The 67289-nt window shown below is 50.0% G+C and overlaps 2 protein-coding genes across 12 annotated transcripts; one reads left to right on the forward strand and one right to left on the reverse strand.

Moving 5' to 3' along the window:
* Positions 1-351: 351 nt before the first annotated feature.
* On the reverse strand, positions 352-15303 carry PPRC1 (PPARG related coactivator 1). Of its 6 annotated transcripts, none has more exons than XM_078077194.1 (15): positions 15106-15303; positions 10713-10901; positions 9997-10143; positions 9782-9874; positions 6769-9658; positions 6416-6469; positions 5516-5573; positions 4678-4748; positions 4303-4347; positions 2960-3683; positions 1856-2005; positions 1679-1745; positions 1439-1560; positions 1046-1197; positions 352-751 (listed from the first exon to the last, which is right to left on the reverse strand). In XM_078077194.1, the coding sequence occupies exons 1-15, from the start codon at positions 15256-15258 to the stop codon at positions 648-650; spliced, it is 5019 nt and encodes a 1672-aa protein (XP_077933320.1). In that variant the 5' UTR covers positions 15259-15303; the 3' UTR covers positions 352-647. The 6 variants fall into 6 exon arrangements, with proteins under 6 accessions (XP_077933320.1, XP_077933319.1, XP_077933318.1 ...); XM_078077193.1 differs by having other exon boundaries at positions 4678-4745; positions 9773-9874; XM_078077192.1 differs by having other exon boundaries at positions 9773-9874.
* Positions 15304-26111: 10808 nt separating this feature from the next.
* Positions 26112-39819, forward strand: LDB1 (LIM domain binding 1). Of its 6 annotated transcripts, none has more exons than XM_036086420.2 (11): positions 26112-26504; positions 34760-34862; positions 34987-35031; positions 35143-35218; positions 35337-35439; positions 35612-35784; positions 36270-36392; positions 36633-36716; positions 36811-36934; positions 37136-37278; positions 37961-39819. In XM_036086420.2, exons 1-11 carry the CDS (start codon positions 26480-26482, stop codon positions 38189-38191), a joined length of 1230 nt encoding a protein of 409 aa, XP_035942313.1. In that variant the 5' UTR covers positions 26112-26479; the 3' UTR covers positions 38192-39819. The 6 variants fall into 6 exon arrangements, with proteins under 6 accessions (XP_035942313.1, XP_035942303.1, XP_035942324.1 ...); XM_036086410.2 differs by having other exon boundaries at positions 26244-26504; positions 37136-37284; XM_036086431.2 differs by having other exon boundaries at positions 26474-26504; positions 34970-35031; positions 37136-37284.
* The last annotated feature ends 27470 nt before the right edge of the window (positions 39820-67289 follow it).

Here is a 67289-nt window from a genome sequence, read left to right on the forward strand (position 1 = left end):
TTTAGGTCCTTAATGGTAAAAATCCCTGCCTTGGAACTGTAGCAGCATCAGCATCACCTTGTTTGAAATGCAGAACCTCAGGCCCCACCCCTGAAGTCAGAATCTGCATTCTAAAAAGATCATCAGATAATTCAAATTCTCTTTTAAAGCTTGAGAAGCACTGCCCCAGAAGACTGATTTCACTGACAACATATCCTGAGGAGCAAAGTTTCAAGTCCAACAGGATTTTGCACCCGACCGAAGAGAGGTCCTAGGAACTAAATGGAGGTAAGCATGTCCCTGATTGTGTTCAGATTGGAAGAGTGTGTCTGGCACTGGCACCATTGAAAGAAGCACAACAGCACTTGGGAATTCTCTCTAGTTCGTGTTTATTAGTCTGCATAGTGACTTATATCTTCCAAACACTGGGGAACCCCTCAGCCCCATCGGAACATAGGAATGCAAGTTAACTTGTTTCAATGCCTGTTATAAAAAATGAATAACCCTTTAAAAAATCTGATTTAACACATTTTTTATTTCACTTTTTTCCATTTCTTTATAAAACAGTCATCTCCTCACTAGCAGCTCTCTCCCCTAAAGTGGGGGAGAGGGGGTGGAGGAGGTTAGACACCTCCAAAGAAAAAGGGAAGGGGGAGAAGGGCCCAGGGTTACCTCCTGAGGTTCTTCTGGGCCTGTTTCAACAATGTGTCAAAGTCAAGAGAATCAAATTTGCTCTTTACAGGAGCAGGGTCAAAGTCTTCCCGGTTGGAGTCTATAAAAATAGAGACAGACATCAAGGTCTCTGACAACACTTCCCTACCACAGGGTCCTCAAAAGGCCAGCCTCCTCCCACCCCAATAATGGATGGAAATAATATCACCCTGGTTTTAAGTCAAAAAGACAAGAGAACCCCCATTTCTCCTCTCATCCCACCCCCCAGGTTCTTTGTGTGTCACATTCAGCATTAAGTCAGCTCCATGAAGGAGAGCCCCACTCTCAAAATGGTTGGGAACCCTTCTGGGGACAATATGAAGTATACCAAAGCCTCAGGGTCTCTTCCACTCACCAAGATCAGAATAGCTTCTCTTGCAGAACTGCCTGCGGCCCCCGAAGCAGAGATCAAAGGGTTGTTCATCTGCCTGCCTCAGCTTGTGGCCACTCTCGATGGCTGCAAATGCCTCCTCAGCATAGCGGTAGGTGACGAAGCCGTAGTTGTCACTGGTGAGGAAGATGAGGCAAGGCTAGGATGGCTAATGCCATGGAGAACAGATACTTCCCAGGGTACAGAGAGGGACTGGGGTGGTTCCTCTCATTCCCCAAATGGCCAACCCTCTGACTGTGGGAGTGCAGGGGTCATCCTACATTGCCTAGCACACCAGAGGAAGGAGGAAAGGCAAAGAAGCATCACGGTAGATGAATGGGACGGAAAGGACACTCTGACCTTAGGGCCCAAGCTTACCCTTGGACACGGAAATGGATAGTGCACTCCTCAATCTCTCCGAAAACAGAGAACCTCTGTTTCAGTTCTGACCTAGTCATGCGGCCAGGTATCTTCCCAATGAAGACCACTCTTCTCTCCTCCTATGTTGGAACAAGGAAAATGGACACACCATGATCCAGGGCTACTGACGTAGAAGACCCTCCAAGCTCATGGCCCAGGGGCAAGCCCCATCCTCCCAAGACATGTTCCTCTACTCACTATTGCACGCTCCTTCTGCAGAACTCTCTGCCTTTGGTAATGGTCGTGTGAACGGTAAGAGCTGTACCTGACATGAGAAGAAGGTGCCATCAGCCCCCCAGACATTAAATACCTCAAGTCTCAGAACTCTCAGGCATTTGCATCCCAGATGCACGGACTCCATGACCACCTACTCACCGCCGCCTCCTGTCACTTCTCCGTCGGGGGGATGGGGAGCGGGACCGGCTTCGGGAACTGGATGAGGAAGATGAGGAAGATGAGGAGGAAGATGAGGAGGATGAAGAGGAAGAGCATCTTCGGGAACGTCCAGAGGAACTGCAACTGGATCTGGAGGATAAAGGGGCAGGTGGGAATGCTGGGAGTGGTGCAAATATATTCTACTTACCTCACCTTGGCCCCAGCCTTGCCTCTCTGTCAGGAAGCTCAGGCCCAAAGGCAAAGCAGAGCAAAAGAGGTCTAGAGGAACTCCACAGATGATAAAACTGAGGCCCTCATGAACTTTAGATGTATCCGGAATGTTTTAGAGTGTTTTGGCACAGGTCATAGTTATTTTCAATTATGCAATTAAAAACAAAAATATCTAACAAGTCAGTAAGAAGAAAAATAAATGGAGACTCAGAAATAAAGGACTGGGCCCTAGGTTTTACAACTAGCTGGGGGTGCCAGGCCTGCGTCTCTGGGTTCCTCCTCCCCTAACATGTCTCATAGCAGTGCGTAAAAGGGAAGTGACCTGCCAGATCTGTAGTAGAGTCATTTCTCAAGAGGTCATTCTGGTTCCAAAACCAAGAATTCTTCATGGATTAAGCGGGAAAATTTGGGTCTGTTACTGAGAAAAAGGTACTGCCCAAAAATGTATGAGGCCACAGTAACAAAGGAACTGTTCAGACTCTTTCCTCAACAGACAATTAGAACTGCTATCAACAACCCACTATCCCATCTTTCAGCAGCCCACCAAGAAAAGAGCAGAAGTGAGGACTGATACAGTATGTGACAGAGTAAACACGGGCGAGATCCAGCCCTAATGGTCTCCCCAAGGCAGGGGTCGAGGAAGCAGGTGACCTCAGGGATACCCCAAACTCAAACAGGGATGGAAGCTATCTTCTCACAACTTGCCTCCGTCAATAATCTAAGAAAGGGAGAGAAGACAAAAGCCAAGGACAGAAGTGGAAGCCTTAGAGCCTGAAAATATCAAACTCAATGTGTAAAAGCTCTCAAAGTAAACTGGAGGAGAGCACACAGACTTCCTAAATGAAGAGGACCTAACAGGCCATCAGAGCTCACCTTCGCCACCTCTTGTGTGGGGGGGAGAGGGACCTGGACCGGGACCGGGATGAGGATGACGACGATGAGGATGAAGAGGAAGATGCTTCGCTGGTCCGGTTGGACCCAGAGCTGACAGAACGGCTGCTGCGGCCACGGCAGCCCTGCCAGCCCCGGCTTGGGGGGCTGGCTGACCTGCAGGCTTTTCGGTAACAGCGCACTGACCGCTGCTTGGCTGAGGGCTCAGGGAGAGTCCTAGTGTTCGTGTCATTCCGGCAAGGCGAGGCCTCAGGGGACAGCAAGGCAGATGGGGCGAGGCAAGGAGCTGGGGGATCTGCCTGCTCACTGCTAGTCCTGTGATCAAGTGGCTCCTGGGAGGCAGCTGTGCGTGGGGACAGGGGGATGACTGGGCCCAGGGACAAGACGGGTTTGATGGTGATGTCCTGATGGCGTTTGACGTTCCATCGGGAGCCCACCTCTGGAATGACTAGGGCAGGCGTCTTTTTGGGGGGAGTCCTGCTCCGGACACAATAGTCATGGTCCCCAGAGCCCACATGGACTGGACTAGGGCCATGGACCCCTTCTTGGAGGCGGGTTGCAGCTGGATGTTTGGCCTCTGTAACTCCTTCAGGCTTCAGGGTTCCCTCCTGGGCGGTAGACTTAGGAGATTTGGCTTTGGCCAGCAGTGAGACAGCAGCCAGGGGCTTCCATAATTGGTGGGGAGGGGTAGCTGGTGGGGTGAGCCCTGTGAGGGGAGGGAGGATGGAGATAGCAGGATGAGATCTGATTCTATACTTCCAAACACTGTGTAGAGAGGGTCCAGAGACCCCCACCTCATGTCACAAAGTAACCGAGAGTCAATAGCCCAACTTCTCCCACTGTTGCAACTACTCCTTCCCCCAAGTTCCCCATCTTGAGGATGAAGCAAAAGAAACCCCCAGCCAGCTAGGGTCCTCCTGAACCCCTCAACCTCTCACTGCCCAAACCTAGCTAGTGACCAGCTCCTGTCTGGTCCACCCCTCCATTCTTAGACCCAGCCCCACACCTCCCCACCCAGCACTGCCTGACTTCACGGCTGCATCTTGCCTGGACTCATGTAATCATCTTCCAACGATCTCCTATCTCAGGTTTTACGCCCATCTACCCTGTCTTCTACATTCCTGCTAGAGGGAACACCCCAAAACCAATTGCTTCTTCAATACACAAAATAAAGTCCAAACAACTTAACATGGCACTCAAAGTTCCCATAATCTGACCTCCTACTTACCACTTCAGCTTTATCTCTTGCTTTAGTTCTACCCACCATCCCCATCAGCCGCTACACTCCAGCCAAACCAAACAACTTGCAATTTCCCCAAACATACCAGGCTCGTTTTGTTTCTTCAGTTCACTCCAGCTGCTCCATCGACCTAGAATGCCCCATCCCCTAAATCTATCTGATTGGTATCAGTGATTTTCTCAAACCTCTGCTTCAGGGATTACACCTTCTATATATAACCCTCCCCTGACTGTCCCATCTCAGACCCCACTATAAACCACAAAGGCTTCTTTAACATACAACCTCTCTGATAACTCAACATGGTCATTGGTTTATACATGTGCTCCCTGGACTATGAGAACCTCAAGGATGAGGATCAGATCTCTGTATTCCCAACATCTACACACACCCGGTGCAGGGCAGGTTCTATAAACATTTGCTGCATACTAATCAAAGGCAGAGTTCCCCACTCTGAACCCACCTGCCACGTTGGCCAGTTCTGGGGCTTGTAACCGGTCTAGGGGCCTCTTCTCCTGGGGAGTGTCAACGCTGCTGGCGGGGGGAAAAGGGAAAGCCTGGTTCATTGCCTCCTCAACATCTTGTACATCTGTTTTCCTCACAAAGCAATTGTGCAGAGAAGAACAAGATACACAAACTGCCCCTATTATTCTCCTCCAACACAACGGGCTCTTAGTGACCGAAATGTAGGTTGGGTCTCAACTCGGCTCTGTTCAGAAGGTAGGCTGGCTATGACCTTGAATACCCGCCCCCCCACTTCCTTTAAGCCAGGAGCCTTGCCTACCTAGCTCAAAACAACCCACTATCAATGTGGATGGGAACAGGCTAGTCAGAAGAGGATAGGGTAGCATGAACATGATAAATGAAAAAAGGCCTCTCAGTGCTGGAAGACTGGGGAACAAGGATGTCCAGGGTGCCTCCTCCAAGGAGTCAGGAGAGCCCTAGCCATGAGTATCTTCCCCATTTGATCTTATACCATCACCAGTGTTGAGCAAGCTTAAAGTTTGTTAAAGAAAGGAAAGAAATCCCCAAAGGCACAATTTGCCAGAAGATAAAAAACACCTCCAGGACATTTGGAATCCCAGACTGGCAACAGCAGAGGATGGTACACATCCTCCTATCTCACCACCCAAGACAGTGTCCAATAGTGACGGGCTGAGTGGGGCATGGGGAAACAGGGAAAGACTCTAAAGCTAACTAAAAGTCCCTGCGACAGAGGCATCCAGTTGACGTTCCTGAAGCGCCGGCCGGCTGCTGACCAACAGCTGTAGGGTAACTCGCTTATATGTCTCCATACTCACCCTGAGTTTCCTACAGCCAGGTTATCAGCAGGAGCCGGGGGAGGGCACTCCTTTTTGGCTGCAAAGAAACCAAATTAGTTAAAAGGCCACCAGATGTTCCAGATTGAGGAGGTGCAGAAGGGCTGGCTTTGAGACCCAAAGAAGGAAAATCCAGTTTACCTAGTATTTCACTGGACTCTCCCCAGAGAGATCCATTCTCTTCTAGTGGGTACACCAGTACTATTTTTAATCATGTCTCTGCTCAGAGACATCTGTTAATTACTCACTGAATCTGAGATAGAGCCCAAACTTCTAAGCCTAGCATGTAAGGTTCTACGTGATCTAAGCAACTTCCTGGACTTGTGGTCTATTTGTTCTACACTTATTTTATATTTTTCCTTGTACTATAGATACTTGTTACTAATTCAGGAGTCATTTCTGTAATTTTCCTCCCCATTGACCATAAGCTCCTTGAGAACAGGGCACAATACCCTCCACAGCACCTAGGTCCTTGCTTTGTACTGAGAGGCTGAGCTATCCCTTGCCTTCCAAACACACCACACACAATCCTTCCTACACTTCTGCCTTTATTCACCACACACACATCCTGTTCTTTCAAGGCCCAGCTTGAGAGCTACTACCCTCTAGAAAAATGTCCCCAACCAACCCAACCCTCTTGGATCTCCAACATCTATTTACTCTTTATAGTTCTTGCCATGCTGTACCACCTCCCTCTCCCTGGGTTAGGTTGTACTATAGGTGAACCTTGTCTCCCCATTCCTATCAGAATGAGATTAATTCTCTTGAGACTCTGAGACTGCCCCTCCACCACTCCGTTCCTTCCATCTAAGTAACTACAGGGCTGGGCCCAAAGAAAATAGCAACAGAAAGGGGTTCAGCATAGCTACCCAGGTTCCTCACCTTCGGATTTCTCAAACTGCTCCAGCAGACTGGACAGGTCCGATGCCTCAATTCCTGTAGAAGCACACAACACAGGATTGGAAACAGAAGTACTCAAGTCCTAGAATTCCCAAATCACCTCACTTCTCCCTTTATGCTCCCCCTGCCCACTGTACTAAGTAAATGAAGGCAGCAACACAAAGCAGGAAGGAATCAAACAAACCCAGAGCTCTGCCTCAAAAACACGCCAAACAAACAAATGACCCTCCACAAAGCCCAGCCCCATCAAGGTGGTTTGTCCTGTTCTATGGAGTATGCTCACCATCCAACCCCCATGCCCTTCACTCACATCAACTAAACTGTGTGGCACTTACCAATCTCACTGATGAAAGCCTGTACCACGTCCTCAGGGCCTTGAGTACGTGGGGTAGGCAAGAAGGAGAGTTTCCTTAGACGGGCTGGGTGGACAGCAGGCAGCTTAGTTACAGTGCTCTGCTTTGGTGTGGGTGTGGGAACAGCCTTGGCAACAGGAGAGGGGGGCTTCTCCCTGGGCCTGGTCTCCTGGGTCTCAGGCTTTAGCCTCTCTGATGCGGGCTCCTCCACAGCCACACTCTCAGCAGGCAGACATGGTGGAGCCTTGATCTGAGGGCTTTGCACTGGGGAGGACACCTTGTGTTTCAGATGGGGAGATGCAGGCACTGACCTGACCTCCACCTTGGTGGGCTCTACCTGCGGAGCTCCCTGGCCAGCTGACCCAAGACTGAGAGTCATTGGCCCAGGAAGTACACTTTCAGAAGGGCCAGCTGGAATGCCACTGGGCTCCACCTTGGGTGGGGGAGCAGCTCTCCCAACAGATGCTAGAGGCAAAGGAGGTGGTGGCACAGTAGGCCAGAATGGAGGGTGTTGCAGCCCTGAGCCCCATCCCAAGGGCCCATAGGCACAGCTGGAGCTATAAGGTGGGATTGGGACTGGAGGGGGTACCCAAGGCACACTGCAAGTGGGGGGCACAGCATAGGTGCCAGGAGTACCAGATACTAGGGGCACTGTTGGTGGGGGGGGCAGGCAAGGATAGCCAGAAGGGGACACAGGGGGATAACAAGGCCAGGGTGGCACAGGAGCATAGTGAGTATAGGGATCAGGTGGCACTGGCCCCATAGACATCGGAAGACTGGGAGGCTGCAAGGGTGGTGGGGGCAGACTGGGGATCCCTTGCCCACTTGTAGGAAGGGGCAGCATGGGGGTCATGCCTAGCCCACCTGGAGGGAAAGGCAAAGCAGTGGGCATTTTGGGAGGCATGGGCTGCACAGTAGGAGGTGGAGGTCTTGCTGGTAGTGGCAGCTCTTGGGATGGCACCTGCTCAGTGGGAGTTGAGGCCATAGGTTTGTTTGCAGGTGGCTCAGGACTAGAAGTAGGGCTAGAACCCACAGGCACAGAGCAAGCCTCAGGAGAAACCTCAGGGCTTCTCTGCAGAGTTGTCTTCTTGGCTGGGGCTGGTGGGATGACAAGACAAGGGATGTCTGCTAGCCCTGTGGGGGTCTCTGGGAGACTGGGCCACTTCCCAGCTGGGGGCTGGGGACTCCTCTCTGCTGTATCTGCTTGGCGCTGCTGCCTCCGTCGCCGGTACTCTGATAGGCTAAGAGGCCGAGGTCTGGCTTCCTGGGGTGTGGCACTGGTACCACTTTCTACCTTCAAAGGACCCATAACCTCCTGGACTTCAGGGATGATAGCCTTTAGGGAGTCCAAGGACTCTGACTCTGGAAGGATCTGGGGAGCTGGACTCCCCTGAACTGATGACATTGCACCACGTCTGGGATCAGACGGCCTAGACTTAACTAGCACAGGATCAACCAGAGCCAGGTCATTGGTAACAGAGTCAACTGGTGCTGAGTTAGCTGGCACAGGGTCACCTGGTGGCAAGTTATTTGAGATGCGAACAACCACTGTAGGGTCAATTTCTGCTGAGTCAGCCAGGACTGGGTCAATCAGCACTGGGTCAGCTGGGAGAGGGTCAACCAGCTCTGAGTTTGCTGAAGCAAGGTCAACCAATGCAGGATCAACAGGTACAGGGTCGGCTAGAACAGGATTAACTTCAGTGGGATCGGTTTCAACAGAGTCAAGTGGCATGGGGCCGGCTTGAGCAGAGACATGGGTTGGAACAGGGTTGGCTTGGATACCGTCAACCAGGTTGGAGTAAAGGTCTAGAGGATCTTCTTTGTCAGGACTAGCTTGCCCAGCACTACTCTCCAAGTTCCCAGAGCTAGGTTTCTCCAGGGCAGCTGCCCAGGCCCGAGCCCAAGCCCGGGGCTTCCCTCTACTACGAGGAGGCCCAACCTCTCTTTGAAGTTCCTCCTGAGGCAAGTTTCCTGCCTGAGAGGTCACCTCTGTAGCCATGGTAGACTGCCCACGAGAAGATGACCTCAGCCTCCTGGCATAGCCTTCTGCACAGGCTGCTGGCTGCTCTTTGCTCCTCTTCTTCCTGCCCTTTCGAGCTCTCTGGGAGCTCAGCATTGTGTTGGCTGATGGGGTCTGAGGCCCCTTGGGCATCACTGGCTCCATGACCTCCCTGGGCTCCAACAAGCAGACTGACTCCAGCTTTTCCTCTGAGTCTACTGACAACCCCTCTTTCTCAGGGCAGAGGTCTTCCTTGGGTACAGCAGCTTCTGTCTCCGACTCTAGTGTAGGCATGAGTAGCTTCAAAGCTGGACTGGCCTCTAGCGAGTCATCTAGGAGCACAGGCTGGGGCCGGGTAGGGATCTGCCTTACCACAACTGGAATCTCCAGGTCATTACCAGCTGTGGCTGCCTGGCCCACAATCTCTAGCACCACACAATCCTCAGGCAGTGTCAAATCATCCGGCTGCTCCTGAAGCTCATCCTCGAGTGATGTCAGGTGAGTGAGGTTGGGCAGGCAGTATGGATGCATGGCCCGCACCAGCTCACTCAAGGAGGAGATGCTCTCATCACCAGCTGCCTGCACTGCCGTCTCAGCTGCTGCGGTTTTATCTTCCTCCTCTGGGCAGGCCAGGTGCATAGGGAAGTCTGGGATACTGCTCACAGAGTTGTCGAGCTCTCCAGCAAGCATCTGGCCACTGAAGCTGGCCACCTCCTCCTCTTCTTCCCCATCACTGCGCTGCTGGGGAGGAGGGGATTGGCCCCGGCGGGCTCTTGATCTTGGGGGTCTCCAACTAGGAAGCTTAGGGGAGGAGGTCTCTAAGAAGGAAGGTGGGGAGAAGTCCCAAGGAGGATCTGAGAGAGACATCTCAACCTGTAGGGAAGAAGAGAAGCTGCAGAAGTTTTCTCCAGGGATACATTTTTCCAGGTCTGTCCCCACACACTCCTCCCTCCTGGGAGTCTCTGAGGCTCCCTTGGTAAGGCTTACCCCACTCACTCTACTACTGCCTGTGCTGGGCACCAATGGGTCAACCGGGGTGATGAGGTCACGTTCTGGGGGTGTCCGGGAGAGGGTGAGCAGCTTGTGCAGCTGAGAGGGAGGAAAAGACCTGAGATGAGTTCGTGCTTCACAACTATAGGAGTAGGCCCACAGTCTTGGCTCTAACCTTTGCGCCAACCACACCCCCCCCCGCCCCCGGGTCCCACACTCACAGAGGAGCCCTCCCGAGGTGACACAAGCAGTTCTGAGTCAGGAATGCTGTCAAACGGAGACAGGTTCTCGGAATCTGCATTGTCCAAGATCTCTGTCAGAGCTGTGAGCAGTGACACTTCATTCTGGTCCTCCAGAGATAACCTGCTCTGCTCCAGAAAGACAACAGGAAGGTCCCACCATCATCCTTAATGATCTACTGGCCACTGAGAAGGACTGAACGCCAAAAGACATAGTCTCCCAGGCTCAGTTCAACTCAATTTGCCAGAGAGAGATCTGAATGCCAGAAAGCATGGGCTCCAATCTCATTCATTGCCATCTCCCACCTCTCTAGTGCCAAGAGAGGCCTGTCAAAATTAAGGCTTAGGCTTATGTTTCATATACTCCCTCCACCCTCAGGTAAGATGTGGGATGCTTAGCAGACAACCCTTGGCTAGGCTGGAACTGGACTCAAAACAAATTGGAACCCTCTGGACATGTAAGATGGGGGCCCATGCAGGGGGAAAGGCCTTGGACTATTGTTCAAGCCTGCCAGGGCATTCTCACATGGGACATAGTCTAGCATCCTACAGCCCAGCTCTCACTGAGACAAAAACCACACTTCAAGGACTTGGTTTGGGTATCCAGGAACCAAGATCCTGGGAAAGCAGAGCCACTGAGCCATAGCCTCCAATGCAAACCTCCCACCTAAAGACATTTAGGCCCAGCCCCAGCTCACCTCCCCAAGGCTCCCAAAATCCTCGATAAGGGAGATGAGGGAGGCATCCATGTAGCTCTGCATGGTCCCCAGCAGTGTCTCATCCTGCAGTATCAGCTCCTCCATCTCCAGGTCCTTGTCCCTCAGGCAGGGGCCAAGCCGAGACAGACTAACAAAACCAGAATCATCCCCTTCCTCATGCAGCAGCACCTGGGGCAAACAGGATGGTCGTAAGGGCATGAAGGCTGCAGGGTATGGGACCTCCAGGGCAGCTGTGTGATAGGCTCTGTAAACCAGGCGCTCAGCCCTCCACCAATGCCCCAGACTCAGCAGGAGCCCCACCAAAGCCAAACCTCTGGACTTGCTGGGCAGAGAGAAGTATACCCATGAGCCAAAGCACCAGTCAGGATGGCAGTGTTCAAGGACCTTCTGGGCAAAAAAAAAGTCTGGACTCCATCCAGAAACAGTTGGAGCCACATAAGATTATTAAACTAGGGAGTAAAAACATCAAAAAGATCAAAATTGTTCAGAAGAGTTGTCTGCTGGCAGTGGTAAAGGCAGACAGTCTGAGGGGTACACCAAAGGAGAGGTGGTCAGCAAGGAGGCAATTTCAGCTCCAACCACCTTACTTCCCTCAAGTCCCACTCAGGCCTTTCTTCTCTACTTAGCTCAAACCCAACCTTGTTCAAAACAACGCGGGCTTCCCCAACCCATGCTGATCTCTCCTCATACCCCTGAATTCAATCAGATTTCTGTAGCACTCATTTTTCTGGCAATCATGATGTTCCTTGCATCATTACTAAAACCGATTCTAAGTTCCTTTGGGGCAAACAACCCTTTGTACCATACTAGCCTATATCCCTCTTGGATCTCGCAAGGGTTTAAACATGTGCTTATACTTCCTGATGATCCATGATGCCTGGCACAGTGTCTTATACAGAGTTGACGTTCACACTTAACTCACATTTTTGTATTTTGAAGGCCCTACAATGGGCCACTCAATCTCTCAACGATAGTCCCAAAGGAAAGTCTCCCACCTCGACCATGTGAGCACAAAAGAGAAAGCCTGATTCGTTGATTCAGTACATGGAAAAGCCCCACCCCACCACTTGCCTAAAAACTAGCAACATCTTCAGCCTTGTCAGGCAGGGAGCCACCCGCCCAGGCCTGTCAAGAGTGTGGGCGTGGGCAGGGCCAGAAGTAGCTAGAATGGGGCTGGCAAGGCCGGAGGCCAGAACCAGGGGTATGTCCACTATAGGAAACAGATGATGAAGGCCAAAGAATAGGAACAAATAAAGACAAGCTAATCCCCTCTCCCCTCCTGCAGCAAAGGGAAACTGCACCTCTTCCAAGAGAAAAAAAAAAAGCAACAGGTGTGACTATACCCCCATACCCACCCTCCTAACTAAGCTGAGGAGTTCCAATGCCCAGAGAAGAAGTGAAAGGTGGCAGGTTTTAGGCACTAACTCCTCCCAAGCCTTCACAATCCTATAATTACAACTAGCAGCAGAATAGCACCTGGCTCAGCAAACACTCCTGGGTGAGCAAGGAGACTGCATCTCAACTTGCCCTGCCACCTACCTGACCCAGTCACTAGGCCAGAATCTTAAAACAATGCCCAGCTCTGGGACCCACTCACCACCCCCATCAGGCAGGTACTGGAGCCCCAGTCAGAGATACTCCCTTCTTCACCTGACATCATCTATCCCTCAATCCCCAAAGAGCACAGCACTCAGACTACCAAAATCATCTAGGGGCTAAACCCAGGCTAAAAGTGAGCCAGCCACCAGCATCTCTAACTTCAGCAACCTCCCAACTGGCTTTCTCACACGCAGTCCTGTCCCTACAGGGGTCAAAACCAACTACAAACTATTAAGAATACACATCTGATCACTTTTTGAGACCCTCCCTAAACCCCTCCAATGGCATCTTACTGCTTTTTTTTTTTTTTTTTAAGATTTTATTTATTTATTTGACACAGAGAGAGAAAGCACAAGTAGGCAGAGAGGCAGGCAGAGAGAGAGGGAGAAGCAGGCTCTCCACTGAGCAGGGAGCCGGACGTGGGGCTCGATCCCAGGACTCAGGGATCATGACCTGAGCCGAAGGCAGCCGCTTAACCGACTGAGCCACCCAGGCGCCCCGCATCTTACTGCTCTTAGCACTAGATTTAAACTCTTTAATATGACTTACAGGGGTCCTGTCTTCCCCACCAGGCTCTTCTGCTCCAGTATGTGTCCTCTCTTACCACTATGCCTCTCTCTATTCATCAGACATATAGGTCTCTCCATTTCTTCAATAAGCCATGTTCTCTCCCACTTCAAATCCTTCCCATACTATTTCCTCTGATGAAAGCTTCCCTCCCTCACCACAGACAGCCTTCAAGTCTCAACTTAAAATGTCCTTTCCCAGACCCTGCAATGTAGACTATTACTACTACTCATTATATAATCCCAAATATGCTGCACTTTCCTTTTGTCCCACTCATCATTATTGTCTGTCTATCCCAATAAAACCATACGATCCTAGAGAAGAAGGACTGTGTGTGGTTTACCCCAGGATCCCTTATGTCTGAACACAGCATCTCAATAAATATTGGTTGACTGACTAGCTTCCACATACCTACCTTTCTTAGGGGAGAGGTGAGAGAGGAAACACAATCTCTCCATGAGACCCTCTCCAACCCCAGATGACCACCTAAATTGGATTACAGCTGGGTCATGGATCCTTCCTGCCTCTCCCCTAAAAGGTGAGCTGCTCCCAAGCTAGGGCCTCAGAAGCAAGGGCCTGGATTGGTCTGCTGGAACTGACATTACCTGGTAGCCTGCAGCCCAATTCCCACCTAGAACTAAACCAAACCAAAGCAAAACACCCAAAAGCTTTCAAGGACTCAGCTTAATTGCTTAAGAGAGAGAACAGTTCAGGGCGCCTGGGTGGCTCAGTTGGTTGAGCGACTGCCTTCAGCTCAGGTCATGATCCTGGAGTGTCTGGATCAAGTCCCACATCGGGTTCTCTGTTCGGCGGGGAGTCTGCTTCTCCCTCTGACCCTCCCCCCTCTCATGTGCTCTCTCTCATTCTCTCAAATAAATAAATAAAATCTTAGAAAAAGAAAATCTATTAAAAAAAAAGAGAGAGAGAGAGAGAACAGTTCAGACTAAGTCCTGCCCACCACTCTAGGTGGCAACTTTTAAGAAGCCTTCTGCTGAGGAGTGAGATGGTAACACTAAGTATAGAGAAATGAAGACCAAAGAAACAGAATCTGACAGAAGAAGCCATCCCTATCCAATAAATGTTCAACTAGTGTTGAATAGTTCTTAAATCGCCTCCAACTTTTTCCCATCCCCAGCAAAATTCCAAAGAGCTCTAAATACAGATCACCTCAATTTTTATGTGTCAGTTCACAGAAGGAGGCCTTAGCTGCTTCCTCAAAAGAGACGCTGAAGGAAAAAGGGAAGGAGAAAGGATTCTCTTTCCCTTACTTAGGCTTGTCCCACGTATATGTTGACACTCCCCATGCCCCTTGAATCACGAATGAGGCAGGTCCGCAGGCAACCAAAACGCCAGTGCCCATGACTCACAACCCACCACAAGCCGGTCAGACAGAAGCCACCACAAGCTTACTCCACAGCCCTTTAACCTCAGCTTTCTGCCCTCCCCAACACACTCCACCAACCGCAGGGAATTGACTCCCCGCACATCTGGAAGGTCCTTCACCGTCCGCTGTCGAGGCGCCGTGAACCAATGCAGGAGAAAAAAACTACTCCAAGACCCTGGGCAAAGTTGCCTCTAGCAGGCCCTACCTTCCTTCTCGGCCAGGGGCCCCCAACACGGTCGGAGATGGCGGGACGGGCTGAGACACACCCAGTTCCCAGCAGTGCGGCTCCAACGCCGATACGAGATGCCGGGCAGCCTGGAGCGGGAGCCACGTGGACATCCCCTCCCCGCCCCCACGTGGACCCGCGGGCCACCCCCCAACCAGAAGCCCAACCCACGTGGGTGCCAGAGCCGCCTAGAGGGGGAGGGGAAGCCGACAAGTTCTCCCGGGAAAATTGCTCCCCCCACCCCACGTGGCTCCAAAAAGGCACTGCAGCGCGGTGCTAGGGGCACCCCCACTCGGCATCCTCAGAGGGAGGTCTTAACCCTGGATTCCAAGTCCGAATCTCTGACTCCCCACGACGGGCCATGTTTCCAACACCCGGCTATGCCCCTCCGGCGTTCCAGAGGAATGGCCATGGGGACCCCCGCCTCTGCCTGCGTCCCTCCAGTAAACAGCCCAGGTCCGTTCGGCCCAACCCGTCTCCCGCAGCCAGCCGGCATCGCCTCCCGAGCGCTTCCTCCCTTTCCTGTAGCGTCCACGTGTCACCGCCCGGCACACGCCGCTTTGCTGCCAGCCGCGGGCCGCCCGCCAGCCTCTCACCTGCTCCCCGCCACTCACAGATCCCACAGTCCCATACGGTGTTTGGCTCCGACTCCCCCAACTGCTGCCGCGGACTCCACCGCCGGGGTCGGGTCCGGGGCCCCCACTCGGAGACGGCGCGACTCCGTCTCTCCGTCCCCGGCGCGCCGCCATCTTGGCCCCTGAACACCCAGCGCAGCTCTGGTCGCCGGCGCCGCCTCGCCCAGCAGATTGTGGGATGGGAACTACAATTCCCGGAAGACATTGCAAGACTACGGATCCCAAAAGGCCTTGCGGTGAGACCCACTTGCACCTGGGAAGAGGGCCCTGGCCTCGCAAGGGAGCCTGGGAATAGTAGTTGTTCTAAGCAGAGCCCCAGCGGCACGTGCTACAGTCATACTGTCATGCTTAGTTTTGTGTTCTATGGGTTCTATGGGTTGGGGAGCGCGAGGTAATAAGGGGAGGGTTAACATTTACGCATCTCTTTATTTTCCTAATTTGTCCAACTGTCCAAACGCCCTCTTTATCTGACATTCTATAATGCGGTACTTTCCTTTTACCACATAGTCCAAGTGGGCCTATGCTTTGAATCAGCACCCCCTAGTGGGCACCCGCACTCCAGGAGCTAACCTTCACCTAATCTACTGCGCCACTACCTGATAAATCTTTTTTTGTTGTTATAGTTTAATCTTCCTTTATTTCTAGTTTCATTAGGAAATATTTAATATACACCACTGTATAAGTTTAAGGCATATAGCATGATTGTTTGATTTACATGTGCTGTGAAATGATGAGCACCATAGACAGGTTCAGCTAACCCATTTTCTCACATAGGTAAAATAAAAAATTTTTTCTCCATGTGATGAGATTTACTCTTTAACAACTTTCCTATATATCATACATCAGTATTAGCTATGTAATGTTGCACATTACATATTTACTACTAATTTGTCTTATAAATGGAAGTTTGTAGAGGTTTTTTTTTTTTTTAAGATTTTATTTATTTGACAGAGAGACAGTGAGAGAGGGAACACAAGCAAGCAGGGGAAGTGGGAGAGGGAGAAGCAGGCTTCCCGCTGAGCAGGGAGCCCAATGCGGGGCTCATGACCTGAGCCAAAGGCAGACACTTAACAACTGAGCCACCCTGGCGCCCCAAGAAGTTTGTAGGTTTAATCTTAAAACACGGCATTCTTGGGGTCTTTCTGGGCTACTCAGAAACCCACATTGGCACCTCATTGCCAAAGGTATTTCCTGCTGCTGCACATCATCTTGCTGTCCTACAAAGACAACTGGTATTCTCCTGCCTTTGTTTTCTGTTTGGAATATTTGAACTTGGAAACATCTTTCATGCCCTCTTTTATCCAGGAAAGCTTTTCTGATCATCCCAACAAACCATGATACCTCTCTGTATTTCCACAGTCCATCACTATCACTGCTAGTCATTCATTTGCCTTTTCGAAGCTCCTTCTTATCGTTTTCTTATTTTTAAAAAGCTTTTCTATTAACAAAAGTTTAAAAATCATTTCAGGGACGCTTGGGTGGTGCAGTCCCTTAAGCATCCGACTCTTGGTTTCAGCTCAGGTCATGATCTCAGAGTCCTGAGATCTAGCCCCAGTTGCACTGGCACTCAGGGCGGAGTCTGCTGAAGTTTCTCTCTCCCCCTCCCTCAGCCCCTCCCTCTCCCCCGTGTGCACGTGCTCTCTCTCTCTCTCTCTCAAATAAATGTAAAAAAAAAAAATTCAAATAGCACAAAACTATATATAAAACTATATTAAAAATGCTCTTGGCCTGCAAATTCCAGTTCTACTCCCCAGATTTAATCCTTGTCACCTTTGGTGTGTATTCATCCACACTTTTTGTATTCATGTAAAAATACATAGGGAAAGTTTGAGATCTACATTGGGTGTAGAGATTACTTTAAAATAAAAAATAAAAATAAGTATAAAAAATCAGGATGGCTGGGTGCTTCAGTCGGTTAAGCGTCTGCCTTTGGCTCAGGTCATGATCCCAGGTCCTGGGGTTGAGTCTTACATAGGGCTCCTTGCTCAGCAGGGAGCCTGCTTCTCCCTCTGCCTGCAGCTCCCCCTGCTTGTGCTCTCTCTCTCTCTGACAAATAAATAAATAAAAATCTTAAAAAAAAAAAGTCTAGGGGCGCCTGGGTGGCTAAGTCATTAAGCGTCTGCCTTTGGCTCAGGTCATGATCCCCGGGTCCTGGGATCGAGCCCCGCATCGGGCTCCCTGCTTGGCGGGGAGCCTGCTTCTCCCTCTCCCACTCCCCCTGCTTGTGTTCTCTCTCTCGCTGTGTCTCTCTCTGTCAAATAAATAAAATCTTAAAAAAAAAAAAAAGTCTTTACCCCCCCCAAAAAAGTGACCATTCCATATGTATGATTCTACAACTCGGTTTTTTTTCAGGTAACAATACATTAGTCTTTACTGAGATCTTATTTACTGATACCTTAGTGAGTACCAGTTCCATTATATGACTATACTATTATTTAAATTATATTTAAGTTATTTCAAATTTTTCACTGTTACAGATTAAGTTACAGTGAACATTCTTGTGCACATGTACATGTATCTTTGCCCTTTTGTACATTCTGTCCATGAAATAGTTTCCTTCCAATGAGATTGCTGAGTTAAAGGATGTATACATTTGAAATTTTGGTGGATAATGCCAAACTGCCCTTTAGGAAGGTTGTATCAATATACATTCTCACACAAAAAAAGAAATCATGAGGGGAGAGGACCTCTGTTAAATGGACTGAATTGTAACCCCCCTCCTGATCCAGGCAAAATTTATATGTTGAAGGGCTTCAGCCCCAATAGCTGTATTTGGAGATAGAGCTTTATGGAGGTAATTAAATTTAATGACATCATAAAGATGGGAGCCTAATCCAATAGGACTGGTGTCAGAAGAGGAAGAGATACCTGCAAGCCAGGGAAAGAGGTCTCACCAGAAACCAGCCCTGTGAGTACCTTGATCTTGAACTTCCAGCCTCTGAAGCTATGAAAAAATAAATTTGTTTTTAGGCCGCTTAGTCTGTGGTATTCTGTTATGGCAGCCCGGATAGATTAATACAACCTCCTTTTATTTTTTCTTTTTAAAATTTTTATTTATTTATTTGACAGAGAGAGAGAGTGCACCGAGGGAGAAAGAGGCAGAGGGAGAGGGAGAAGCAGGCTCCCCGTAGAGCAGGGAGCCCAATGTGGGGCTCGATCCCAGGACCCTGAGATCAGGACCCGAGCCAAAGGCAGATGCTTAACGGACTGAGCCACGCAGGTGCCCCTCCTTTTATTTTCTTAATATTTCAAGTGTATTAGTTTTGCCTTCCCAAATAAGCTTTAAAAGCCGTAAATTCAGAAACTGAATCTGTTCACCATTTTTTCATAGAATTGTCAAATGAGGGAAACACTAAGTTTTATTTCCAAGAATTTGGAAATAATTTGCCTATGAGAAATCATTAAGAACCAATACAGAATGGCACAATTGTTCCTCTATGGAGGAAACTTTTTTTTTTTTTTCCAAAAAGTGATTTTATTATAGCACCGGGACAGGACCCATGGGCAGAAAGAGCAGCCTGGAAGAAACAAATTCTAAGAGATGCCCTGTAAATACTGGTGATTTGGGTGGGCTCTAATTATGGTCATTACTCTGGTGATTGGGCTTTGGGAAGATTAATGTTAAAGCAGAAAACTGTGCCATTTCTGCTTTTTCATCATCCAGTGAAACAATCTAATCTCGTAAGTATGATGTCAGCATGGAATCTACTCAAAAAGATAAGAATATATAGGGGTGCCTGGGTGGCTCAAGCGGTTAGGCTTCCGACTCTTGATTTCATCTCAGGTCATGATCTCAGGGTGGTGAGATTGAGCTCCTTGTCGGGCTCCATGCTGAGCATGGAACCTGCTTGGGATTCTCTCTCTCCCTCTCCCTCCGCTCCTCCTGTGCTCCCTCTCTCTCCTTAAAAAAAAAAAAAAAATCTTTGGGGGCACCTGGGTGGCTCAGTCAGTTACTCGTCTGCCTTTGGCTCAGGTCATGATCTCAGGATCCTGGGATCAAGCCCTGCATCAGGTTCCCTGCTCAGCAGGGAGCCTGCTTTTCCCTCTCCCCCTGTGCTCCCTGTGCTTGTGCTCTTTTACTCTCTCTCTGTCAAATAAATAAATAAAATATATAAAAAAGATAAGAATGTATCTTTGGATCTCCAGTGCCACCCAGACAGGTGTGTCATGGTTCCTTGTCTCCTTGGCAAGTGCATTTCTTCCTTTCTTTATTTTTTTTTTTTAAAGATTTTATTTTTAAGTAATCTCTACACTCAACATGGGGCTTGAAATTGCAACCCTGAGATCAAGAGTCACATGCTTCACCGACTGAGCCAGCCAGGTGCCTGGCAGGTGCATTTCTTTTCTTTTCTTACTTTTTTAAAAAGATTTTATTTATTTGACAGAGAGGGAGAGCCAGCGAGAGAGCGAGCACAAGCAGGGGGAGCCAGAGAAGGAGAAGCAGGCTCCCCGCTGAGCAGGGAGCCCAATGCGGGGCTCGATCCCAGGACCCCAGGATCATGACCTGAGCTGAAGGCAAGTGCCTAAGGGCTGAGCCACCCAGGTGCCCCTGGCAGGTGCATTTCTAAGAGCCATAAAGGAAAACCTCAGGGGTGCCTGCCTGCCTGGCTCAGTTGGTAGAACATGCAACTCCTGATCTCAGCATTGTGCATTCGAGCCCCGCATTGGATTTTACTTTAAAAAAAATTTTTTTTTAATTAAAAAAATAAAAGGAAAGGGGCACCTGGGTGGCTCAGTCAGTTGAGTGTCCGACTCTTGATTTTTGGCTCAGGTCATGATCTCAGGGTTGTGAGATCAAACTCTGTGTCAAGTGGAGTGCCATGCTCAGCGGGAAGGCTACTTAAGATTCTCCCTCTTCCTCTCCCTCTGCCCTTCTCCCCTGCTCTCTCTCATTCTCTCTAAAATAAATAAATAAATATTAAAAAAAAAAAGTAAAACCTTATAAACCACCAAACTTTGGGAACCTCCAATCATGTGTCCTTGCTTGACTCCATGCTCACCAAAGACTCACCTGATTGTAGTAACCACCTTCCCATATCATTTTCTATGTTGAGAATGTGTGTTGATCAAGTGAGATAAAATGCCCAGTTCACACGACATATTTTTCAGTGTGAATTAGCAAATCAGCGCCTTGGTTTATTTATTGAGTGCCTACTATGTGCCAGGCACTGTTTTAGGCACTGGAGATACAGCAATGACAAAACAGCCCCAAAAAACCCAAAAAACAGACAAAAACAAAAACCCTCCCTAGTGGAGCTCAAATTCTACTGGGGAGAAATTCTGCAAGTAAATAAAAAGTCAAAATAATATCAGAGAGCCGTTAAGTGCTATCAGAAAATAATTGGGATGAAGAGTATAAAAAGTAAGTGGGAAAAATTTTATATGGTGTGAACAGGTAAGGCCTTTGAGGAGACATTTGAAGTAAGACCAGAAGCACAAGGAGGACTTAGCCATTCAAAAAGCATTCTAAGAAGAACAGTGAGCACATAGGCTCTGAAGTGGGAACCCATACCCATTTGTTGTGTTCCAAAGGAAGACCAGTTTAACTAAAGTATTCCAGAGAAGAGGGAGAGTCTACCAGGATAATATTTCATGTGTATTTAATTTGTGTGAATCAGTTTCCTGAATCTGATGTATTCTGCTTCACTGCCTAAATTGAATCTCTAGGCCTACAATGCTGAAGACCGGACATGGTGTGGTTGGAAACCCTTGGATGGCCCCCAATAATCTCTGCCTCTTGTTAGTCACAGTCTTCTTAGCCCCCCCACACCCCCATATTGTAGCAGGGTTGGTCTGTGTGACCAATAACATAAAGTAGAAATGATGATATATTGCTTCTGAGATAATGTCACAAAAAGACTGAGGCTTTCAGCCCAGGTGCTCTTGTTTCTCTCTCTCTGAAAGTAATGTGCCATGTTGCGAGAGCAGCCTTATGGACGGCCCATGTAGCAAAAAACTGAAGCCTCTGTCCAGCAGCCATTGAAGAACAGCGGCCTGCCAATAACCATGAGAGTGAACTTGAAGCAGATTCTCTACCTCCAGTCAAACCTTGCAGACCCCGACAACAGCTTGACTATAATCTTGTGAGAGCCCCTGAGCTAAAACACCAGCTAAGCCACTTCTGGATTCCTGACCCTCAGAAACTGAGTGAAATAACAAAAGTTTGTGGTCTTAAAATGCTAAATTTGAGGGTAACTTGTTCCATAGCATTAGATAATTAATATACCTGGACTGCCGCTACTCTGCTAGGGAGCTGCCAGCCCTTCAGGCCTCTTTTGGTGCTTAATTTTTAGTCCCCAAAACCCACTTTTGAGGATTATTATCTCCCTTCTACTGAGGAAAAAATTGAGTCTAAGGAAGGGTTGAACCATTTGGGCAGAGGCACACAGTGAGGCTCCTTAGTTCCACCACTATACCAAGCAGGTGCTTATTGAAGGAGAAATGAATGAATAGGTTTCATCCCCTTGGTGGGAATGCTCTGAGGGGCAGGGACACTTTTAGAAAAAAGAATTATTCCCAAATATGGGCATGCAGAAGAATCACCAGAGAAACTTCTTTAAAATGCAGACTACTTAGATCTCTTCTCCGGAGAAGAGATTTCTTCCATCTGAAGGTGGGGCCTTCTGCATATTTAACAGGTTTCCTGGGAGGTTGTGGGTGTTTTTTTTCTTATGATTTTATTTTTAAGTAATCTCTACACCCAATGTGGGGCTCAACCTTACAACCCCGAGATCAAGAGTTGCATGCTCCACTGACTGAGCCAGCCAGGCACCCCTTCCTGGGAGTTTCTTACACACTTTAGGAAACTGCTTTGGCAGAGAAAGAAGTGGTGGTTGTATATGGTGATAATGATGGTAAATGGACAAGAGGGAAAGGCATCATATTTTGGGGCAGGGGAAGATAAATCCTGTCCAAATTCTTATATCATTCAACAAAGTTGTAGGCATTCTGAATACTAGGCATTCTGTTAGGTGCTAGGGATATAGCCATTAATAAGACATATCAACTACTACCTCGATGGAAAAAGAAAATTCATCCTTGAAAGAGAGTGATGCCAATAATATTTGTGGGTGTTTCAGGGGTAGAGAAATGTGGGAGAAAATAGAGCAGGACAAGGTCAAGGTCAGGAGAGGGAGTTGGATGGGACAGGTTCTAGGGGCTGAAAGCAGGAGCCCACCTCTTTCTGGGAACAAGCTGACCTAGTTGCTTCTGCTGCCTGCCTCTCTGTAGGGCTCCTCTCCCCTTCTCCTTTCCTCACCTCACCTCTTCTTAGTACCTCCTACTTGACTTCATCCCGTGTCTATAATCTATCTTGCACTAATGACTGGTATTAAAAAATACTGGAATGCCACTGAATTGTTCACTTTTTTATTTTTTTAAATGACTTTATTATAAAGATTAATTTCTCTACTGTGTTTTATTGCTATATAGATTTATGATGAATGCTATGGACTAAATGTTGGTATACCCCCAAAATTCACGTGTTGAAACCTAACCCCCAAAGTGGTATTTGGAGATGGGATCTTTAGAAGGTAATTAGGTTTAGATGAGGTCATCAGGGGGAGGCCCCCATGATGGGATTAGTGCTTTTTTTTTTTTAATTTATTTGAGAGAGAGAATGAGAGAGAGAGCATGAGAGGGGGGAGGGCCAGAGGGAGAAGCAGACTCCCTGCTCAGCAGGGAGCTGATGCAGGACTTGATCCTGGGACTCCAGGATCATGACCTGAGCCAAAGGCAGTCACTTAACCAACTGAGCCACCCAGGCACCCTGAATTGTTCACTTTATTTATTTATTTTTAAAGATTTTATTTATTTATTTGACAGAGAGACGCACAGCAAGAGAGGGAACACAAGCAGGGGGAGTGGGAGAGGGAGAAGCAGCCCGACGAGGGGCTCGATCCCAGGAGCCTGGGATCATGACCTGAGCCGAAGGCAGACGCCTAACGACTGAGCCACCCAGGTGCCCCTGAATTGTTCACTTTAAATGTCATGTAATTTCACCTCAAAAAGAAAAAAATACTAGGTGCTCATATTCATCCATCCAAATGAGCTAAGCTTGCCATCCTCCAGGACATGTCATTATATTAAAGACCTTCCACATAGACTCACTGCCTCCCTACCAGACCCCAGGTCCATCTGCCAGGCAGCTGTAAGTTCCCATTTTTGCCTGCACCACAATTCGAAAAACTGCTCCAAAGATGTCCTCTCCTTCCCCAGGTCTGGTCCATACTAGAAGTTAAGGCAGGGAGAAGAGCCCTGGGTTGAGTACTTGTTAGCTGTGTGACCTTGGGCAAGATGCTTAACCTCTGTAAGTCTGGTTCCTCAAGGACTTAAGCCATTAATCACCCATTCAACAGCACTGAGATATTTCCTTAAAGAAAACAGGGCCACTGGATCAGCTGGGGTGGGAGTGGGAGGGGTTCCTTCCAAGGGGAGGTGAAGCTAGAAACTGAGGTTTAAAGAGGCATTAACTAATTAGTAGGCAAGAAGAGGAAGAAGAATGTTTTACAGACAAGTTCAAATTTATTAATCTCTCTGGATATCACTTTTCTTGCTTGTTCAATGGAGGTAATAATATCTTCCTCCTAAGGTCGTTATGAAAAGTGAGATCTCAGGTATGAAACACCTAGCACAGTGCCTGGTACACACTGTATCCTCGACACATTTTTGCTTCTTCCTTGACTTCCAACTTCCATATGTGTAATCTAGAAGGGAACTTCAGATTCAGAGGAGGCAAGTTCCTTTTGGGTGGGTTGCAAGCCCCTTTGTCCACCCAGGTGATTGGTGATCACCATGGAATCTGGCCCAGCTAGTTGTTTGGAATGAGTGGCCTCAGGGTTAAGTGGTCACAGGATTGGGGGAAGGCAACCTCATGGACAATGGAGAAAGGGTTCAAAGCAGGCAGTCCCTCTCCTCCACACTATCTCTAGTCCTCCAGTCAATCCAGCCCACTCCTGACACTCTAGAAATAACAGATAACCTCACAGAAAGCAGAAAAGGGCTAAAGTATATTGAGAACTGACTACATGGCATGCATCAGGCTAGGTGACTGGGCATACCTTGTCTACTGATTCTCACCAAGCTGCAGGTACCAATTACAGAGGGTAAAGCCAGAGCTCAGAGTAGGAAAGTCAATTGTCTCAAGTCATTTGCTCTAATGAGGGGCAAAGCTGGAATTCAAACCCAGGTATCCCAAATTCCAGGCGTGGGTTCTGTTGCTTTAGATTCTCCTTACTCCCTCTAGTGCTGAACTCTGCCTGGGGGAATGTGAGGAGGCGATAGATACAGCCAGGGGATGCTGCCAAAGAAATACCTGCGTTAAGTACGGATGGCTTCAGTCACGTCTCTCTGCAGCTTCCCCCCTCTCCTCCCACCCCTGGGATGGGGGAATCCACAAGGTGGATGGGAATGCCGGAGTTAACCACAGCTCCCCTCCCCCATCCTCTCCTTAGCATATGGAGGGGGTTCGCCTCTCTAGGCAGGCCCTCTTTTCAATCCCGACTATGCATCTCCCCATCATTTCATGCTCCCTCAGCAAAAACAAAGGTGGAGAGAAGGGGGTCTCATAAACACTTGAACTTCAACATCTGCAACCCTCCCCCAGCCAGTCAAGCCAGCTGTGCAGACTCTGGGCAGGAGTGGGGGCAATCAAGCGCCCCCTCTCCCAAGTAACAAAAGGGAGGATCCCCTACCCAGTCTGGGCCAGACGCCCTAGAGAGGGGACACCAGCCCAGGTCCCAGTGTCTACTCCTGGAGCCCACCTTAAAGCTTAAGCTGGCAGCTGGGGACCCCCCAGAAGGGAGAGGGCCAGCTCTCTCTTCCAGACAGCTCCCTTCCCCTCCCTCTTCCCTGCTAATAGGTATTTCCTGTTTATGAGGCAGCTAAGGCTGGGCTTTTGGGAAGGGATGGAGATGGAGCCCCCCCCTTCCTAGGGCTGGGCTGGGGAGTCCTTGAGGAGTGCCCGAAGGTTGGGAGGCTCCTCCCTGGGGAAGGAGTGTTCCTTACACCGACCACGCAGACTTTCTTCCCTCCCACTCCCCACCAACGCCTCAGCCCCTACGGGTAGGGGGCACTGGAGGGGTCTGCTTCCTGTTCTTCCCCAGTCTCGAGGCCCTCAAAGGAGAGCAGCTTGCAGGCGAGGGGGGAGTGGGGGGAGGCCGAGACTGGATGGAGAAAGGGGGAAGGGAGGAGAGTGTCTTGACTGATTAGTCAGAGCCCGCAAGGGGGAAGGATGGCCTGCGGATTACCCCCTCCCCAGTCCAACCTGGCGGTCATTCCACCGCCCCCTCCCCCCAGCAAAACCCAGGATCTCAGCCCTTAGGCGGGGGAGGGCGGGGACACCACTTAATTAACCCTTTTGGCTCTAGTCCTAACTGGTTTAGCAGGCAAGGGAGGGGTGGTTAATTTAGGGAGGAGGTGAGTTGGGCTGCAACAGGAATTAGGATAGTGCTTTCCCCGCCCAGGTTGGGGTGGGGGGTGGGAGGATGGGATTTAAAGGCCTTCCAGAGTAAGACTGGGGTCTCAGAGAGTACGGGCGGGGGTCGGCAGTCCCTTTTCCCTCCCAGAGCGCGGCCGAGGTGGAGAAAAGAGCTACACCTCACGGCCCACCCTGGCTCCGCCTCCCCCAGTCCCGGCTCCCGCTCCGGCTCAGCTACGCTCCCAACTCGGCGGCGCCCCGAGGACGGACACCGAGTGTGAGGCTTCGCCTCTTATTCCTCCCCCGCCCTTCCCCTCTGGGGTCTTTGCCTCCGTCTCCTTTTTTAAAAGCTGCGTCACATGCATGCCGTTCCCTGAACGCTCGCGGCCCCTCGCCGCCCGCCCGCCGCGCGGCGCACGCACGTCGTCGCTCGCTCCGCGCTCGCCCGGGTCACTTTGACACGGCTCTCCCCTCCCACTAGCAGGCAATTAGCATATTAATAAAGCCCGGCCCAGCCCGGCTGGGGCTGGAGAGCGGGCGCCTACGACAGCGAGAGCGCGAGCGGACGCGGGAGGGAGAGGGGGCGAGCGGTGGCGGCGTTGGCGGCGGGGAGGGCGGCGGGAGCGCACAGACACGCACACGCACACGCGCACACACGGACACACACTCCGGAGACGCACACCCGCGCGCACACACGCAGAGGCAGCTCGCCTTCCTGCCTGGCTTCCTTCCTGTCTGCTCCGCGCCTGACAGGCCCCTCGCTGCAGCCAGGGGCCGCCAGCACCGGGCCGAGGCCGGGCCGGGCCGGCGGCGAGGGCAGCGGGACCGCGGGCGGCGGCGGCGGCTCATGCCTGGCCTGTCCCCGCGCCGGGCGGGCACCGTGACTCGGCTGGGCCCCCAGCGGCGGGCGATGTGAAGATGTCAGTGGGCTGTGCCTGTCCTGGTGAGTGGGGCGCGCGGCCGCCCGGCCCCTCCCTCCCAAGCCCTCCCGGCAGATCCCTCACCCCTTGTTTGGCGAGAACTTGTGTGGGGGGCGTCGATGGCATGGCGGAGGTCGGGGGCTGTGAGGGGTATGCGGGGCCTTAGTCCGGGGGAGGGCTCTCCTCACATGCAAATGCGCAGCAGCCCAGAGGCATGGGAGGGGGTGCTAGGGGTAGTCTTAAGTGTCTGTGGTGTGTGTGTGTCTGTGTGTCTGTGTGTGTGTGTTTTGGTGGGGGAGGCTAATTGAGGAGAGGTTTGGGGGGCCGAAATTCCCAGAATTCCAGTGTGTTAGCCAATCAGAAGTGAGTCTGGACTTTTGACCCCCCCCCAGGTCATCATAGAGTTGTGATTGGCTGGTTCGGGTTGCCCCCCCTTCCCTGCTGCCTTTTCCCCTCTTACTTTTCCTGTGATACCCCCCTCCAGGCTGTTTCTGAGGACTGTGTTTGGGGGGAGGGATTGATTGGGGCCCATCTTGTCCCCCTCCTCCAAATTTTCCTGCCTGTTGCCAGGGAAGGTTAGCCCTCCTGAGGGACAGGAGGTACTCTGGGGAAGGGGGGGGCAGATAATTGGGCCCTCAGGGTCTGGCATCTCCACCCTGGTGGGAGGGGGAATGTGGCAGCTCCAAGCAAGTTAGGAAATAGAGTGATTTGTGGGAGTCGAGTTCAGGGGAGCAATACTTGACCCCAGAGTGAGAACTTGGGAGAGGACTCAGGCCCAGATCCCTGTCTCCCCAAAACACTTATCAGCTCTTGCTAGTGACAGCCTGGGTTTGAGTTCTTTCCTGGAGAGGGGGAGGGCTCTACCTCACTGCCAGGAGGCTATGTGACTGGAGACTTAGTTTTCAGAGGGCCTCAGAACACTTGTCTATATCCTCATTCTCAGGACTCTGGGTTCTTGAATTATGTGCAGGACCTCATCTTGTCCCAGGCTGGAGTTAGCTTTCTTCTGAAAGTCAGGTGTCCCAGAATCTAGTCTGGTTTGGATCCTTTGCTTCTGCACATGCCCTGTTCTCTGGGAGCCCCATACTTCACAACTGAACCCCCACTATACACAAACAACACACACATATACACACAATCCCCAAGGGGAGCTGCCAGTGCGGAAGCTTCCTTGAAAATCATGTGACAGGCCAGGCTGGGCTGGGCACACATTTAAAGTGCCTGGTGAGGCTGACGTTAAAGGGGCATGGGGCCCTTGAGGGAGGACTAGTAGAGAGAGCCTGAGGATCCTGGAATATCCGGGTGTGGGAACCCCTGGCTCCTGCTGCAGAGGGTGGGGGAGAGGAGGAGAGGGAAGAGCTCGCCAAGCTGGAATCCTGCCTGGCCCCATCATTCCTCCTCCTACCAGCTTGGTGTGCATGTTTATATGTGTATTTTCTTTATAATTGCCCTGTGCTGGGTACCCATTCAGATCCATCCACACTGTGAGTCCTCCCCATGGCCTTCATCCTCCATCACCACACATGAACTTAGCAGAAACTAAGGTTCTGAACAAGCTAGAGGGCTGGGTCTTAAATTTTAATTCTTAGTTACTACAAATAGTGGGTAGGAGGTAGGTATGGAAGGGTTGTCAGGCTGGAGGTAGATGAGAGGTTGGTCCTGAAGTTGAGGCAGGGTGCTGGGTCCAGTAGGAGAAAGGATAAAGATTCCCCCTCAGTTTCCCTGGGAGCAGCATGGGGACAGGAAGAGGACCCATGCACAGGGGTGTGTGAGGGGGGACAGCTTCAGTCAGTGCCCCAAAAGACATGTTCCTTTTGTGTGTCTGGGTGGCCTGGCTGGAGGAAAGGGGGGCAAACGATGGCTAAGAGTGGGGAGTTTTTTTTCCCTGAATGTGAAGAAGTCATGGATTGATGCCACAGAGAGTGGATGGAGGTTAGACTTCAAGGAGAACCAAATGGGGAAAGGCCTGAGAGTGGCCAGGGGGTGGGAGTTAGGAGTTGGAATAAGGGAGGGGACCAGGCTTGTATGGATGGGTGGGAGCACATGGTTGAATACAAGGGCATCATGGCAGCGTGTACAGTCCAGGCCCAAAGACCCACCCCCCCAACTTGAGCAGGCCTGGGGTGGGGGCCGAGGCGCCCTGGCAGGCCGCCTGCCTGCTGCCTGCCTGCCTGTCTGAGTCTCTCCTTTGTGCTCTGCTGTCTCCCGGCTCCTCCTCCTCCCCCAGCCCAGCAGAGACAGCACATGCCCCACACATGTGACTGAGGGAAGCCAGAGCACACGCAGACCCACACACATGCAAACGCGGAAGGAAACACCACAAGATACACACATACACACCCCTACCCCTCCCCCCCAGCTCCCATAGTGCTTCTGGGGTAGGTAGTAGCTTCTGAAGCTTTGGTCAGGAGCAGGGAGAACCTCTGCTAAGGGGCATCACTGGGGCAGGGCAGGTTGCTGAGGGAGCCAGGGCCTGTCTGGGGCAGCATGTGGCTCAGAAGGGTTAAGGCAGGGAGGAGTAGGGGGAGGGGAGGAGGCAGCAGTGGTGGCGGCTGGGAGCCAGGAGAGGAGGATGGCAGAGCGCCAGGCCAACGGGAGGCCGGGCACAGACAAAGGAAGGGGGGCAGGCACACTGGAGGCCTGGGTCAGGGAGCCCCAGGGGCCCGGGCAGGGGGCAGTGCTGGTACCTTATCCTGTGGGTTGGGACAGGCTGCTGCCCTTCAGAGTAGCACCTCCAGGATGGGTACTCTTCCTCTTCTCTCCTTCATCACCTTTGTCATTCTTTGCTGCTCCCTGCTTTCTCCCCACTGGCCCCCCCCAATTTTAGGGCCTTCTAACTCCGACTTGCTTTCTTTAGCTGAACCTCTTCTGCTTCTGTGCAAGTGGGGGAATTAAGTTAGAACTGAGAGAGGAGCAGACTTGCTAGAGAACGGGAATGAGGAGCAGGGCCCCTTTTTGAGTGATGGGCCAGAGTCCTGATACATCTTGGTATTTAGGAGCCTTTCTTTCCAAAATTTGAGGAGACAAACTGGGTGCGGGTTCTGAGCTCTAAACTGGGGGCAGACGCCAGAGCACACACCCATCCCTCTTCCTTATGTAGACAGTCATTTGGGGCCTGGAGTGGCCATTCCTTGGAGGGGGAAGGGAATAGGAATGGCTGCAGTGCCCCAGGGCTGGGCTTGTATGAGTGGGGTTAGAAGTCCAGGGTTCCAGTTCAGGCCCTCCTGTCTCACTGTAATCTGTTCAAATTAGCATCATATTTGGCCCTGTAGTCAGTAAGGATCTCTTGAGGTACTGCCTATGAATGCACTTTGGAAAGTTTAAAGGCATGAAACAAATGACAGGAATTGTCCTGTCAGTAGGGGAGAAGTGTGGCCATCTCAGAGTTGGGCTGCTAATTTGGGAGTCAATGGAATATTTCAATTCCTGGTGGTAGGCAGTATGTTGCAGGGTCTGGCTGAATGTCACAGATTTCAATACGTTTGTGAAAGCTGGAGCATATCATATGGTCAGACCATGATGGAGAATGGTATGCAGGTTTCAGGAGGGTGGTTTATGGAGTAAGTCCCTGGTAACAAAAGGTCAGGGTGTGTATGTAATAGTCTGTCACAGGTTCTGGGGCCATAATGCAGTTTGGGTGTATGTATTGGGGTCAAAGGGCATGTGTCACAGGTCCCAGTGTGTACGGAAGTCCGAGCTGCCGTAGACTGTGTGTGTTTGTCTTGGGTTTGGGTTTATTTAGCATTTGAGGTATGTCGCAGCTTGTGTGTATCAGGTTCTGATTTATGTGAAAGTAAGATGTGTTATTTATGTGTGGAGGATGTTCACGGAGCCAGGTGCAGTATTATTGCACAGTCAACCAGTATGTTTGTCATGAGAAATCTTGCCGTGGGGCTGTGTGAATGTGGTTGGGGGGGGCAGGGCAGGGAATAAGGAGCAGAGACTCAAATTGCAAAGCAGTCGGAGGTCTGTATGGCTGCACCCCTGTGTGTGTGTGTGTGTGTGTTTCTCCTTTTTCCTATCTGTCCAGGTAGTAGGGCCTGGACCACCACCCAAGTTTTATTTATTTATTTATTTATTTAAAAAGATTTTATTTATTTATTTGACAGAGGGAGACACAGCAAGAGAGGGAACACAAGAAGGGGGAATGGGAGAGGGAGAAGCAGGCTTCCTGCTGAGCAGGGAGCCCAATTCGGGGCTCGATCCCAGGATGCTGGGATCATGACCTGAGCCTGGGATCATGACCTGAGCCGAAGGCAGATGCTTAACAACTGAGCCACCCAGGCGGCCCACTACCCAAGTTTTGGAAACGCCTACTCTCTTGGGATTTCCCCCTTGCATTGGAGAACAGGCCCTACTTCAGTAACCGTATACCAGTTTTTCCCTGGGATGGGGGAGGATTCAGCAGCAGACTAGGTCCTTTCTGGGGACCCTTGGATGGGCAAATTGGCTTTCCCTAGCTGTGACAGGGCCTCTTTCCCTTGCATCCACGAGACTCTGGTGGTGGGGGTTAGGGAAGGGAGTTAGGAACTTAGCTGGGTTGGGGACAGGGAGCCTGGAGTGTCCCCCTCCCTCCAATCACTGTTTACCTGCTGAAGCAGAGTGTGTGTCTCTGTCAAAAATAACCCCCTGGAGGCTCCCCCCAGCTGCTCTGGGATTTCACCAGGGGCCGAAGCCCAGGGTGGCAGCTCCCGCCAGCCTTCCAACCTGAGAGATCACAGTGGAGAGGAAGAGAGATTTGGGGGATGTTGGGGAGGCAGTTAGAAGATGCTGGGAGTCTCCAGAGAGGAGAGCACCCTTCTGCATCCCTGCCAGTGGCTCTGGCTGGCCTGCTCACCCCAGAGCATCAGGCTGGGGGCTGGGGGCATTTCAGTTCCTGGCCCCACACACCTCCCCTCCATCCAGGTCTCTCCAGGTCCAATCTGTTCTGTCTCCATCTCTCCCTCTCTCCTCTCTCGGTCTCTGTCTCTCTTTTGTTTTTCTCAGCAGTCCTCCCTGCCTGCCTCCGTCTCTCCCTCCCTCCCTCTCTCCCTCTCTCCCTCTTCCTCTTTCCTCGCAGGGAGGGGGCGGGGCCGGTGGGGGCAGCTCCACCCTCCGCCCGCCCTGGGGCCTCATTCTGAGAGAGGCTCGGAGATCGGAGAGCGAGCGGAGGGAGGGATAGAAAGGGAGAAAAGGAAGGGAGCCGGCGGGCGCTGCGTGTGTCTGTGCGTGTGCAAGTGTGAGTGAGTGTGAGTGCCGGGCCCTGCCTCTCCTGGTGCTCCCGCGGAGGGGCCTACTGGCCTGGGGAGGGCGGGCGGGCTGCTTGGAGGCAGAGGCAGCGAGAGGCGGCGGCGGGGAGAGCCGAGGAGGAGGAGGAGGAGGAGAGGAAAGAGCGGAGCAGCCATTGTTGAGGGAAACCTTGCAAACAAAGAAGGCTCCGGACTCCCCGCGGCCCCCCGCCCCCCAGGCCGGTCCCCTGGCCCCCAGCCCCTGGCCCAGTGGCCATTGTAACTTTCCCCCGGGGCTGTGGCCGCTGCGGGGCTGGCCGAGGCTGTGCGTGCGAGTCTTTGTGCGGCCCGTGGAGTGGAGCTCCCAGCCAGGCCTGCCTGTCCCACTCGGGACATGAGCGGCTGAAGTTGGTCCCCTCAGTCCTCACCCTTGCCAAGGCCCCTCTGGGCTTCCAGCCGCTCCCCGCACCTCTCCTGGCCCCCTCAGTTCTCCCAGGTAAGTCTGGGCACCCTGCAAGCCTTTTGGGGGTGGGTGGAAGATCCTGGATCTGGCCCTGGCCTGGTATGCTAGCTGGGGGAGAGGTGCCCCAGCTCAGAGAGGCCAGGGCTCTCAGGCCTGCTGACCTGTGTCAGCCCCCAAAGGGAGGGGCCCTGCCCTCAGGTCAGGCTGGTTACCATGGAAATGCCCAGCTGGAGGTGCCCCCCTCAGCCCCGGGATGCAGCTCCCATCCTGAGAAAACTTTACTAGTTCTGGGCTCTTCCTCTCATCTTCCTCCTCCTAAGGGCTCCCAGATTGCTAGAGGTTGTGTGTGTTTGTGGGGGCTATGTCTCACTCCAAGGCTGATGACACATCCCCTTCACCCCCACCCCCACTTTGCTCCCTCTACCCCTGCTGCTGGGGACAGGCAGCAACAGGGACAGATGGTCTGGGTGATGTTCCCTCCCCTTCTCTTCTCACTCCCAAGCCCTTGTGCTGGGGCTACTGGGAGTTGCTATGGCTCCGAAGAGATGCTGAGTTTGTTTGTGTCCATTCACTGGAGGTGTAAATAGAGGCCTTAGAACTTTGGGCTTTAGCTCTTCAGAACTGTTACCCAGCCCCAGGCAATGTCTGCCAGGTCTCTGGTGAGAGAAATTGAAGCTCTTGAAACTTTTTTCAAAATTAGAGAGGAACCCAAGTGTGCTGCCTCTCTTCTCCTGAGGGTCTTGAGCTGACACATTTCTCTCAAGTAGCCCTGAAACTGTGGGGCAGGGGCGGTGATGCTTTTGGGGAAAGGATGGCCTAGTTAGGGGGCAAGGGCCAGGTCTCATAATCTAGACTCTTGGGTTCATTGGCCAGACCTGGCCTTTGGTAGGCTTTGGGAGCTGGGGCCACCTACGTGGCCTTATTCTACCTGTCTACAGAGTGGGGAGATTTGGGGCTGGGGGGGTGGGGCGACTGTCTCTTTCCTAAGGATACAGGCTCCTCATTCAGTCCAGACTGGCATGTGAAGGCTGTGCGCTGTGCTGGGGCCATGTGGATGTGGCCTGTGAGAGATCGTGTACGGAGCAAGGGCCTGTTGCAGGCACCCTGATCCTGCCTGGGGCTGCTGGGTTCCAGCTCTTGCTAGGCAAGTCAGGGCGAGCTGAGGGTGGAAGCCTGCTAGGCAGGATGAGGCACACGTGTGTACAGGCACACACAGGCTCTGAGTCTTGGCACCCTCAGGAACTGTGTAGTGTAGGCCCCTCTGGGACGCTCCTTTGCCCATATTGTGAGGAGGGGGCCCTGGAGAGATAATTAAATGATGCATGTTGGCACAGGGTCTTCTTTTGTTTCTTTCCCCTAAGGAACAAAATAGATTTTGTATCTAATTTGGGGAGGGGGCTTAGATACAGCCAATATGGTCCCCCTTCCAAATGCAATCAAGTTTTGGGGATGCCTGGAAGCACCTATGACTGGGGCTAGGACCTTTGTTTCTGTGCCTCAGTTTCCCCTCCTATCTGGTTGGGAGGGGGAAGATAAGATTGCACGGGTGTCTGGTTCATACCCAACTATGAATGTAATACTTCCAGGAAACAGTACTCCAGGAACAGTGTGCTGCTCATTAAGGTGGATAGGGGACATGTGTGCCCATGCACAGAGACACACAAGCAGAGACCTCTGTCTAGTTAGCACTTGCCTCCTAGACTGAGCCCCCTGGAACCTAGGTTCCTTCCCAGGCCTAGGTTTGTAAATAGAGTGGAATCCATTGGAAGCCTGTCTATCTCCCTTCCCCACTGCAAGTCTCAGAAATGAAAGGAGGTTGAGGCTTTGGGTTTCTGGTTTGGAGACAATACTAGACCCATGGTGGGTGTGGGTGTGGGGGAGGGGGCTGGGCTGATAAGGGAGTGGCCGTTGGTGGGGGAGGCAGAAGGCCCAACTGGTTATCTGGTGGGAGGCACCCAGCAGGCACCCACTCCCCTTTATCTTTCTATCCCCTGCCCTCCTGAGACCCTGGGGCTGGAGGAGGGGCAGGGAGTTGGCAAATTCCACCCCCCCTTTCCCCTCCCCCAGCCTGGTCTCCAGAGGGCAATAGAGGGGTGGAAATACTACAGGATATGGGAATCAGATCTAGGCTCAAGTCCTAGCTCTGCCAGTTACTAGCTCTATCATCTTGGCAAGTTCCCTTGAGCTTTCCGTTGCCTCATCTGTAAAATGGGGATTTTATAGTTGACCCTGCTACCTCACGAGGTGCTTGTGATGATTGAACAATATGATACAGATGGAAGGGGGATTTATCAAAATTAGATTCTAGTGTTTGGATATTCATTTATTCTATGGTATTGACATTTCCCAGCTTCAGTTCTCTCATCCAGGGTTCAGCCACATGAAGAAATGGGGTCTTGGGTATTAGGGCTGAGTACTTCTAGTTTCATGATAAAACAAAAGTGAAGCTAGATATAGAAGCAGAGGTAGGTGTTCCTTAGGGTCATCCCCCTCCCCTAGTCCACCCACTCCGGGGTCTCTGGAAGACCAGTCCCTGTCCACACAGTCTAGGAGACTTCCAGGAAAGATCCTTGGGACTCACAGGACCCTTTTTTCCTTTGCCTTCTAGGTTGTTCCTCAAAGTCATTCAAGCTGTACTCACCGAAGGAGCCCCCGAACGGCAACGCCTTCCCTCCCTTCCATCCCGGCACCATGCTAGATCGGGATGTGGGGTGAGTCTTATCCACTTCCCATCTCTTCTTCAGATGGGATCCTGCCTGAAAAGGGGGAGGGAGTGACACTCCCTAATAATTCCTGTCTTCCACCCCCATTCTCATAGCCTCTTCCCTTACACAGCCCAACTCCCATGTACCCGCCTACATACCTGGAGCCTGGGATTGGGTAAGTGGAGTCCAGTGAGGAGGAAGGTGCTTTCCATTATATGGGCAAAGGCAGAAGTGGGGGGGTGGGGAGGCTCTTTTCCTACTGACCTCCCTTCTTCACTTCCCTCAGGAGGCACACACCATATGGCAACCAAACTGACTACAGAATATTTGAGCTTAACAAACGGCTTCAAAACTGGACAGAGGTATGGCCAGGGGAAGAGGGCTGGGAGGGGAGGACCATCTGGGAACCCCTGTGGGGTGTCTTCTGACACACACACACACACACACACACACACAAACATCCCGCCCTGTGCTCCTTAGGAGTGTGACAATCTCTGGTGGGATGCTTTCACAACTGAGTTCTTTGAGGATGATGCCATGTTAACCATCACTTTCTGCCTGGAGGATGGACCAAAGAGATATAGTGAGTGGCCTCTGGGGGTCCTGCTGGTTCTGCTGTGAGAGTAATACCTTCTGTGTCCATCTAAGGACTGGGAGTAGGTATTTGTCTCCGGGGATCTGTTTTGGCGATGATGGCATCTGCCTGACCCCTTTGGAGGTCCTTCTGTTCTATTGAGTTTGTCCCATTTCTACAGCCATTGGCCGGACCTTGATCCCACGCTACTTCCGCAGCATCTTTGAAGGGGGTGCTACGGAGCTGTACTATGTGCTTAAGCATCCCAAGGAGGCATTCCACAGCAACTTTGTGTCCCTCGACTGTGACCAAGGCAGCATGGTGACCCAGCACGGCAAACCCATGTTCACCCAGGTCAGCAGCCCAGCTGGATGTGGAACACTGAAGCACCTGGGTTTGATTCCCCTCCTTTCTCCCAAAATATACTCAGCTGTTCCCCCGGGAGGCAAAACAGGAAGTGGCAAGACGAGAAGGGAGGGCAGGCATGCTGCAGCATCCATCAAGCATTTACTGAGTTTGTACATGACGGTTTTCTGGGCTGCAGGGGTATACCAGTGAATGAGTTTATAGCAGATGAGTGTATCACCAGCTACTTGGGAAGAGGACAAGGGTCTGTTCAACATTTCTACTGCGTGTGTGTGTGTGTGTGTGTGTGTGTGTGTAAGTAAGGGCCAGGCTTGTGACAGGTGTATGAGGGAATGGTCTTTGTCAGTTATGCACCCAGATTTATGGGCAGATGGCAGAAGTGTATTCAGTGGGAGAGTTGTGAGCAAACGGGAGAACAGGTATACTTTCAGGTACGTGGGGAGGGGGCCGAGATGTGACAAGTTTGTCTCCAGGTGTGTGTGGAGGGCCGGTTGTACCTAGAGTTCATGTTTGACGACATGATGCGGATAAAGACGTGGCACTTCAGCATCCGGCAGCACCGAGAGCTCATCCCCCGCAGCATCCTTGCCATGCATGTGAGTTGTGGGCAGGACCCAAGCCGCAGGGATTGAGGGCAGGCACTGGGAAGGGTGGGTGGCACAAGGTCTGCCATTTCTTGACCGTGACCTCAGACAGAGAGTTGGAGTATCTCCGTCTGAAAAATGGGTTTCATAAGAGCCCCTCTTCTCTCTCAGGAGTGTCATGAGGCCCAGGTGATAAGTCAGGTGAGCAGATGCAACCCAGGTGCTAGTGTTCTGTTCTTTCTCCTCACCTAGGCCCAGGACCCCCAGATGTTGGATCAGCTCTCCAAAAATATCACCCGGTGTGGGCTGTCCAATTCCACTCTCAACTACCTCCGAGTGAGTCCTTGACCACCCGGTTTCTGCCCCCATCCCATTTGGTGTCAGCTCCGTCAGCTCTCCCCTGACAAGCCACCTCCTGGTCTCCCCTCAGCTGTGTGTGATACTCGAGCCCATGCAGGAGCTCATGTCCCGTCACAAGACCTACAGCCTCAGCCCCCGTGACTGCCTCAAGACCTGCCTTTTCCAGAAGTGGCAGCGCATGGTAGCCCCCCCCGGTGAGTGCCTTCCACCTGCCCCTGCTCTTACCGGGGTCTGGTGACACTCCCCAGCGCTGGGTCTCTCTCCTCACGAAGCCCCTTCCTTGCTCTTGGGTCTGTGAGATTGGGATTGGGGTAGGCTCAGGCTCCCTAGGGGCCAGAATGGGGCACAGGGGACCCGAGGTCTTGCCCCTCCTGAATCTCCTTTCCCTGGTACAGCGGAGCCCGCGCGGCAGCAGCCCAGCAAGCGGCGGAAACGAAAGATGTCAGGGGGCAGCACCATGAGCTCGGGGGGTGGCAACGCCAACAACAGCAACAGCAAGAAGAAGAGCCCAGCCAGCACCTTCGCCCTCTCCAGCCAGGTACCTGTAAGCATCTCGGCTTTCTTCTCTCTTCTGGGCTGCCCTACTGCTGACCCCTAACCTTTGACCCTGTCCCAGCCTGAGCTCACTAGCAGGCATAGAAGCAAAGAGAGTTTTTCCTGGTGTGCTCTGCCAGCATGGGCTGGCTCCTGTCACTGATGAGAGTCCTTGTCAGTCACGTGCCATGGTTGTGATCACAGACTCAGACAGAACGTAGGACATAAAGGGACAGAGACAGCTGTGAGAACATGGATGTTCAGGAGAGATAGCTTAGAGGCCCACATACCATCAGATACACACACACTGACAGAGGGACACGTGAATTTGAACATGTGCGAATTTAGAATACACACATATGCACATGCACACGCTTTCCCCATTTGGTGTTTTTTCTCTGCTTCCTAAACAGGAAGTTTAGGAGCGCCCTGAAGTTTGGGGGATATGAACTAGGGAGCGAGGGGAGTAGATTGACTTCTCCTAGAATCTAGTGTTTGTGATGCTCTGCAGTCCTTCAGTGGGAAGGATTCCAGGGACTGAGGGTGTCAGAGGAGTTGGGGTTTTAAATTTGGGTGAGAAGGGGTTGGGGGTGTTGAGTTTCCTGGGTGGGTATTGGGGCTCTCTGCTGCCCTGGGCTGGGCGAGCCCCTGCCCCGATTATGTTTGGGGACCTCCGCCACTCTCAGGATGTGATGGTGGTGGGGGAGCCCACCCTGATGGGCGGGGAGTTCGGGGACGAGGACGAGAGGCTCATCACCCGGCTGGAGAACACCCAGTTTGACGCGGCCAACGGCATTGACGACGAGGACAGCTTTAACAACTCCCCTGCCCTGGGCGCCAACAGCCCCTGGAACAGCAAGCCTCCATCCAGCCAAGAAAGCAAATCGGAGAACCCCACGTCACAGGCCTCCCAGTAAAGGCCTTGCCATGGCCACCCAGCGCTCTGCCTGCCTGCCCCACCCCTCGCAGCCCTAGGGAGCAGAAGACAGAATGAAGAGACTGAGCATCTAAAATGGGTAGCCTCCATCCACCCACTTCAGGGAGGAACTGGACTCACTGGGGGCAGGTGCCAAGATTTGCCCCCCAGTGGCCCTGGGCTGGGCCTGGCCTCTGCAGAGCCTTTTTGGGGGAAAGGGGTGCTCATGTGGATGCCTCTGTGGACCCTGGGCCTCTCAGAAATGTCCTGACCACCCCCAGGGCATTTGCCTCCATCTTCACTCCAGGTTCTGGGTTCCGCATCCTCCTGATTCCACCCCCTTCAAGCCTGGGGTTGTTTATCCCACAGCCCCTAGGGACTTAAAGTTATGGGGCTTGGTTGAGTGCCCCTTTCCTAAACCTTCCCCTGGGTGGCTGGTAGTAGAGGGGTAAAGCTCTAGCTCCTCCCTGCAGCCACCTGTGCCAGCTCCCAAGTTTTTTAAAAAATAATATTATTAAAAATGTAAGTTTAAAAAAAAAATCACTCATGTACCCCCTCTTCCCCTTATTAAAAAGTCCAGCTACCTCCCTACTCCTGGCAAATGTGGGGCTTCGGGCCCAGGTGGAGGTGAGTGTGGGGGTAGGGGGGTATGTATTACCATTTTATACAGTTTGAGAGCTTCAGACCAAGGAGATTCTTTATCATCTCTCTTCCTTTTTCCTCTGGGGTGACTGGAGCTGGGGAAGGCATACCTTGGGGTAGGGGGCCATTGATGGCCTCATCTTTGTGACAACCCCCTGCTGTTGTCTCTGTTTCCCCATCCTCCAGGACTCTGGCCTGCTGTCCTAGTGCTTGTGACCCCCACTATCCCACCCCAACCCCCTCCCCCATGGCGTGTATATTCTTTACAAGTCCTCCACTAGAGCAGCTGTCTTGGATGGGGGGACGGGAGGCTCCCTCCCTTAGGAAGTGTGGCAGGAAGGGAGCGCCTTGTTTGTCACTGTTTGTTTTGTCTCAGCTGGGCTGGCATGGGATGGAGGGGGAGGGGCTCATCCACTCTCTCCAGTACTCTCTTCCCCCCAACTCCTCAAACTGTGTATCTAGTCCTCCCCTGTCCTCCAAAGAGGGGAAGGAGCCACGGAGGATGTCCCAGCTCTAAGCCCACCTGGGAGCAATAGACCTCTGTTCCCCAGCTGAAGTAAAGGGTCTTCATCTCCAATATCCCTTCCATCCCCTTCCTCGTAGAAGGGAGGGGGGAAGCAGCCAGGATCCTCAGCTCTGTTTCACAGTTGGACACTCGGAGGCTCTGGGCCCAGGGTGAGGCCAGGAGTAGGGTCCCATGGGTCTGGGCCCAGCTCTGTGGCTTCTCTGCCTTTTCCTGTGGCCAGTTCCAGAAGTGTTAGCACCACCTCTCTCCCCTGCTCTTCCTTCTGGATTCTGGGGTCCCCCACACCCAGTTTCCTTCACTCCAGCTGCCACTGTTGGGAGGGTATTGTATCGAGCTGAGGGAAGGGGTGGGGAAGATGGATATCCCACCCCAAATGTAATGCCTTTTTTTTTTTTTTTTTTTTTTTTTGGGCCATTTGAGTCATGTATGGTACCGATCAATAAAGAGACTTTTTGGTTTGAGAGTGTTGTCTTGGTTGGTCATTGATGCCTAATAACAACTCAGTCCCAAGGAGTCTTTCCCCCCCTCCTTCCTACAGTCCCTAAAACCAGTTATTAGGAAGGAAGTGGGAATATGTTTGTGGATCCCCCTTCAGTCTCATCTTTTCCCCTCACTCTTCTGCCATTGCTCCTCCTGTCCCAGACTGGCCCTGTCTCCCTCAAAAGTTGACTCCCTCCTGTGGGACAATTATTCCTCACCCCCAACTGCCATGGGGCTGCCAGACAGATGGTCTTCCTGAGGCAGGTTTCTTAGGATGGAAGGCCCTGGATCAGACTGTTGGGGAGGGGGAGGGGTCCTTGCCTAGGCTTGGGTTGGAGGAGCTTTGGGTGGTTAGAATGACTGGGAGACTTGGTCCTGTTTTTGTCAGTGATTCCTGCCCCTACCCAGCCTCCATCCTACCAGCCCAGCTGTGCTCTCTGAGCTAGCATCCCCTGGTGTTAGGTCCTGGGTGGGGAAGTAAGAGAGTAGCTGGATTGTTTGTCTGCTTGCTGACTTTGGGTGGGGACATGGAGGAGAATGCCTGAGTGCAATTGCTAGGGGCAGCCTGAAGCTCCTTCGGTAGAAGGAAGAATGGTGTGCTTTTTAAACTCCTTTCCAGGTGGTGACTCCTCCCAAGTCCCCTTCTCTCTTCTCTCCCACCATTAAAGAAGATTGGCAAGATAGGGAGACCCTGCTCTAGGTTGGGGATGGGATCTTAGCACCTACCAATTCCTCTGCCCAGACTTTTCATCCCAACAGGGGAATCCGGCCTCTCAGACTATTATGCCACTAAAGTCTTTGGATTTGAAGTAGCCTCATAGACCTGTACCTCTACTCTCACCTCCCCAGCTGGCAGGAAGAAACCAGAGGAAAGGACTGCATGGCCCTTCCCACCCCCTCTCCAATCCGTATAGTTATCTTGGCCCGTCCTCCGCCAGCCCAGCTCCTCACTGCCCGTTGCCTCAGGACCCCAACGCCTGCATTCGTGCACATGCCCACTTCATTCCGCTGCAGGCCTGACCTGATGGACATTTACCAGCCAGCTGCTACCACCAACTCACCCTGGGAGTGCTAGGTAACATCGATCTGCAGCGTGTCCGCATTTGGAACTAGGTGTGTGTACATCTGGCTTTCCTGCCTGAGTGTCTGCCAGTGTATATGTGTATGTGACTGCCGGGCTGGGAGAGGGCTTGGATATGGGTATGTAAGGGCACATTGCATGTGTGAATATGTATGTAGGCTTATCTATGCATTTGTTTATGAGATGTGTCTTGGATTTATTTGTTCATTGAGCCCTTTCTAGGTGCCAGGCCTAACTCTAGGTGCTAGAGATGCGGTACTGAACAAAGCAGAGAAGGCATGACTGTTGGGTGTGACTGGGAGGCTACAAGTACGTAAATGAGGGTATGTTGTTGAATGCATGGCTCGGCAGTATTGTGTTGTGTTACGGGGCTGCTGCACCAGCAATTGTGTGACAACATTGCAGATTCATATCCTCTGTGTGTGAGTGTGTGTTTTGAAAGAGGCAGTGGTAATGGGAAGAGGTAGATTGCCAGGCCTGGACTCTGCCCTTCTTGGGGGAAGGCAGTGAGCCAGAGAGACAGGGGAACCCACTTTTTGAACTCAGGAAGCACAGTGGCCAGCGACTTCCTCTGGAGCCCTAGATCTGACTCCTCCCTGTTTGCCACAGCAGCCCCTCTGGGGAGGGCCCTTAGTCTGGAGGAATTGCTAGGGTTGGGGGGAAGGGAAAGTCCCTTCAAGGCCCAGCCCCAGACCCCAGCATGATGCTGAAAAGTTTGGTTCAGCCCAACTGTGTACCCCAGCCAGCCCCAGTGCAAAGACACAGGCCCTCAACCCCCAGACCCTGAGATCAGCCTGAGCCAAGCTCCTTCCCCGTGTTTCTATTCTAGCTCAATCCAGCCTGACCTCCAGCCCCTTTCTTAGGAATTCCAGCACAACCTCCAGCACCTCTTTTATTTTTATTTTTTAAAAGATTTTATGTATTTATTTTGACAGAGAGAGACCCAGCAAGAGAGGGAACACAAGCAGGGGGAGTGGGAGAAGGAGAAGCATGCTCCCCCCTGAGCAGGGAGCCCGATGCGGGGCTTGATCCCAGGAGCCCGGGATCATGACCTGAGCCAAAGGCAGACGCTTAACGACTGAGCCACCCAGGTGCCCCCCGCTTTTTTTTTTAAAAGATTTTACTTATTTATTTTGACAGAGACACAGCAAGAGAGGGAACACAAGCGGGGGGAGTGGGAGAGGGAGAAGCAGGCTCCCCGCTGAGCAGGGAGCCCGATTCCAGCACCTCTTTTATACTCTTAGCCTAATCCAGCCTGACCTCTAGCCCCTTCCCCAAAGGTAAGATTCCAGCCCAGCCAGACCAACCCAGTTCAATCTGACCTCAAGTCCCTTACCGAAAGGTGAAAAGTTCTAAGCTGCTCCCCCAGGGCTTTCCCCTAATCCTTACTTCATAAAGTAGGGCCTTATCTTGGGGATTGGTAGAAGTTGAGGTGAGGGTACGGGATTGGAGCTACAGCCTGGATGAAGGAGGATGGGCAGGGAAGGCAAGCAAAGGAGGAGCAAGAAGTGCTGAGAATGGCCCAGGAGTATTCTGGGCCAGGCTGAAAGGAAGGGAGTATGTAAAATGTTTTGAGTCAGCAGCCCAGTTCTAAGCTGAACTTCAAAGAAGCTGGGTTTGACCCCTGCTGGTCCCAGTTCCCCAGTATCCAGACTGCTTACAACTGTCTACCATGTGGCCACAGTCCCACCTCTCAGGACCCACCTCTGAGGCTCCTCCCCACCCCCACCCTGAGGTCTTTGATGAATCGCAACAGGAAGTGGGTGGGAGACTACACACCTGCCCTTCTTAGCCTGGAGAGTAGGGGAAGCTGGATAGGAATGGAAGCTGACCCACATCTCCAGGTTCCTATTCCAGCCTTGGGAAGGGTTCATTTTCCCACCAATTCCGGGACCCTTTTCCTGAAGTAGCCAAACCCTGGATTACTCCCCTCCTTGCTGCCCCACCAGCTCACCTCTGCAGGAGGAGAAACTAGAGACAGTCCCTGGAGAAAAATCCTAGAGAGGGTTGGGGGTGAAGAATCTTTTCACCATCACTCCCAAATAAGTAAGTCTGTCTGGAGAAGGTAAGCATAATTTCTCTCCTTTTCCTTTAAGGATGTCAGGTGCACAGAATTAGATTAATCATAACTTTGGTTCATGACACGTTCTTTTCATTGTTCCATGCACAGGACACATTTATTTATTTATAATACTGTTATAAGAACTCATTAACATGAAAACAAGGACCTTGGAAATAACTGAAATCTGTGATCCGTTCCCATCCCACTCCTCTCCCACCATTCCATCATTCTTTTTTCCTCTTTATATATTTATCTTTGCTATATTTACAGATTTTCCCCACTATCGGAAAGTAGAACATTCCCATGAAACCTGTGACAAAATGGTGTAAAGAAGCAATTACCAATAATTTATATGGAAAAATTTTTTGAGCATTCCCAGACTCAAAAAATAACCTTTCAGGCTTTTTAAAAAAAGATTTACTTACTTACTTACTTACTTATTTAAGTGAGAGAGAGTCCTAAGCAGACTCTGCACTGAGCATGGAGTCCGATGTAGGGCTTGATCTCACAATCCTGAGATCGTGACCTGAGCTGAAACCAAGAGTCAGATGCTTAATTGCGCCACCCAGGTGCCCCAAAAGTGAAAATCTTCTTCAGACTTCTTTCAGTTATTGAAAATAGGTACTAATGGAGGTCTTTCATAAAAGTGAAGTGGTTTAACGTGAAGGTTTTTTTTTTCAACATGAACTTTTGAAAAGCGGGTGATACCTGTATTCCTAAAACTTTATTTTGGTGGTGAGGGGGCACCTCGGTGGTTCAATCGGTATGTTAAGGAAGGCCTCTCCAAGTTCTATCAGCTAAGACATGAAGGGTGAGGAGTACTTCACCAGGTGAAGAGCATAGAGAAGAGGATTTCAGGTAGAGGAAACAGGTCCTGATGCTGGGAAATGCTTGGCAGTTTGGAAGGATAGAACACCAGTGGGATCTGAGTCTAGTGAGCAAGGGGAAATGGTCACAAGAAAGAGGCTAAGACCAGATGGGACAATACCGTGGTGTTGATGACGATGATGATGTTGTTAGCAGTTAACATCCATTCTGCCCCAGGTGTTGTGAGAAATCCCTTATATCAATGATCTCATTAAAAGCTAACCACACTTCTGTGTTTAGGTGCTGTTATTATCTCCCACTAAGAGGAGAATGCTAACAGCCAGAAACTAAGGGGGAAAACTAAGGACCAGGAGAGGCCAAGCAACTTGCCCAAGGTCATAGAGTCAGCAAGGATTTTGAATTTCATCTAAATGTAATGGGTTGTTGGGGTGCCTGGGTGGCTCAGTTGGTTAAGCATCTGCCTTCTGTTCGGGTCATGATCCTGGGGTCCTGGGATAGAGCCCTGTTTGGGCTTCCTGCTCAGCAGGGGAGTCGGCTTCTCCCTCTCCCTCTGCCCCTGCTCCTGTGCTCTCTTTCTCGCTCCCTCTCTCTCTCTCAAAAAAAAAAAAAATCTTAAATATAATGGATTGTCACTAAAGGGTATAAAGCAAATCACGATTAAGACCTGGTCCCCGCCCTCCAGAAACTCCCAGAGCAGGGGAAAGTCAGACCTGGCCACAATATGAGTAAAAAGCCTACATCAGGGAGCAGCATTACAAACCTGGCAAGTGCTGTAGACCGATAGGGAAATTCGTTTTGACCAGAGATCTGGGAAGGCTTCTTGCTGAAGGTGAAATCGGTTGTGACTGTTGAAGGGAGGGAGAGCTGTGGCAGGTGATTTTGGTGAGGACCTACAGACACTCTAAGTCGAGGGGAAGCTTTAGGGAAGGTACTGAAGCAGGAGGGTCTGGGGAGAAGGCAACTGAGCAAGTAAGTGGGTCTGTAGCGGCAAAGGGCACACTGTTGCCTTTTGGGGTATTGAGAGAAGGAATGGTGTGTACTTTGTGGAATGGGAGAGAAGGAATCAGCAAGACTGCCCTCCACAGTCTTCCTAAATTGTAGAGCGTTTTGAACGACAGGCTGAGAAGTTTGACTTAATTTTATTAGGAATGGGAAGCCACAAGCAATTTTTGAACAGACATGACCTGGTTAGATCTGTTCTTTAATAAGATTAGCTTGGCATAATGTATAGGACTAGAGAAGGGGGATAATTAGGAGGTAATGAAGTCTGTACTGCTAGCAACTTAGAAAGCCAAAACAAAAAGATCCCAACTTACCATAAAATTAAAGATTAAAGAATTAAATGTAAGCAAATAAAACCAGAAGAAAATAGATGAAATGGTATTCATTAACCTTCTAAGACTGTGTGTGGGGAGGATAAACTTGCAAGTTTAGGGGCGCCTGGGTGGCTCAGTCGTTAAGTGTCTGCCTTCAGCTCAGGTCATGATCCCAGGGTCCTGGGATCGAGCCCCGCGTCGGGCTCCCTGCTCCGCGGGAAGCCTGCTTCTCCCTCTCCCACTCCCCCTGCTTGTGTTCCCTCTCTCACTGTGTTTCTCTCTGTCAAATAAATAAATAAAATCTTTAAAAAAAAAAAAAACTTGCAAGTTTAAATGCCATAAAAGAAATCAGAAAGGAAAAGAGTGAATTTCACCTGAATATAAAAAAGAAAAAAGCACAAATGGACAAGAGTGATCAATTTAAACATTTTTTTTTATTTTAGGGACTCCTGGGTGGCTCAGTCGGTTGAGCATCTGCCTTCAACTCAGGCCATGATCCCAGGGTCCTGGGATCGAGCCCCATGTCAGGCTCCCCACTCAGCAGGGAGCCTGCTTCTCCCTCTGCCGGCCGCTCCCCCTGCTTGTCCCCTCTCTCTGTCTTTCTCTCTGTCTCTCTCTGACAAATAAAGTCTTTAAAAAAATTTATTTTATTTTTTTTAAGTAAACTATACCTCCAATGTGGGGCTTGAACTCACGACCTTGAGGCCAAGAGTTGCATGCTCCACCAACTGAGCCAGCCAGGTACCTCAAGAGTGATCAGTTTGACTACATACAGACTAAATTTACAACTTTGGTATGTGTGTGTATAAATAAAACACCAGGGACGCCTGGGTGGCTCAGTGGGTTAAGCGGCTGCCTTTGGCTCAGGTCATGATCTCAGGGTCCTGGGATTGAGTCCCGCATCGGGCTCCTTGCTCAGCGGGGAGCCCGCTTCTCCCTCAGCCTGCTGCTCCCCCTGCTTGTGCTCTCTCTTTCTCTCTCTGACAAATAAATAAATAAAATCTTAAAAAAATTAAAAACCAAACTAGATTCCTGCTCCCCTTCCCCCATGCAAAAAAAGCAGATACATTGGGAACTATATATTTATACAATATTATGCAAATTACACATATTTATACATATTACACAACTATGATGAGTTACAATCTTTTTGTATAACTAATACAAAATAGGTTTACAAAAAGGGGCTTCTCAATAGATAAAGACATAAAGGACAATTTCAGAGGAGGAAGTATGAAGGCTAAAACACAGAAATATAGTAATAGAATTAATATATATTAAAATAATATGGCTCTTTTTGGTCTATTAAACTAATATTTTTCCTGGTACATTAAAGATATATAAAGATATATATAAAATATATATAGGTGTGTGTATATATATATATATAAAGATATATATAGGGGCACCTGGGTGGTTCAGTCATTAAGCATCTGCCTTCGGCTCAGGTCATGATCCCAGGGTCCTGGGATCGAGCCCTGCATCGGGCTCCCTGCTCAGCCGGGAGCCTGCTTCTCACTCTCCTATGCCCCCTGCTTGTGTTCCCTCTCTCGCTGTGTCTCTCTGTCAAATAAATAAATAAAATCTTAAAAAAAAAAAGATATATATATGAAGATTATATAAAGATATATAAAGATTTATATATATAAAGATATATATATATATATAACAGCTTTATTGAGACATACTTTACATACCATACAATTCACCTATTTAAAGTACACAATCCAATGGTTTTTAGTATATTCATAGTGTTGTACAACCAACACCACAACAATATTTTAAAACATTTTCATCACTCCAAAAAGAAAACCATACCCATTAGTAGTCACTCAACATTTCCCACCCACTAGCCCAGCTGCAGGCAACTACTGATCTACTTTATGTCTTTACGAATTTGGCTATTCCGAACATGTCGTATAGATGGAATCATACAATAGTATAGTCTTTTGTGACTAGCTTCCATCATTTAACATGTTTTCAAATTCATCCACCTTATAGCATGTACCAGTATTTCATTTCTTCTTCTTTTTTTTTTTTTTAAAGATTTTATTTATTTGACAGAGAGAAACACAGCGAGAGAGGGAACACAAGCAGGGAGAGTGGGAGAGGGAGAAGCAGGCATCCCCCTGAGCAGGGAGCCCGATGCGGGGCTCGATCCCAGGACCCTGGGATCACGACCCGAGCTGAAGGCAGACGCTTAACGACTGAGCCACCCAGGCTCCCCAAGTATTTCATTTGTTCGTATTGCCGAATAATATTCTGTTGCATGGATATATTACATTTTATTTATCTGTTCATCAGTTGATGGACATTTGGGTTGTTTTCACTTTTTGGCTGCTATGAATAATATTGCTGTGAACATTTATGTACACATTTGTGTGAACACATATTTTAATTTTTCTTGAGCGCATACCTAGGAGTGGAATTGCTGGGTCTTATGGTAAGTCTATTTTTAACCTTTTGAGCAACTGCCAGACTGATTTCCAAAGTGGCCACACCATTTTGCATTCCCACCAGCAATGTACGAAAGCTCAAATTTCTCTATAACCTCCTCAACACTTGTTATTGTCTGTCTTTTTTATTATAGCCATCCTGGAGTGTGCTAAGTGGTATCTCATTATGGTTCTGATTTGCATTTCCCTGATGACTGATGATATGGAACACCTATCTTTTCATGTGCTTACTAGCCATATGTACATCTTCTTTGGAGAAATATCTATTCATATCTTTTGCCCATTTTTCATTGAACTGTCTTTTTATTACTGAGTTTTAAGAATTATTTATATATTCTAGGGGCACCTGGGTGGCTCAGTCAGTTAAGCGTCTGCCTTCAGCTCAGGTCATGATCCCAGGGTCCTGGGATCGAGCCCAGAGTCGAGCCCAGAGTCGGGCTCCCTGCTCAGCGGGGAGCCTGCTTCTCCCACTCCTTCTCCCTCTGCCTCTCCCCCTGCTGGTGCTCTCTCACTCTCTTTGTCTCAAATAAATAAATAAAAATCTTTTAAAAACCTATCTAAAAAAAGAGTTATTTATATATTCTAGATACAAGTTTTTTATTAGATATATGATTTACAAATATTTTCTCCCATTCTGTGGGTTGTCTTTTCACTTTTTTAAGGGTGTCTTTTGAAGCACAAAAGCTGTAAACTTTGATGAAATCCAAATTATTTTCTTTTGTTGTTGTTGCTGATGTTTTTGGTGTACTCAGTAAACTCTGTATTGAAGTATAACATACAGAAAATGTATAATTTGACAGTTTCCTCAAACTGAACACACTCTGTAACCAGTGCTGAGAGAGAGAAGTAGAACGTTCCCAGCACCCCGGAAGTGTTCCTCACAGCCCTTCCTCTCCAAAGGTAACCACTGTCCTGATTTTTAACTCCATGATTGGTTTTGCCTGTCTTTGAAGTATATGAACAGAATCATACTGAATAAGCAAAGATTTTCAACAATCTTACTCAATGCTGGGAAGGATATGAAGAGACTAGAATATCATACACTATGAACGAGCTGATCTCTCAGAAAAGCAGCTTGTGTTAATGTGTAGATCATTTGGCTCACTAATTCCATTTCTGGGAATCATAGCATCACTTATAATATAGAAAATAAGGAAACTTCAGAAAGCAATGGGTAGGAGAATGCTAGGACATCCTAACAGTAGAATGCTACACAGCCATCAAAATGATATTTACCAAGAGGTTAAAAAAATGTGAAAAAAATGGAATATTATGCAGCCATCAAAACAAGAAATCCTGCCATTTGCAACAACATGGATGGAACTAGAGGGTGTTATGCTAAGCGAAATAAGTCAATCAGAGAAAGACAAGTATCATATGATCTCACTGATATGAGGAATTCTTTTTTTTTAAGATTTTATTTATTTATTTGATAGAGAGGAGAATACAAGCAGGTGGAGTGGCAAGCAGAGGGAGAGGGAGAAGCAGGCTCCCCACTGAGGAAGGAGCCCGACGTGGGGCTCGATCCCAGGACCCTGGGATCATGACCTGAGCCGAAGGCAGATGCTTAACGACTGAGCCACCCAGGTGCCCTGATATGAGGAATTCTTAATCTCAGGAAACAAACTAAGGGTTGCTGGAGTGGTGGGGGGTGGGAGGGTGGGGTGGCTGGGTGATAGACATTGGGGAGGGTATGTGCTATGGTGAGTGCTAATGAAGTGGGGGGAAATAGGGGGAGAGGAACCATGAGAGACTATGGACTCTGAGAAACAAACTGTGGGTTTTAGAGGGGAGGGGGGGAGGGGGGATGGGTTAGCCTGATGATGGGTATTAAGGAGGGCACGTATTGCATGGAGCACTGGGTGTTATACGCAAACAATCATGGAACACTACATAAAATAAATTAATTAATTAAAAAAAGAATGTGAAAAAAACACTTATGATAAATGTTAACTGAAAAAGTAGGATCAAGAATTATTTTTTAAAAATATCCATCTTTTAAATTATTTATTTATTTTTGCAGGGGTTTTTTTTTTGTTTGTTTGTTTTTAAAGATTTTATTTATTTATTTGAGAGAGAGAAAGAGCGAGAGAGGGAACACAAGCAGGGGGAGTGGGAGAGGGAGAAGCAGGCTTCCCGCAGAGCAGGGAGCCCGATGCGGGGCTCGATCCCAGGACCCTGGGATCATGACCTGAGCCAAAGGCAGATGCTTAAGGACTGAGCCACCCAGGTGCCCCAGGATCAAGAATTATTATACAAAGTGGTTCTAATAATGTAAAAAGGTCTATGCATAGTAAAAATAACATGGGGAGAAAGTACAATGGTGATAAGATGATTGGATTCTAAGTGAATTTTTCTTCTCTTTGCCATTTTTCAAATTTCCTTTAATGTACTCGTGCTACCTTTATAACAACAAACACTAACCATAAAAGAGACAGAATCCGGGTGGAAAGTTACAAACACCTGACTAGGGACAGATTAGGGCATCTGTGCTAGGACTGGGGTGGGGAGGAGAATAGCTGCAGTTTGGCTGCTCACTGAATATGGGGAGTGATGAGTAGGAAGGATGGAAGGCAATGCTGAGGTTTGGAGGAACTCTGTCCCCATCACCTGTCGGACCAGAAATAGTCCTTCCACTTCCCCTCTCCCAGCCAGCTCACTGCCAGGAGGTAGCCCCAGGGGATGCTTCAAGGCCCACAGAAGTGTGAATGGATGGGACCCTGAAGTGGGACATGTGGGAGGACTAGAGTGGAGGAATGGGAAAGTTGGGAACTAGGAAATTGCAAATTATGTGGGCCAGTCTAGCAATAAAGCAGAGAGGCTCTGGAGCACCCCACTGCCCCATGTCAGGACATCAGGATGCTTTCTGGATGGTGTAAGGAGGGGCGCAGGAGAGGCTGTCCCCTTTTCCTCAACAGGTGCTGGCTAATTGGGTCCGTTCTGACTCATCACGCTGCCTCCTCCCCCACCTAGATGTAGATTTGCTGAGAGCATAGAAAACAAGGACAGACAATGGGACATCTACAGGAAGATAAGGGGAGTTCTGTTTGTAGGTCTGGCCTCTAGAGGCCACTCCTGCCACCACCTTTCCCTGCCCTGCACGCACAGGAGGTAGGACTGTGAGTAGCTACCCAGATGTCTGGCTGAAGCCTAAGACCACATTCCTTCCTATTTTCCTCTCAGGTCTTGAAATCTGAGGCTGGCTACATAACTGGGCCTCGCGTTTGCCTTCATCTCTGGTCTGGTGCTCTTCCTGTCTGGCTCAGCCTGTCTGGCTGCTGTGGGAGTTCTACAGGGCTGGTAGTTCTGTTGGTCCAGACCCCACCACCACCTGCCTGCCTGCTTCCTGACAGCAAAGACCCTGCTCCTCTTACCTGTTGCCCTTCCCCTACCCAGTGTTCCCCCCTCCTATCTGAAAACTGGTCCCTTAGGCTAGAAATCACCTCTCGTCTCAGGGAAATCCCATCCTAACTTGTGACCCTTCCACACCCTGTACAATTTGCTCCCCACTTTAACTATCTGGGCTCCAACCCTCCAAGAACTATCCCCTTTCATGACACAGAGCTCCCCAAACCCAACTCTTGCTCATACCCTGGTTCCTCTCATCTGCCGCCTGACCCTCTTCCATTTTCCCTCATCCCTGATTCCCCACCTTCATCCCTCCCTAACTTCCCTACCTTCACCTGTCCTCTACCTCATTCTCTTCTTCTGACTCTCTCAACCCTCCTCTATATTATGACCTGGGCTTGAGTTCTCTCCCCTTTGCCCTCCGGCCTTGTCTCCCCAGGGGCTAGAACATCTGCAGCTTCATAAGCAACAAGCAGCTGTGTGAGGCCATTTCCTACAGTGACTACTCCCTCAGAAATAACTCCTCCTTAAGTCCATCCTCCAGACTCAAATTCCACCCCCAGCTCAGAATCCCAGCCTCCCGGAGAGCCTCCTGGAGAACCTCGGTCACACCCATGGGAGTGTCAGATTCCGGGCATCACAGTCACAGATGTAAGACCCCAGCCCATCCAATTGCATTTCTCTGTCCCTTCTCCTAGGGATCATTTTTGGGCAGGAAAACCCTTTCCCTCAAACTTTCCCTTATTCCTGCTATCCTGACCCTGCTCCCTTTACCTCCTAGGACATGGATATAAACACTATCTATGGACGGGATCCCATCAGAAAAATCCAATCCAACCTGCTGGGCAAGGCAGAGGCAGTCTGGAGCAGGACTAGGAGGGGCGGGAACTCTGATGGTGCACTATCATCCTGTTGCCCCCAGACTGCAGGTCCTTGCTAGGGGATCAACCTTGAATTGCCCTGCATGGTCATCTTCATTATGTGTTTTTTTTCAACCCCACCAAACAATTCTACGACACCAGCTGGGTATCCTACAGTTCAACTCAACTCTGACACTGTCTGCCTGGAGATGGCATCAGATCCCACAGACTGAGGATTCGGTCCCATAAGACTATCCCCCCACTTCAGACACCAGACTCAAGTCCAGGTTGTCACCTGTGCTTCTGACTGACTGGCTGTACTTAGTGTATTTTATTTTATTTATTTTAAGCTCTTGGGGCGCCTGGGTGGCTCAGTCAGTTGGGCGTCCAACTCTTGGTTTCTGTTCAGGTCGTGATCTCGGGGTCATGGGATTGAGTCCTGCATTGGGCTCTGCGCTGGGCGCAGAGTCTGCTTGGGATTCTCTCTCCCTCTGCACACCCCCACTGCCCGGTGCTTATGTGCCCGTGCTCTCTGTCTCTCAAATAAATAAATAAGGTGTCTGGGTGACTCAGTTGGTTAAGCATCTGCCTTCAGCTCAGGTCATGATCCCAGCGTCCTGGGATCAAGTCCCACATTGGGCTCCCTGTTCAGCAGGGAGCCTGCTTCTCCCTCTCCCACTCCCCCTGCTGTGCTCTCTCTCTCAAATAAATAAATAAATAAATCTTAAAAAATAAAATAAAATAAATAAATCTGTAGGGACGCCTGGGTGGCTCCGTTGGTTAAGCGGCTGCCTTCGGCTCAGGTTATGATCCCAGGATCCTGGGATTGAGTCCTGCATCGGGCTCCCTGCTGGGCGGGGAGCCTGCTTCTCCCTCTCCCTCTGCCTGCCCCTCCCCCTGCTTGTGCTGTCTCTCTCTCTCTGGCAAATGAATAAATAAAATCTTAAAAAAAAAAAATAAATCTGTAAAAAAATAAAAATAAAGTAAGCTCTTTACCCAGTGTGGAGCTTGAACTCATGACCCCGAGATCAAGAGTCATATGCTCTACGCATGAGCCAGCAAGCCTCCCCCTTTTTTTTTATACTTAGAAGACTGACTGGCTATAAATTGGATGTTCCCATGATCCTCTCCTCAGTTTGATTAACAGAACTCAGGAAACCAGTTTACTTACTAGATTACCAGTTTGTCACAAAGGATATTAAAGGATGTGAATGAACAGCCCAATGAAGAGATACATAGGACAAAGTCCGGAAGAGTCCTGAACACAGGAACTATGTCCCTGAGGAGTTTGGGATACACCACCTGGCACATGGATGCATTCAGGTTCACCAAACTGAAAGCTCTCCAAACCCCATCCTTTTGGGTTTTTATGGAGCCTTCATTACTTAGGCATGATTGATAAAATCATTGGCCATTGGTGACTGATTCAACCTCCAGTTCCTCACCCTGTGCTAGCAGTCTGGGAGGAGGATGAGACAGGAATCACAGGGCTGGTCCTCCTGGCAACCAGCCCCCCAACCTTAGGTACTTTCCAGAAGTCACCTGATTAATATAAACTCAGGTGTAGTTAAAAGGGGTTTGTTATGAATTTCAAGACACATTTATTGCTCTTATTACTTAGGAAATTCCAAGGGTTTTAGGAGCCCTGTGCCAGAAATGGGGACAAAGACCAACTATATATTTCTTTCTTTTTTTTTTTAAGACTTATTTATTTTAGGGGTGCCTGGGTGGCTCAGTCGTTAAGCGTCTGCCTTCGGCTCAGGTCATGATCCCAGGGTCCTGGGATCGAGCCCCACATCGGGCTCCCTGCTCCGCAGGAAGCCTGCTTCTCCCTCTCCCACTCCCCCTGCTTGTGTTCCCTCTCTGGCCGTGTATCTTTGTCAAATAAATAAATACAATCTCAAAAAAAAAAAAAAGATTTATTTTAGAGAGAGAGAGAAGGGGTGAGGGGCAGAAGGAGAGGGAGAGAGAGAGAGAATCTCAGGCAGACTCCTTGCTGAGCATGGAGCCCAACTTGGGGCTCAATCTCACTACCCAGAGATCATGACCTGAGTCGAAACCAAGAGTCGGAGGCTTAACTAATTGAGCCACCCAGGCGCCCCTCTATATTTCCTTTTTTTTTAAATTTATTTTTTTATTTTTTTTTAAAGATTTTATTTATTTATTTGAGAGAGAGAGAATGAGAGAGAGCATATGAGAGGGGGGAGGGTCAGAGGGAGAAGCAGACTCCCTGCAGAGCAGGGAGCCCGATGCGGGACTCGATCCCAGGACTCCAGGATCATGACCTGAGCCGAAGGCAGTCGCTTAACCAACTGAGCCACCCAGGTGCGCCTCTATATTTCTTTTTTTTTATTATTATTATTATTATTATTATTTTTTTTTTTTTTTAAAGATTTTATTTATTTATTTGAGAGAGAGAATGAGATAGAAAGAGCATGAGAGGGGGGAGGGTCAGAGGGAGAAGCAGACTCCCTGCAGAGCAGGGAGCCCGATGCGGGACTCGATCCCGGGACTCCAGGATCATGATCTGAGCCGAAGGCAGTGGCTTAACCAACTGAGCCACCCAGGCGCCCCTCTATATTTCTTTCTTTTTTTTTTTTTTTTTAAAGATTTTATTTATTTATTTGACAGAGAGAGACACAGCGAGAGAGGAAATACAAGCAGGGGGAGTGGGAGAGGAGAAGCAGGCTTCCTGCTGAGCAGGGAGCCTGACGCGGGGCTTGATCCCAGGACCCTGGGATCGTGACCTGAGCCGAAGGCAGACGCTTAACGACTGAGCCACTCAGGCGCCCCTATATTTCTTTTTATAATTAGAATATCACAGCATCAAAAGCCCATTCTGGAATCCTTGTCTGAGCTGATTGAGAGTGAGAGGGATGGGTTTGGGGAGTGGCTGTGGGTGGGCGACCCCAGAGCAGACTCAGGAAAAAGTAGGCCCACACTGATAACAGTCAGGACACCGTAGCTGGGAGAACAAATGCTTGGGAGGGAGGCAGAGCTATTAGGTTTGAATCTTGCTGTGCCCACAGTGGAGCTGCACCGTGCGTGCATTTAACGTAGGGCCAGCACAGCTATGTGAACTGAGCAGAGAGCCATTCCACTTTAAACAACTGGCAGGATGAGAAAGGAGATGACATCTCTGTTATTAAGTGTGAGTTCAATGATTCAAGCATTTTTCACACAACATGGGCCCTAAAAGCAATCCAAATTCCAAGTCTGGTGCTTAAGCTTTGAAACAGCAATTGGGGAGCGCCTGGGTGGCTCAGTCGTTAAGCGTCTGCCTTCGGTCAGGTCATGATCCCAGGGTCCTGGGATCGAGCCCCGCATCAGGCTCCCTGCTCAGTGGGGAGCCTGCTTCTCCCTCTCCCACTCCCCCTGCTTGTGTTCCCTCTCTCGCTGTGTCTCTCTCTGTCAAATAAATAAATAAAATCCTTAAAAAAAAAAAAGAAACAGCAATTGGTTCTAAACTAGCTGAGTGTCTGGGACTTATGGAGAGGTTGGCCCTGCTTTATTTGATGGATGATTTCAGGAATTTTCATGTTTTGACTATACCAGGTTTTGACCCATAGAGTGACTTTAGAACCTAACCCCTTTGTAGGATACAGTTCTGCTGTATTTTGTGAACTTTTCTCAGTCATTTAACCTCTGAGCCTCAGTTTCCTCCTGTGTAAAAGAGTTAGGGAAACTGACCTTAGAGATCCCTGAGTTTCCTAACTATGAGTGTCCTCCAAGTGATATGTATAGAATTTACTACTTACAGTAGTTTTTGCCACATTCATTCTCTCTTTTAATCCTTAAAACTTATCCTGTAAGGTAGATACCATTACTTTTCCTATTTTATGGCTGAGGAAGTCGAGGCTCAGAGAGGTTATGAAGGTTATTCAAGGTCACACACACAGACAATAGATGGTGAAGGCAGGATAAAATCTTTGTGAGTTTTTTTTTTTTTTTTTTTAAAGATTTTGTTTATTTATTTGACAGAGAGAGATACACAGCGAGAGAGAGAACACAAGCAGGGGGAGTGGGAGAGGGAGAAGCAGGCTTCCCGCAGAGCAGGGAACCCGATGCGGGGCTCGATCCCAGGACTCCGGGATCATGACCTGAGCCGAAGGCAGACGCTTAACGACTGAGCCACCCAGGCGCCACCGTTTTTTTTTTTTTTTTTTTTTAAAGATTTATTTATTGGGGCGCCTGGGTGGCTCAGTCGGTTAAGCGTCTGATTCTTGATTTCAGTTCAGGTCATGATCTCAGGGTTGTGGAATCGAGCCTGCCTCAGGCTGCATGCTCAGCATGGGGTCTGCTTGGGATTCTCTCTCCCTCTGCCTCTCCACCCCCAACCTGCTTGTTTGTGGGCTCGTGCGTGAGCATGTGCACTTGCTTTTTCTCTCTCAAATAAATAAATAAATAAATAAATTTAAAAAATATGTATTTATTTTAGACAGAGAGAGACAGAATCTTGAGCAGACTCCCCACCGAGCCCAGGGCTCGCAGTAGGGCCATTGTGAGGCTCGGTATCAGGCTCAATCTCACAACCCTGAGATCTTTTTTTTTTTTTTTTTTTTTTTTTTAGGATTTTATTTTTTTTTTTTTTGTCAGAGAGAGAGATAGCGAGAGAGGGAACACAAGCAGGGGGAGTGGGAGAGGGAGAAGCAGGCTTCCCACCGAGCACGGAGCCCGATGAGGGGCTCGATCGCAAGACCCTGGGATCATGACCGGAGCTGAAGGCAGACACCCAAGGACTGAGCCACCCAGGTGCCTACAACCTGAGATCTCAACCTGAGTCGAAATCAAGAGTTGGAGGCTTAACTGACTGACCTACACAGGTGCCGCAATCCTTGTGAGTTCTTTTTTTTTTTTTAAGATTTTATTTATTTATTTGCCAGAGAGAGAGAGAGAGAGCACAAGTAGGGGGAGCGGCAGGCAGAGGGAGAAGCAGACTCCCCGCTGAGCAGAGAGCCCGACATGGGGCTTGATCCCAGGACCCCGGGATCATGACCTGAGCTGAAGGCAGATGCTTAACCATCTGAGCCACCCAGGTGCCCCTCCTTGTGAGTTCTTATCCAGTGAGTCTCCAGGTACATTTCTAACAGTTCAGAATACATGAAAGTGTAGATGAATGCCCCAGATCTGAGTGGGCACGCAGGCTCTCTTGAAGAGTCAGAGTTAATTAAAATTGAAGGATGTTGGGGCACCTGGGTGGCTCAGTCGGTTAAGCGTCCAACTCTTGATTTCAGCTCAGGTCATGATCTCAGGGTTGTGAGATCAAGTCCATGTCAGGCCCAGCGCTGGGCATAGAGCCTGCTTAAGATTCTCTCCCTCCCTCTCTCTTTGCCCCTCCCTCCCTTTAAAAAAATAATAAAAATAATAAAATTGAAGGCTGTTGTAATTTTACATGTACCTCCTTTGCTTTATATATCTCAGTGCTCTTGGTCCTTTGTTCATACACCTGTCTTCCCCAAGTCCAAAGTTAAAATCCTGCTGCTAGGGCATTCCACTCATGGCTGGGGTTCCTATCCTGGAGCTGAGAGGGGTTCACCAGGTCCTCAGGGGAAGGGGACGAGCACTGGCCTAAAGCCTGCAGACTTGTCTCCTTTCTAGTCCTGTCTCTCACCTGTTAGCCAGGGATCCAGCTTGCCAGTTTTGCAGCATAGTTTTCTTATCTGTAATGTGGGCATCGTAATCCCCGTCCTGTGGGCTTCGGAGGGCAGGAAGATCAGATGAAGTGACTGATAGGGAGGTCCTTTGACATGTGAATGCTCTTTCTGTGTGTGTGTGTGTGTGTGTGTGTGCGTGTGTGTGTGTATGTGTGTGTGATCCATGGAGTCCCCAGGATTGTGGCCTCAGCTTGGCCTGGCAGAGCAGTGCCTCCCTGGGCTGAGGTCAAAGCCAAGTTCTCTTCCCATTGTCAACACCAAGGTCTGGGTCCTGTTTGTTGTTCTGGCTCCTCTCCTAGCAACCAAAGCTTCAAAGAAGGTTCTCCAGAGCAATGGGGACCTTGTCTCTCAGCTCACTAAGAAGAGGGACCAGCTGGACCAAGAGCTTCAGATCCTGGGCAGCAGCATTAGACTATCCTGAGCAAGCGCAGGGAGCAGCTCTGCTGGCAAGTACAAGTTCATGGCCTAAGGCTCAATCAGCCTTAACCTGGTGAGAGGCCTCCTGAAATTATCTACTCTTTCTTGCCATCCTGACTCTGGCCCAGAAAAGATAGCCTCCACCCAAAATATACACTCTATCAGGAGACCTGATGAAGGAGAATGGACCTCATTCTTGAGGTGTATATGAACTTTCTAGGGTTGCTGTAACAAATTACCATAAACTTCGTTGCTTAGAACAACAGAAATTTATTCTCTCACGGATCTAGAGGCCAGAAGTTCAAAATAAAGGTGTCCACAAGGTTGGTTTGTTCTGGAGGTGCTGAGGGAGAATCTGTCCCATGCCTCTTTCCTAGCTTCTGGTTGCTGGGAACAATCCTTGGTGTTCCCTGGCTTGTAGACCCATTACTCTCATCTCTGCTTCTGTTTTCACATGGACTTCTCCATCTCTATCTCTGTGGTTTTTCCTTGTCTGTCTTATAAGCATACTTGCTCTTGGCTTTAGGGCCCATCCTGGTCCAGGATGATCTCCTTTTGAGATCCTTACCTTAATTACATTTGCAAGGACCTTTATTCCAAATAAGATCACATTCCAAGGTCCTCGATGAACATATCTTTTTGGGGCCAGGATTCAACACACTGCAGGTGTCCAATTTAATGGGGAAAACCTCAGCCCACTCTTATAGGGTCCCTGAGCCTGAGAGGAGAAATCTGTCTCTACTTTAAGAAGCTCCTTTATGATGGGGAAGACCTTGATTCCCAGCCTGGTCCCTGAGAGCCTTTAAAGTGAGACAGGTGAGGGGCGTCTGGGTGGCTCACTCGGTTAAACGTCAACTCTTGGTTTCGGCTCAGGTCATGATCTCAGGGTTGTGAGATTGAGCCCCTACTTGGACTCCATGCTCAGCGTGGAGTGGAGTCTGCTTGAAATTCTCTGCCTCTTCCTCTCCATCTGCCCCTCCCTCTGCTTGCGTGCTCTCTCTCTAAAATAAATAAATAAAATCTTTAAAAAAATAGACAGGTACACAAATGCTGGTGGTAGGAAGGGCCAGCATTGGCAGAATCCAGACTACTGTTCTCTATAGAACAAAGTGAGGGCATTGTGTCCAATTCATGTCAAGATTTGGAGTGGGGAGGGCAGAGGAGTTTCTGCCTCCATGAGGCTAGTGAGGCAAGCAGGGCTCCTGGTTCCAGTCTTTGCCCACTCCTGTTTTTCTTCTGCCAGCTCCCAGATGTTAATGAGCTGATATCATTGTTAAACACTTTTTCCCCCCACTTTTTTGAAAATGAATCCCCATATGATCCTAAACAAAGTGGGACTGGGGGGGTGCCTTACTATGCTGGGGAGGCCATCAGGGTGAAGCCCCCAGAAGGGTCCTTCTTTGAATCCTAGCTAGCTCCCTAAGCCCTGTTTTCTCCTTTCTTGCAAGGGCCTAACGATTCAGATGGGGTTCTTTCTCTCCCACTCTGGGGCTTCTCTTCCTGAACTAGAAGCAGTTGTCCATCCTTCCTGCTCACTTTCTCTCCTCCTCCACGCTAGAAGAGCCCCAGCCTGCTGAATGTCTACCCATTCAGTGCCCAGGCTCCTCACACCTCTAGAGCAGATCCTGAATGGGGCACCAGCTCCCCACACTTCATTGCCCCCCTCTGTTAAGATCTCTCTAAAAACAATTGCATGGTATCTTCCCTCCAAAGGTTGTACAGTTGATCATTATGGGGAAAGAGACCCAATGCTACCAAATTACGAGTCTGGGGAAGGTTTGAAACTTTCAGAAACCTGGGACCCTTATGCCAGCCCTGGTCCTTTCCTCTCAGCCCTGGCCTGAAGATACCAACCAGGGTAACCACTCATGTTCCTCCTTACCTCTGAGACAGTTGTATGTGAGCATCTCCCAATTGTTATTCTCACCTCTGTTCCCACCCACATGACTCCTTGGAGCTCTGCTTCCAAAAAACTATTCACAAGAGAAGAAATGGATTGACCACAGATTCTCTTCCTGGCTTTCCCTCACCGAGCACAGGAGCCCTCTTTGAGTTAGGGTCTGACTGCTGATAATTAAGTGGATGATGGACAAGACTAACAAGAGTGACAAACGTGGAATCAAGAGCCCACTCCAAGCTTCAGTTAAACAAAGTGCACACCCCACCAAGGGCTCAGTAGAAAGATCTTCTGGGGTCACCTGGGAACATGCTGCATTCTGCAAGGAAAAACTATCTTTTATTGGAGAAGTCACAAAGTTTTAAAAATCCAACCAGTGTTCTCCACTCTGTCCTTCTGACTCTGCTTCTCTGGTTTGATCCCTCTTGGCCATGCATTTCCAAACTTTCCACTCTGGAGCCATTCCCATCCCCTCTTCTGAAGCAGAAGGCTTTCCCTTATGCCTTGTAAAGGCCTCCTTACATCCTTCCCTTTCCCAACATTTACAGGGGAGACCTACTTGCTGGGGAGCTCACTAGGGCCTGAACAGTAGAGTGGAGGCGGAAAGTGGGTCACCCATATGTCCTTTCTCCCTCTCCGAAGCTCCCCATAAATCCCCTATCCCATACTGACCTTCCACTGTCCCTGAGGGGACCATGAGAACAGTGAGCCAATCTAGTCAGTGATGAGCGGTCACTTGATTTCCCCTTTTTTAATTTTTAAGATTTTATTTATTTATTTGACAGAGAGAGAGACAGTGAGAGAGGGAACACAAGCAGGGGGATTGGGAGAGGGAGAAGCAGGCATCCCGCCGAGCAGGGAGCCCGATACGGGGCTCGATCCCAGGACCCTGAGATCATGACCTGAGCCGAAGGCAGTCGCTTAACCAACTGAGCCACCCAGGCGCCCCGATTTCCCCTTTAGACAATGATCTCAGTTATATCTAGGTCAGTGTCTTCCTAGCCTTGGCCCAGGACACTGAACTGGTGATATCTGAGTCCCCTGTGCCCCTATAACTCCTCTCAGCCTTTCCTTCCCTTCCCCCTCTGTAGCATTCCAACCCAAGTCAGGACTCTGTCCATCTCTGCTGGGGAAGCCCTGTCCTCTAATTCTGTGGCTCCGGCCTGCTCCTAGAGCCTGCATGGGGCTGTTGTGGGGGACAATGTCCACTTCTCCCCATTTTCCCCCAGTACAAAGCAAAGATAATAGAGACTTTGAGATGACTATCACTTTAGAATCAGGCTGCCAAAGCCTGAGGACCTGAAACCTATAAAAGACCTAGGCAGTCTGCTTCTCCAGAACCTTCAGCTGAGGGAGGCCTAGGATGAGGTAGACCATCCTCATTCTTGGAGAAGCCCCTCCCCCCCACTCCCCGTTCCTCAGCTCATCACAGATCTTTCCCTTTTCCTTTATTTCCCAGATAATGGAAACCTCTGGAGACCAGACCTAGCTAACTCACTGGCTCTGCACTTTGGCTATAATTCTGGTGAGAGGCTCCAAGGGACCCCCTCTCTGCCCCTTCCTCTGTCCTCCCACCATTCATACCTGAGAGCCTCTTTTGCTCCCCAGAGTAAGTGCATTTCCCTGCCTCTCTCAGGCCCCTCGCCCCATTCCCATCTGTTGGTCTCTTGGTCCTATTCCATCCTCTTATTCATCTTTCTTTCCTGTCTCTCCTCATCTTTTTTCTTGCTCCAATGAAGAGACCTTTGGAGCCAGGCCCAGGCATTCCCTCTGGCAATTAGAGGAGAAACTGCTCCAAGACTTCTACCTACAACTGGTGAGTGACCCTGGCCACTCACTCCTGACTTCATGACCTGATTCAGCCTCCTCCCCCATCTGAATTTTTGTTACCAACAGAAATGGGGACCCATTGGGTAATAATGGAAGCACAGTTTACAATGCACACTATTAGCCTTGAAACTGTGATTTTCTTTTTTAAGATTTTATTTATTTATTTGTCAGAGAGAGAGAGAGCACAAGCAGGGGGAGCGGCAGGCAGAGGGAGAAGCAGGCTCCCTGCTGAGCAAGGAGCCGTATGCAGGACTCAATCCCAGGGCCCTGGGATCATGACCTAAGCTGAAGGCAGCTGCTTAACCGACTGAGCCACTCAGGTGTCCCATGAAATTGTGATTCTTTTTTTTTTTTTTTTTTTAAGATTTTGTTTATTTATTTGACAGAGAGAGAGACACACAGCGAGAGAGGGAACACAAGCAGGGGGAGTGGGAGAGGGAGAAGCAGGCCCCCCACTGAGCAGGGAGCCTCATGCAGGGTATTGATCCCAGGACCCTGAGATCAAAAGCTGAGCCGAAGGCAGTCGCCTAACTGACTGAGCCACCCAGGGGCCCCTGAAATTGTGATTCTTGAAAAAGTTTTTATTTAGGGAGATTTACCTCCATTTCACATTTTGTGCATAAACTGAGACTTTATTGTGTGTGTGTGTTTAAGATTAATTATTTATTTTAGAGAGAGAGAGTGCGTGAGCAGGGGGAAGGGGCAGAGAGAGAGAGAGAGAGAGAGGGAGAGAGAAGCAGACTCCCCGCTGAGCTTGGAGCCCTATGGGCCAATGTGGGCTCAACACGGGACTCGGGGCTCTATCTCATGACCCTGAGATCATGACCTGAGCCAAAATCAAGAGTCAGATGCCTAACTGACTGAGCCACCCAGGCACCCCAGAGACTTTATTGATTTTGAATATTGATTTTGAATCCTGACATCTTATTCCTATATTTCAAATTCATATAAAATATGACCTTCCTGTGCCTTCCCAGGAAACTCTGCTGTGCCTTCAACTTCCTCCCCAGTTGGATCAAATTATCCAGGTCAGGCTGGCAGAGTTCCAACCCTAGAGACGAAGTATGCTGGCAGCTCAGGACCTCTTTCTTCTGGGAGATACTGTCCGACACAAGTCCAAGGTCCTTTCCCCTTCCATGATTTTGCTCCCTGAATTCTATCCTGACCTCCTCCTCCTTAATTTACCACCTCCAGAGGCTTCCTCAGTCCTTAGTCAATAAATGGGCAAGTACGTGTATGTTTGAAGGTAACGGGTGGAGATGGCCATGATAAGAGTAACCACCAGAGGGAGCCTGTTCCTAAGAAGACACTGAGTGGGGGCCTAAGGGAGCCACTCAAGGTTTTCCTTCTCTTTTTTCCAGAGCAGTAAAAATGCCAGGCATTCCAGCTTGAGGTGGCTCCCTATGGAGCTGGGGGTCTAGAGCTGCCCCTTTTCACTTTCTGACTCCCTCTCTTTCCCTGACCACGCAGAGAAAGTGTGAACTAAATTCTGGTGCATCTGAACAATGTGGAATACTTCCTAAGGACATGGTCCCTGATAGCCATATTCAATGTGGGGATTAATTCTCAGTTTTTCTATCTCACCCCACAACCCCCATTAGTCCCTGCCACCCATCCCTCCCTGAAAAACCTCACCGACCCAGGCTTTCCCACCTCTCTTCCTCTCTTGGTTTAGAGATCAGGGCACCCTGTGTAGTACAGTAATGTCCATTCCTTACACCTTCACCCCAAATCGAAAGATGGCCCTGACTCAGCGACTCTCCCCACCCCCCTGCCCCATGGCCCAAGGTAGTCTGGTTCTTTCTTTAGATCCAGCTGACCTATTCCCATCAATTTCAGGTCTGGATCAATCAAACAGTGAGTCTGGACTATGGGAAGAAGTGAAGAAAGTCAGCGAATCCCTAAAGACTAGAACATAATCCCTTCACACCCTAGGCCATAGGGACCAGTCAGTTCCTGCATCTATAATAAAACCTACTATGCCCCGGTACTGTGATACACGCTGAGGATACAAAAGCACAAATAACCATGGTCTCTGCCCTTCAGGAACTTCTCGGCGAATCAGGGAGACAAATAACTAGGCAATCACAAGATAGTTTGATAAATACTTTTTTAAAAGTATGTACAAAGAACTGTGGGAGAACAGGAGAAGGTGCAACTAAATCTATTGGGGGTGAGTAGGGAAGTCTTAGGAGAGGGGGTGATATTTGGAGTGTATGCTGAAGGGCTTAGGCTGGGCAGAGAAGAGAGTGAAAAGCTTGCTAAGCACAAGGCACAGAGTGAGGAGGAAATCTAGTGAGTTCAGGGAACCAGAAGTATTTCAAAGTATAATATATTCTTCAGAGGGTGGAAGGGGGAAATGAGTGGAGAGAAGACTGGAAAGAGAAGCAGGGCCATTCGTGAAGAAAGCGATGTGTTTGGCCTTTACCATGTGGGTTGAGCTTGATTTGATTTGCTTGCTACAATACTCTGGATAAGCAAGGTTAGGTTTGAGGAGACAGGGACACCAACCTGGAACCCACTGTTAATAGTCTCAATGGCAGGTGGCCAGGGCCAGGCCTAGGGGTAGGCCAGTGTATGGGAGGAAAGCTGGAGTAGTTTGGACGATGGCGCAACCTAGCCACCAGGTCCAATTTCCTACAGGTCACATGGAGAGGGGGGGGGGGCTCTGGTCTCTGGCTTTTGCAGGCTGGGAAAGATGAGTGTTGCTGTAGTCATGTGGTCCACCATTGGGTGGCACAGAACTTGTGATCAGCGTTCAAACAGCAGATCCCCTGGTGAGGGCGGGGAAGTATGAGGCTGGGGCTGGGAATATGGGTAAGCAGTGGGGAGATGAAAAAGGGAGGATTGGGGCACCTGGGTGGCTCAGTCGTTAAGCATCTGCCTTAGGCTTGGGTCATGATCTCAGGGTCCTGGGATCGAGCTCCGCATTGGGCTCCCTGCTCCGCGGGAAGCCTGCTTCTCCCACTCTCACTCCCCCTGCTTGTGTTCCCTCTCTCGCTGTGTCTCTCTCTGTCAGAGAAATAAATAAAATCTAAAAAAAAAAAAAAAAAGACTGAAAAAAAAAAGAAAAAGGGAGGATTGGGCCCCAAGGCCATATAGGCAGATAGAGGAATCTTAGGCTTTACTTTCTTTCCTTTGCCCAGACTGCATTTTCATCTTGCCTACCTTTAGCTTCATCTTCAAGCTTCCTAGAGGCTACTGCCGAGTGAACAGCAGAGAGCTCCAAAGGTGAGGGATTCCTGTGGAAATGCTCCTACCCACTGTCCTAGGGTCCTCTCCCTCACCTACCCAGGGACCTCAGGCCCTCCTACCTCCCCCTGTCCAGGGGCCATGGACCTGGGACCTTGTCCACTGCTCAAAACCTTCAGCCCTAGATCTCTCCTCTTTACCCAGACACCCAAGATCAAAGACCTCCAGTTCTTAGATCTCCCATTTCCCTAGGTCCCAACATCCTGTTCAGGGACCCTCTCTACCTCTGGCCCTAGAACACTCCCTACCAACCAAAGACCTCAGACTTGGGATCTCCACTCACCTATTCAGAGTCCTTTGACTCAGGAAGACCACACTAGGTCATCTCTCTGATGGCCTCACATACTCTACCAGAACCCAGTCACATGATGATATCTGCATCCCTAAGCTGTTCTCCAAAGTCCTGACACATGGTTTGGGATCACTTGTATCTCCTACATTGGAGGTGGGGCCTAAGCAAGGACAACAGCAAATCAGTGCCCAGTCTGTAAGAGCAGATGAAAGTTCCCATCTAAGCCCACTTGCTCCCCTAAGAGCTGCCAGGCTGGGTGGTTCCCCACCTGGAGGCCCTACTAGTGGGTGCCCCTAAGGAACTTCCTTGAGCCATACAACTCCAAAAACAAAAAAACAAAAACAAAAAAAACCTGGTCCCCTTCTTCTGTCCATGCCCCCAGGGGCCCACTGAGTACAATTTCTTCTCCTCTGAGCACGGACAGAGACCCACGCCAAATCTTAGGCTGAGAAGAAACAACCATGATTCAGCAGGATTATGAACAGGAAGCAGATTCCTGCTTTTGTCCATTTCCAGCTTCTCTCTGAGGAGCCAGAATGAATGGGCCCAGCGTCAAAACCTAGAAGAGGAGGAAGAGCCCCTCCCAAACCAGGAAGGGGCCGAGGTGGAGGCTGAGGGATGACCAGGCCCTAGTTCTGGGCCTCTGGAAGGAGCAGTAGCTTAAGGGCCAGCAGCTTGATTCCTGGTGTTGGTAGACAACCTGGCTTGAGGGTTAGGACGAAGGCCATCCAAGTTCTTGGATGAGGCCAAGGTACCGTCCCTAGGCTTTAATGAGGCTGAGGAGCCATCTCAGGACTTGGCCATGCGGACGAGCCACCCCAGGACCTCCATGAAGCTGAGGAATAACACCAGCCCTGGACAAGCCTGAGGAGCTGCTGCCCCCCTTTCCCAGAGAGACTGGGGAACTGTCCCTAGTTCCATGTGAGCCTAAGAGCCACTTTAAGCCCAGGATGAGGCTGAGCAGATTCTAAGCTGTAGGTCCCAGCTGAGGACAAAGCTGAATAGCAGTCCTTATGTTGGTCCCAAGCCTTGGACAAGGATGGCTGGGGGCCCAGGATGATGGTGAGTCGCAGCACCCAGGGCCCTACCCTAAACCCAGAACCAGGTTGAGGGGTCACCTGAATAAAAGTGGGCATGGAAGCCCTCTTTAGAGGTAGTCCTGCAACTAAATCCAGGTAACGGACATCGTGCTGGAGGTATACTTTTATGTGTCTGCTTAGGGAGGAGTCAGCTGCAACGTGGGCCCTCCAAGCAACCCTGCCTCACTGCCTCTTGTTACTAAGCCAATGGGCTCTGCAGGTAGCTCTCCTGTCTGTGGCAGCTCTTCCCCCCACCACGGGCTGCTCCAGGAATCCCGGGGAGACAGGCACAGGCCCAGAGCCCATCACAATTCCGCCTTGGTTTCAGAAGTCTTGGGGGAAGAAAGCGTGCAGCTCTGCAGACCCCTCTCCTCACAACAGGCAGCAGAGCTGGTGTTAAACCGGGCATGAGGGGTGCATTCCAGCCCCAGCAGGGAGCAGCTGCTGGATTTAACTGCTCCCTCCATTACCCACAACCCTCTGGGACCCTCAGTTGTTCAAAAACACACAACCTGTGTATTTCTGGAATGTTTCCCAACACCAACAACTAATTCTCTATGGACACCAATTGGGTGTCTTTTTTTTTTTTTTTTTTTTTAAAGATTTTATTTATTTATTTGAGAGAGAGAGAGAGCGCAAGAGGGGGTAGGGTTAGAGGGAGAAGCAGACTCCCTGCCGAGCAGGGAGCCCGATGTGGGACTCGATCCCGGGACTCCGGGATCATGACCTGAGCCAAAGGCAGTCGCCTAACCAACTGAGCCACCCAGGCGCCCACCAATTGGGTGTCTTACATGTCAATTCAATGCTGACAGAACTCACAGTAGTTAGCACAGAACTCACAGCTTAAGGGCTCAGTCCCACAAAACTGACCCCACTTCAAATGCTGGTTGCAAGTCACTGTACTTCTGACCAACTGGCTATAAATTGGGAATTCCCATGCTATAAATTGGTCTGACAATTTGCTAGAATGGCTCACAGAATTTGGGGAAACACTTTAATTGCATTTACAAGTTTATTACAAAGGATACAACTCAGGAATAGCCAGATGGAGGAGATACATAGGGCAAGGCATAGGTTGA

The sequence above is a fragment of the Halichoerus grypus genome, chromosome 7, assembly GCF_964656455.1.
Source record: "Halichoerus grypus chromosome 7, mHalGry1.hap1.1, whole genome shotgun sequence".
Lineage (NCBI taxonomy): Eukaryota > Metazoa > Chordata > Mammalia > Carnivora > Phocidae > Halichoerus > Halichoerus grypus.

Coding starts and splice junctions, on each gene's coding strand:
- PPRC1 (XM_078077192.1), bottom strand. CDS start 15,258: ATGGCGGCGCGCCGGGGACGGAGAGACGGAGTCGCGCCGTCTCCGAGT. Junction 10,902..15,105: donor CTGTGAGTGGCGGGGAGCAG/GTGAGAGGCTGG, acceptor TGTTTGCCCCAG/GTGCTGCTGCATGAGGAAGG. Junction 4,348..4,677: donor AGAACTGGCCAACGTGGCAG/GTGGGTTCAGAG, acceptor GGGGCATTCTAG/GTCGATGGAGCAGCTGGAGT.
- LDB1 (XM_036086410.2), top strand. CDS start 26,480: ATGTCAGTGGGCTGTGCCTGTCCTG. Junction 26,505..34,759: donor AGTGGGCTGTGCCTGTCCTG/GTGAGTGGGGCG, acceptor TTTGCCTTCTAG/GTTGTTCCTCAAAGTCATTC. Junction 34,863..34,986: donor ATGCTAGATCGGGATGTGGG/GTGAGTCTTATC, acceptor TCCCTTACACAG/CCCAACTCCCATGTACCCGC.